General features: G+C 40.9%; 3 protein-coding genes across 3 annotated transcripts; 1 reads left to right on the forward strand and 2 right to left on the reverse strand.

The window, feature by feature from the left end:
- Positions 1 to 12,482: 12,482 nt before the first annotated feature.
- Positions 12,483 to 14,916, reverse strand: LOC134224326 (uncharacterized protein K02A2.6-like). Its single transcript, XM_062703659.1, has 2 exons — positions 13,991 to 14,916; positions 12,483 to 13,931 (listed from the first exon to the last, which is right to left on the reverse strand). The coding sequence occupies exons 1-2, from the start codon at positions 14,077 to 14,079 to the stop codon at positions 12,650 to 12,652; spliced, it is 1,371 nt and encodes a 456-aa protein (XP_062559643.1). The 5' UTR covers positions 14,080 to 14,916; the 3' UTR covers positions 12,483 to 12,649.
- A 105-nt stretch (positions 14,917 to 15,021) lies between these two features.
- LOC134224327 (uncharacterized) lies at positions 15,022 to 18,296 on the reverse strand. The gene is made up of 4 exons (XM_062703660.1): positions 18,149 to 18,296; positions 16,505 to 17,730; positions 16,011 to 16,199; positions 15,022 to 15,950 (listed from the first exon to the last, which is right to left on the reverse strand). Exons 1-4 carry the CDS (start codon positions 18,162 to 18,164, stop codon positions 15,105 to 15,107), a joined length of 2,277 nt encoding a protein of 758 aa, XP_062559644.1. The 5' UTR covers positions 18,165 to 18,296; the 3' UTR covers positions 15,022 to 15,104.
- A 13,782-nt stretch (positions 18,297 to 32,078) lies between these two features.
- LOC134223110 (uncharacterized) lies at positions 32,079 to 46,517 on the forward strand. The gene is made up of 4 exons (XM_062702247.1): positions 32,079 to 32,306; positions 32,354 to 34,151; positions 34,214 to 34,448; positions 46,184 to 46,517. The coding sequence occupies exons 1-4, from the start codon at positions 32,079 to 32,081 to the stop codon at positions 46,515 to 46,517; spliced, it is 2,595 nt and encodes an 864-aa protein (XP_062558231.1).
- The last annotated feature ends 25,572 nt before the right edge of the window (positions 46,518 to 72,089 follow it).

The raw sequence follows: 72,089 nt of genomic DNA on the forward strand, positions 1-72,089 counted from the left end.
AGTTGGATACAAGATTCAAGAAACATGCGGCTGAATCATCTCGAAAAAGGTAGAATGATGAGATATTGCATTAACACATTGCGTTAACTCAAGTGCCTGTGATAATGTAAGGGTTTGACGGATTTTTTTTTCGGACGGATTAGGGAAAAGGGATTTACCCAAAAAAAAAACACTTTCAAGCTACGGCACTAACATTATTTCAACGGGCTAAAATTCACCGGCGGCGCGGTCTAAAAATGACGGCGTCTGCAACGCTTGCATTATCGATTCCATCAGTGATGTTGGTTGCGCTACGGCATTGAGCTCTGATCTCGGTAGAGATACTTGTCTAATTGGAACCATCGAAATTTTCATTGCCACAAGATTGGTTGTAATGTTTCCAGCATCACCACAGCTGCATACGCCAGTTCAGACCCATCACGAAACCCATCTAACTCGATCCTTTCACTGTAATTGAGTGCAAATCGAGTGATGCGTATTTGCTCGACTTGATAAGAAGTTTCCTTAAACGCGATCCGCGTTGGGTCGACTGCAGGATGAAGCCGACCGTCCTATGACAATTCGCTGAACAGCAACTGCTGGAACAAAATCTTGATCCTTATGGTGTTATGTGACAGCCCAACGGACGTATCGAACCATCCTTGGGTGCAGTATTGTCCTACACTCTGTGCAAAAAGATCTACTCTTTGACTTTACTCCATCTTAACGATTTAATAATCCTTATTAAGTAAGTGCAACTAATAGAAAGATATTAACGTTTTTTCAAAGTCATGTCAAACTGTCAAAAAATGCACGCCAGAGCCACAGGTGCGTGTGGTCTGAAAATACACTCCAGTGAAAACACTCCAGAGCAGATTTTTTTACACACTGCTTGGATATTCTGTCCATTGTATTCAGAGAGCCTTCACTGTGTTTGATTGGTCTGCCAGCTTTACTTAGGACGAAAGCTGCTCATCTGTTGGCACTCAATATAAAATTTCCGAACAATTGGTGGTCCACTTTCTCAGGTTAAAATCGGCGGAGCATTTCATTGGCCTGCATTTTCAATTTAATTTTATTCCAACTTAATATCAAGTTGTAAAAAATAAAATGGGCTGCATTAGGAGTCGGATTGCAACCACGATGGGAAAATAATCATCGAACTGCCAATTTTTAGTTAAGAGTTAAAGGAATTGGTGAAATGATTCACAGCTTAGTGTCAAATTGTTTGAATGCTTTACCCGCAACTTCAGAACAATTTCGAGATTTTGGCATTCGCAAGAGCTGGACTTACATGGACATGATGGGTCACTATAGGTTTGATTTCAGGCGAAGTTTACCTGATAGACCAAATGATCTGGACTCAGGAATATTTTAGAGAACCTGGAACTTCTGCTATGGACTTAATTGAATAATGACGCATTCTCAAGGGCTCTAGAGACTTACATAGACATGCTAGATTGCTGCGAATTTCAAGTGCAGAAAATATATGCTGCAAAAGTTTCCATAGTTATTGAGGACATCAATTCCATGATGCATTGGATGGCCCTCAATATCCATTAACGGCCTCACTATCTATTCATCTAACTTTCGAACATCTATAAAAATCTTGTAAATTTATGCTGGAACATTTCATGCAAATAAATCGTTCATATATTTAGCACAGCTAAAGCATGGACTTCCAGATGTATTGGAGGCCTTAAAATAGTTCTTTGTATAATATTTACGTAAATCGCAAAACAGCTTTTGTTTCATTTGCTGATCTCAGAACTATAAAATCTTGAAATATGACCAGTTTTCTATATCACTGCCTAAAATGACGCTTCTGAGCCACCCAGTTTAGTCGAGCATTGAATGGGGTGAGTGCGGAGGGGAGGGTTTTAATGTACGTAAAAGTATAATTATCTCCCTTGATTTTAATGAAAGCTCCAAACCAAAACCACAAAAAACCTCCAAGATACATGGGTTGATGAGCACTAAATTAATTATATTTTGTGCTGGTCTATTTTTAGCTCTACTCCTCACGTTTAAAATTGAAGAAAGTGCAAATGCGCATGCATAACACGCTGACCGATGCCCGCCGTGTTGTAGTGGCCATCGAATATTGTATATAGGGAAACGAAGGAGATGTAAATATAGAGTAAGTTCATCAGTTAGAAATACACCTCGGGACGTTCAACACGTAGTTTTGTGTGTTTTCGGTCGATTGTGCGGTATATAAAATTACATATCCCGGTAAAGTACGAATTTTGAAGTCGTTTATCCAAAGGTGAAACACAGGATCATAAGGATCACAATTCTGTGCGAAGAGTAAGTCCATCTGGTGTGCCTAAAGTGAATCCGTGTGAAATGGTCGAATGTCAAAAGGTCGAAGGACAAAAGGTCGAAGGGTCAAAAGGTCGAAAGGACAAAAGGTCGAATGGACAAAAGGTCGAAGGATCAAAAGGTCGAATATGTGTCATAACGTCGAAGGTCAAAAGGTCGAAAGAACAAAAAGACAAGAAATAAGATAGGAGATGTGAGTGAGATGCAAGATGGAAGTAGTGAGCATAGATAAATGAGAAGTGAGAAGTGAAAAGTGAAAAGTGAGAAGTGAGAAGTGGAAAGGAAGAAATAAGAAGTACAAAGTGGCAAGTGAAAAATGTGATGTGAGAAGTGAGGAACGGAGAAGTAAGAAGTGAGAGGTAAATAAGAAGTGAAAAAGAAAAAAAAGGAGGAAACGTATATAGTAGGAAAGAGAAAGGAATAAAGAAAAAGAATAAAGGAGGAAAAAAAACAAAGAAAGAAAGAAGATGTAAGAAGGAAAAAAGAAGGAAGAAGGTAGAAAGAAAAAAGAGAACTAGAAGAAAGAAGAAAGGAAGAAGAAGGAGAGAAGACACAATGAAGCAAAACAAAAGAAAGAAGGAGGAAGAAGTGACAGGAAGAGAGAAGAAAGATGGAAGAAATAAAGAATAAAGAAGAGATAAAAAAGGAAGAAAGAAGAAAGAGAGAAAGAAGGAAGAAGAAAGAAGGAAGAAAGAATGAAGAAAAAAGGATGAAAGAAGGAAGAAAGACGAAGAGAAGGAACAAAGAAAAAGAAAGTAGGAAGAAAAACAGGCAACAAGAATGAAGAAGAAAGGAAGAAGGGAAAAAGAAGGAAGAAAGAGAGAAGAAAGAGCGAAGAAATAAGGAAGAAAGGAGAAAAAAGAAGGAAGAAAGTAGGAAAAAAGAAAGAAAAAATGAGAAAGAAAGAAGGTGGAAAGGAGGAATAAAGACGGAAGAAAGAGAATAAAATAGGAAGAACGGAAGAAGGAAGAACGAATAAAGAAAGAAGAAAGAAAGAAGAAAAAAAGAAGGAAGGAAGGAAGAAAAAAGAAAGAAGGAAAAAAAAGCATAGCAGAAGACAAACTTCATATTGGCATATGTGCTTAAGAATAGTTTGAATAGCGAAAACATCCAAGCAGTGAAACATCCAACATAATCATTCTAAAGGATAGTGTGTGCATCAATTCGACGAACATCTTCTGGGCCGTGTATCGCTAGACGGTGAAAAATCCTTCTAGAAAGGAACGGGAAAGGCCCATCATGGATTTTAATAGTTATATGACGAAAATTAATTGTGCAGACTACTTTAACTGTCTGTTTTGCCTGATTCTCTTTAGATGATGACAACATTACAATATTCTCCTAGGTGTGAAGGAGTCGGATAAAGTGGACAACAGCGGAGGACTGATATTAACTGTATTACATTCCGTTATAGGGTAAAAGTTCCGTTGTGGGTGCTCCTGTAGTTGCGGTAGTGTAGTTTTTAGAGGATACACTCAACCCTCTTTTTACGTCACTCATTGGGAGGACGTAAACCGAATGTGACGTAAAAAGAATTTTTGCTAAAATTTCTAGTATTTCACTTAATTTTCTGATCGTAGGATATTTTAGAATTCATTCACTTGCGTCTTACATGAGGTATTGTAAAATCTCTCCAAATCCAGGCATATGAGATGTTATAAGATCTCTAAATTGTCCTGGAGTTTGAATCAAAAAGTCTACCGAATCAACCAAAGCCTTCATGATGTGCCAAGCCGTGGTAAAAACCCACTTATGTCCTCCGAGTATTTGTCTTTCACTTGCGTCTCAAAACAAGACATATGAGGTGTTGTAAGATCTCCGAATTGTCCTGGATTTTTAATCAAATCTCGCGTGATTTTTGAAAACGTCGTAAGTCCAAATGAGAGACTCTCTTTCATTACGCTCTCTTTTGCTAATATCTATGCTAGTTTAAAATTTGTTGCAATATTTTCACCTCAGCACACTAGACAAAGCTATTTTCTTCAGATCAGTGCTGGAAAATCCAATGTAAATGTTAGCATGGCTTTGTAATAATCGAAAGAGAAAGTAAACAAAGAGAGCCTCTCTTTTGGACTTACAACGTTTTCAAAAATCACGCGAGAAATGGTCTACCGAATCAACCAAGGCTTACATGGTGTCCCCAGCCTCGGTGCTAACCCAATTTTGTCCTTGGATTATTTGTCTTTCACTTGCGTCTTCAATTGTTGCATGTATGAAGTTGCAAGATCTCCAAATTGTCCTGGAGATTGAATCAAATGGTTTAACGAATCTACTGAGGCTTCCATGATATCCCCAGCCGCGGTGTCAACCCAATGTTGTCTTCTGAGTATTGGTCTTACACTAACGTCTCAAATACAGGCATACGAGATGTTGTAGGATCTCCAAATTGTCCTGGCTCTTAAATCAAATGGTCTATCCAATCAACCAAAGCCTTAATTATGTTCTAAGCCGTGGTATTAACTCAATTATGTTCTCTAAGTATTTGTCTTTCACTTGCGTCTCAAGACAAGACATATGAGGTGTTATAAGATCTCTAAATTGTCCTGGAGTTTGATTCAAATGGTCTAATGAATTAACCAAGGCTTCCATGATGTCCTCAGCCGCACTATCATCAAAATCATGCCCTCCGGGTATTTGTCTTTCACTTGCGTCTCAAGTAGTCCAGGTATATGAGATGTTTTAAGGTCTCCAAATTATTCTGGAGTTTGAATCAAATGGTCTAGCGAATCAAATAAGGCTTTCACGATGTCTCCAGCCGCGGTATCAACTTAATTTTGTCTTCTGAATATTAGTCTTTCACTTGCGTCTAAAATTTTAGCATTTAAAATGTAGTAAGATCTTAAAATTGTCTTGGAGTTTGAATCAATTGGTCTATCACAGCGGTTCTCAACCTGGGGTACATGTACCCCTGGGGGTACCTTCGCTGGCCCTAGGGGGTACCTCGCACAAAAATGCGTAATGGCGGACATATTACAATTTTAATCAAAATTCATTGATTAAGTTTTGATAATTGTGTATTTTCTATTTCAAACATTTATATTGTACATAATATGTAATGCGATCAATAAATCCCAATTGACACAACCAGCACAATGCATGAAGGGCTGCGGAACAAAAGATCAAACGAACAAAACGTCGAATGAAAAAAATGATTTTTTTTTTCACTAAAACTCGGTTGCTTCATTGCAAGAGGATTAGAAGCATCCTTTTACGCCTTTCGGAAGCCTTCTTCCAAGCAGCTCGAAGGCTTCCTTTCAAGAGGCTCGGAAGCCTCCTTTCAAGAGGCTCGGACGCCTCATTTCTAGAGGCTCGGAAGCCGCATGTCAAGAGGTTGGAAGCCTCCTTTCAAGAGGCTCGGAAGCCTTCTTCCAAGAGGCTCGGAAGCCTCCTTCCAAGAGGCTCGGAAGCCTCCTTCCAAGAGGCTCGGAAGCCTTCTTTCAAGAGGCTCGGAAGCCTTCTTTCAAGAGGCTCAGAAGCCTCCTTTCAAGAGGCTCAGAAGCCTCCTTTCGAGAAGCTCAAAAGCTTCCTTTTCTAGAGACTCAAAAACCTCCTTTCAAGAGGCTCGGAAGCCTCATTTCTAGAGGCTCGGAAGCCTCCTTCCAAGAGACTCGGAAGGCTCCTTTCAAGAGGCTCGGAAGCCTCCTTCCAAGAGGCTCGGAAGCCTCCTTCCAAGAGGCTCAGAGCCTCCTTCCAAGAGGCTCAGGCCTCCTTCCAAGAGGCTCAGAGCCTCCTTCCAAGAGGCTCAGGAAGCCTCCTTCCAAGAGGCTCGGAAGCCTCCTTCCAAGAGGCTCAGGAAGCCTCCTTCCAAGAGGCTCAGAGCCTCCTTCCAAGAGGCTCAGGAAGCCTCCTTCCAAGAGGCTCAGAAGCCTCCTTCCAAGAGGCTCAGAAGCCTCCTTCCAAGAGGCTCAGAAGCCTCCTCCAAGAGGCTCAGGAAGCTCCTCCAAGAGGCTCGGAAGCCTCCTTCCAAGAGGCTCAAGCCTCCTTCCAAGAGGCTCGGAAGCCTCCTTCCAAGAGGCTCAGAGCCTCCTTCCAAGAGGCCTCGAAGCCTCCTTCCAAGAGGCTGGAAGCCTCCTTCCAAGAGGCTCAGGAAGCCTCCTTCCAAGAGGCTCAGAAGCCTCCTTCCAAGAGGCTCCAGCCTCCTTCCAAGAGGCTCGAAGCCTCCTTCCAAGAGGCTCGGAAGCCTCCTTCCAAGAGGCTCAGAAGCCTCCTTCCAAGAGGCTGGAAGCCTCCTTCCAAGAGGCCTGGAAGCCTCCTTCCAAGAGGCTCAGAAGCCTCCTTCCAAGAGGCTCAGAAGCCTCCTTCCAAGAGGCTCAGGAAGCCTCCTTCCAAGAGGCTCCGGAAGCCTCCTTCCAAGAGGCTCAGAAGCCTCCTTCCAAGAGGCTCAGAAGCCTCCTTCCAAGAGGCTCCTGGAAGCCTCCTCCAAGAGGCTCGGAAGCCTCCTTCCAAGAGGCTCAGGAAGCCTCCTTCCAAGAGGCTCAGAAGCCTCCTCCAAGAGGCTCGGAAGTCTCCTTCCAAGAGGCTCAGAAGCCTCCTTCCAAGAGGCTCGGAAGCCTCCTTCCAAGAGGCTCAAGCCTCCTTCCAAGAGGCTGGAAGCCTCCTTCCAAGAGGCTCAGGAAGCCTCCTTCCAAGAGGCTCGAAGCCTCCTTCCAAGAGGCCTGGAAGCCTCCTTCCAAGAGGCTCAGAGTCTCCTTCCAAGAGGCTCAGAAGCCTCCTTCCAAGAGGCTCAGAAGCCTCCTCCAAGAGGCTCAGGAAGCCTCCTTCCAAGAGGCCTGGAAGCCTCCTTCCAAGAGGCTCGGAAGCCGCCTTCCAAGAGGCTCGGAAGCCTCCTCCAAGAGGCTCGGAAGCCTCCTTCCAAGAGGCTCGGAAGCCTCCTTCCAAGAGGCTCGGAAGCCTCCTTCCAAGAGGCTCGGAAGCCTCCTTCCAAGAGGCTCGGAAGCCTTCTTTCAAGAGGCTCAGAAGCCTCCTTTTCTAGAGACTCAAAAACCTCCTTTCAAGATGCTCGGAAGTCTTTTTTCAAGAGGCTCAAAAGCCTCCTTTCAAGAGGCTCGGAAGCCTTTTTACAAGAGTATCGGAAGGTTCCTTTCGAGAGGCTCGGAAGCCTTTTTTCAAGAGGGAAGCCTCCTTTCAAGTGGTTAGGTTGCCTTCTTTCAAGAGGCTCGTAAGCCTGCTTTCAAGAGACTCGGAAGTCTACTTTCAAGTGGTTCGAAAGCCTTCTTTCAAGAGGCTCGGAAGCCTCGCTTCAAGAAGCTCAGAATTCTTCTTTCAATAGGCTTGGAAGCATACTATCAAGAGGCTCAGAAGCGTTCTTTCAAGATGCAACGGAAGCTTCCTTTTGAGTGGCTCAAAAATCGCCTTCAAGAGGCTCGGAAGCCCCTCTACAAAAGGCTCAGAAGCCTCTAATAAAGAGGAGCGGAAGCCTACTCTAAAGGGACTCAAAAGCTTAAAGGAGCTTCCCTTCAAAAAGGCTCGGAATTATGTTTTCAAGAGGATTGGAAGCCTACTTTCGAGAGGGGGTATCTCAAATCATGCAAAAGTTCGAAGGGGTACCTCTCAATAAAAAGGTTGAGAACCGCTGGTCTATCATATCAACCAAAGACTTCATGATGTCCTAAGCCGTGGTATTATTATTTGTATTTGTATTTGTCTTTCACTTGTCTCAAATCAAGGCATATGAGGTGTTCTAAGATCTCAAAGTTATTCTGGAGTTTTGATATTCATGGATGATCTGCAATGGAACAATAATTGAAGCCGTATTCACTTTGTTTGTTTAGATCAAAAAGGGCATGTCCCAATTCATATGTGACTGGATTTAGCCACAATCAAATTGCTACAACCATTTTTGTCTGACTTTGGCTGCTCGGGTTGTTACCGCGGCTTGGGACATCATGAATGCCTTGGTTGATTCGGCTATTTAATTCAAACTCCAGGACAATTTGGAGATCTTTTTCTTCTTTTTATTGGCATTACATCCCCACACTGGGACAGAGCCGCCTCGCAGCTTAGTGTTCATTAAGCACTTTCACATTTATTAACTGCGAGGTTTCTAAGCCAGTTTACCATTTTTGCAATCGTATATCATGAGGCTAACACGATGATACTTTTATGCCCAGGGAAGTCGAGACAATTTCCAATCCGAAAATTGCCTAGACCGGCACCGGGAATTGAACCCAGCCACCCTCAGCATGGTCTTGCTTTGTAGCCGCGCGTCTTACTGCACGGCTAAGAAGGGCCCCAGGGTGTCAGACTGACTGACACTAAAACTAAATTAGAACGTTAGCCTACTTTCGTTAAACACTGGCAAAGATAACACGTTGATTCCACAGGACCTGCTGCTTGTCAAGGATGTTATCGGTCATTTAGTAATTTGCGTTCGATCATTTAGTAGTTTGTCAATAACTCATTTAAGAAGCGGAATTTAAAAATGTGTTGTACGGTGGACTTCTAGTGCGAAGGTTTTTCTACAACTCTGTCTAATATATTGTTTTTGAAATTCAACTAATAATGGAGTTATAGCGCTAGTTGCAGTAACTTAAACTAAATGATTGGAATTTTGTTATCATTTAGTCTAAGCTACTGATACTATAGCTATAACTCCGTTACCAGTGGAATTCAAACAGCGAACCATTAGGCAGAGTTGTAGAAAAACCTTCGCACTAGAAGTCCCCCATACAACACATTTGAAATCTAGCTTTTAGAATGAGTTATTGACAAACTACTAAATGATCGAACGCGAATTACTAAATGATTGATAACATCCTTGCTGCTTGTAGTGTAGATTCATTGTTCAAGTGGCCCGAAGTGGTTCCATTCCAACTGAACTGATTGGATGAAACATTTGTAGACACCTTCAAAAGGACCATAAAAAAAATTCAGGAGGGGGTGGTGGTCAAGACCTATGACAAGCCATAGATACTTTCTTACTCTGCTATCAGTCAACACCCAGCCGAAATGTGCCAGGAGGTAAATCACCAGCTGAGATTCTCTCCAGTACAACGAAAAGCATGGAGTAAACGAAAAAGTATATCTTCAAGTCAAGTACAGTAAGGCAACGAGTGGAGCTGGTACCAGGAGAAATAGTGGACAAGTCATGTACAATTTTCGGTAGCCTGATCGTCAACGACTCATTCGCTCCCAAAGCAACCAATTACGAAAGCGCTACGACAGCAAGAACAAGAAACTACCAAATAGAGAAATTCCGCTTGGAATTCTACTCGACACGATCCGATACGTTTCATCCAGTTCTGGAGATACGGCGAGGCTATAGAGCCTTCAGTGGAATCGGAGGGCTTGAACGACTTACAATTAGAATTCTTGAGGAACCTTATGGAGCCTAACCATCGACTACGTTGACGACGAACTCCTGCTGGGCAACATGAATTGGAGGAAATTATCATCCAGCGACCTTCGCCGTCCAGGCAGCGTCGCGCACCCATACTATACAAGTATCAGATTTATTAAACAGGAGAGGTGTTGCGCGTCCCCAGCTAAATCTATTGAGCCTTCAATGCTGTCAAACTGCAGCAGTGTCATCTTCGTATCGAACGCCATCATCATATTCAACACGATCCGGTCGAGCCTGTTCTGTTTTGGATAATAAAAATGAGAATTGATCTTTTGTGTGCAGAAAGCATATCCGGAATTCACGTTCGATCGTGGTTTCGATAAGCACGCAGGCTTGTACGATTTATAAGGAAATTAATTGTGATTTCAAATAATACGACGGTATTATAACCTTCCTAGTGCATTGGAATCCATTTCGTCCCAATCATACCTTAAACAACGATTCCCTAAGAAAATCAGCTTTCAGTGACATCTAGGAGAAGCGCAACAAGAAAATTACATTGTGCATTGGGGTCCATTTGGGCCCAAGAATTCATCACGATAACAAAAACTCAAATTTTAACTGATTTTCAATCTTTTGACACCAAATCAAATCTGCAGGTTCCTCGAATAAGATCAGGGCCTTTTTATAGGAACCTTCAACTTTCCTTTGGTGCCTAAAGATCTAAAATCAGTTGAAACTTGAGTTTTCGTGGCCGTGATGAAATTGTGGGTCCCCAATGGACAATATGTAACTTTTTTAATGCATAAGGAAGGTTAACAATCCTTCACCTTCCTATATGAGCATAAGGATGACGCCGTCATTGACTGAGAATATGAGCTTTCGGAACATGTACATCTTATATATAAAAATGAAATGGTCTGTGTTCGTATCCGCATAACTCGGAAACAGCTGGATGGATTTTCTTCATTCCTTCAGCAGATATGTTCGTTATCGTTTCCGACGGGTTTATATGATACTAGCAGACCCGACGAACTTCGTTTCGCCTAAAATTGATTTATTCTTTGATTAGATCTGAGTTATGAAGAAATTGGTATTTCATTTGTATGGGATCCCCCCCTTTTCAGGGGGGGGGGTCTTGAATCGTCTTAAGAACCTTCCCCGGCCCCAAAAACCTCTGCATACAAATTTTCACGCCGATCGATTCAGTAGTTTCCCAGTCTATAAGGCTCAGACAGACAGAAATTCATTTTTATGTATATAGATTTCTTTTTACGAAAATCAAGACTTAAGTTGAGTAAATCGTGAAAAACTGAAATTAAGATTTGTATAGCAATTTCGCTTGGGCAGTTCAGAACGCATTTTTTCGCCTACTATGCAGGACAACGTCTGCCGGGTCGACTAGTTGAGAATAAAGTCAAATATGTCAATCAAGGAGTAGAAACTGCGGATGGTACTGTCATAATGCTCAGATCATAACGAATCTTGATAGAGTTTTTCTTCTCATCAAATCGATAGCAACATCCATCAATCTTAATAATTCTACGTTAATTTGTTGAACTGGGAACGATTCGCAAACTTGTAACTGGATTGCGAAATGTTTCAATTTGTTGATTTTTTTTAATTGGGTTCCCCAGCATACCAAATTCGAATATGGGACTGACATGCAACTACCGGCAGTGTTCAGACGATTTAAACTTGATGCAATACAGTTACTAACGGCTAGCAACAAAGTAAGTCGTGAATTTGGAAAGGGTAGCTAGATAATAGTTATGTCATTAAATTACTCTATAAAGTCAAAAATGTTTACCCGTAACCAAATGTGCCATGTATCGAACGCCAGTGAGGTACTAAGGGCATGATTTCTGTACTTGAATCGTGCTTGGGGAGGATCAGCAAACACTGGAAGAATTCGGACGTCGTGTGCTACGAATCATTTTCGGATGGAAAATGTCGTATAGAGACAGAGGATGACTAACTAACGAATTCTTAATACATTAGGTGCGATTCCACAATTCGAACGGTGTCAAATAAAGAAAGATCTTCTTCTTTATTGGCATTACATCCCCCACTAGGAAATTGCCGCCTCGCAGCTTAGTGTTCATAAAGCACTTCCACAGTGTCGTATTCGTACTTCGCTTCAAAACAAAACTATATTTTTTGTACGTAGCGAAAGTGCTCGCGGAACGGCTATGCAAAATTTGTACACGCGGAAAGACTATCCAAAATAAATTCACACGGGAACGACGTCACTCCTCAAAATTCGTTTACAGAATGAGGTTCTGCACTCTTGTTTCAACGCTTTCAACCAGCTCCTGATCAATATCCGGTCAGAGTTAGCGTTATGATGCGTTTTCCATACATGCGTTTTGTTAGAATGCGTTCCCTCTGTTACGCTAAATACACATTCAACAAATTTTGATTACTATAATTGTTAGTCACAAAAGTTGCTTTTAGATTTCTTTCTATGGATTTATATAGCATCCTAACAGTAGTGAAATTTATTCTCATTTTAGCTATTCTCATTTATACATTTTTCTTAAACCAACTATTTGAGAAATATTTCATTTCAGTTTCATTATAGAGAACCCACAACCCAACTCGTGATATTATTATTTTTGCATTAACGTGTTATGCATTATTTCAGCAAAACATCTCACATCTCTTAATTATTCAAATGATCAATGATGACGTTTTCGCTGAACGCTGATGATGTCAATGTCAAGAATTTATGTTTTCTCTCATTTCTGTTATCTCAGGTTTTCATTATTTTCGTTACCAGCTTTTATCATAACATCGCTTCTTCTATTTCGTGTCCGAATGTGTCGTGATTCGCGTCGTGATTATTTTCCACTAGGCTGTGTTTCTACATTCGTCTCCTCCTCCACTCTTTGGATTATGTAAGATGTTACCAATAAAATATTTACTAATGTATTTTCTGTTTATTTTTAGGAATTTATTATCAACATTCAAAATATTCAAAATAAAATAACAAGAACATAGTAGGCATCTTTCTTTTACCAAGTCTAATACTATTAAAACCAAATCAGTCATTGCTGTTATTTAGTGGAAAACGTGATAAACAAAATCATCGTATTTCGATGGGCGTTTAATGAGATGTCTCTTACGAAGGACTTTTGGAATTAGAGGTTCTGTTTCGGCAGTATTCGCTGGCTGAACCTTATCTAACGGGTCGTCTAGATTCTTACCAATGTCTAACTCGGCATTTTCCGGATACTGCAGTATTTCATCGTCGATCTGATCTTCAGTTATATGCTGTTCTGGAGCTGCTTTTACATCTCGTATATTTCTTGCGTATTGAACGCCGGTTCTGCTCATGACAACGACTTTTGGTCCATTCCTGGCAATAATTCTGAAGCGTTCAGATGAAAAGGTAGGGTCGGTTTTGTTTCTTCGTTGCTGGGCCAACAATACAACGTCACCTACAGCTAGATTAGAATCTTTCGCACCTCGAGCAGCATCTGCATACAGTTTACTGGAGAGCTTAATCTCTGCATCCCGTTCTTCAATGTCCGTGAAGTCCAGCTTCTCTCGTATAGTTTTCTTCCATAGGCATGGGAAAAACCCACGGTATTTCCAGCCAGTCATTAACTCGAAGGGAGTTACTCCAAGCCTCGAATGTGGAATCAAGTTGTTATGACGGTGTACATAGTCCTGAAGAGCTGCGCGCCAATTCTTACCCTCCAATTTGGATGCCGATAATGTCTTAATTAGCCCTTGGTTTTGTCTTTCGACTGCACCGTTAGACTGGGGGCTAAGCGGAATGGACTTGCGTATTTGTATGCCCTTTTTTTCCCAGAATGTTTTGAATGCAGAGCTTTGAAACGGTGGCCCGTTATCACTCTGCATTATCAGTGGTAGGCCCCACGTCTGGAAAGCTTCAAAAAGTGCCGCATTTGTGCTGGTTGCATCCATTGCCTTCATCTCAACCACGACTAAATAGCGAGAGTATGTGTCTACAATTACTAGAAATTCTCCGGTACCAAAATGTGGGACTGATAGAAAATCTATCTGTAGACTTTGCCAAGGCCCATCAGGCATCTCTCTCGATATCAGGGGTACCGGTGGATCACGTTTAGACATCATTGCGCATATTTTACATTCCTTAACAAACCGAGTTACTTCTGTAGACATTTTTGGCCACCAAAAGAATTGCCTCATAATTCGTTTCATAGCTGTTTCTCCAATGTGGCCACCATGAGCGTATTGAAGTGCGGTCAAACGTAACGATTTAGGAAGAACAACGCGCTCATCCTTGAATAGAAGGGGTCCCATAAGATATAAGTGTTTTCTTTGTGCTTCGTAACATCGTAATTCGCCTGACCTAATAAAGAATAAAATAATACAGATTAGGTGCTTCTAATATCAAAGTTATATATTCACCATCTATTCGTTTCGAGGGCTTTCCTAATCATCATCAATTCCTCATCTTTTTCAGATGTCGACTCAATTTCATTCCATGTCAAATCCATTGATCCGGAGTCTAATGCATACAGAAAATGCTTATCCTCATCATTATCGAATGCTGTGGTCGTTTGAGTTTCCGGAATTAGACGAGAGAGAACATCAGCGATATTCTCATCCCCTGGTACACATTGAATTTTGAAATCATAAGGTTGCAGCCTTAACGCCCAGCTTTCTGCGCGGGAGACAGCTCTTTTCCCTAGTCGATGGCTCGGATTAAAGATGTACTGGTTCGCTTCAGCATCTGTACGTATTACGAAAGTCCTTCCTAACAAGTAGAAGCTAAACCTTTCCACTCCCCAGACAACGGCCAAAGCCTCTCTCTGGGTTTGTGGATATCGTTGCTCGGATTGTGTGAGGACTTTGGAAGCACATGCTATGATTCTGGGGATGTTTTCTGGGTCATACTGGATGAGGACTGCACCGAGCCCTGTTGGTGAAGCATCTACGAACAACTCGGTAGTATCTTTTGGATTGTAGTACCCCAAACGCCGAATGTACTTCAAAGCATCCTCTTTCAAATGTATGAATTCGTTTTCCTCCTTATCAGTCCACTGGAATATATCTGACGTAGCAAGAGCGCGCAAATGCTCAGTTTTTGTGGCCCGGTGGATTATGAATTTGTCCACGAAAGTAATTAGTCCCAAAAAACTTTTTACTTCGGAACTGTTTACTGGTCTTCTAAAATCCCTGATTGCTGCCACCTTTTCTTTGTCCACTAGCCAACCATCTGGAGTCAATGTGAATCCTATGAATTTCACCGTTTGGCTACCAAACACGCATTTATCCTTATTCAACTTCACATTATGATTGGCTAATCTATCGAGAACTTTTGCCAGATTTGCGTCATGCTCTTCCTTGGTATTTCCAAACACTAATACGTCGTCTAGAAAATTCCTGCATCCTTCGCAATCTCCCAATATTTTCCTCTGCATTCCTATGAACGTTGCTTAATCCAAAAGGAAGCCTGACGCACCTGAACATTCCATACTCCGTAAAGCAGTTCGTAAGGTGTCGCGATGCCTCGTCGAGTTCAATATGGAAGAAAGCGTTTGAGAGATAAATCGGAAAACCATGCTGCTCCATCAAGTTCGGCTAATATTTTTTCCAATGTTGGCATTGCGAATGGATTTCGTTGAATATATCGGTTCGGTCCTCTCAAGTCAATCACCAGCCGTATATCGTCCTTCCCCTTTGGTACCACCAACATAGATGAGCAGAAGGAAGTATCCATTCCGTCAATCACTCTCTCGATAATATCTGCTGATACTAATTCACGTAGTCGCTTCTCCACCAATGGTTTAACGGCCAGTGGAACATTAACGAAAACGTTTCTGCATGGCGCCTTCGTTGTATCGTAATAGATTTTTACGGGTGGGACGTTGAATTTCGGAAAAATACCATTGGAGCTAATTGCTGCAATCTCTCCGGCAAATAGTTCATCTCTTGTTCCAGTTGTGTGTGGTCTGATTGGGACATTCAATCCAAGCATGAGTACGCTATATCTGCATGCCGTCTGTCGACTCAAAAGTGCTCGATTTTCCTTCACCACATAAAATTTCTCCAATAGCGTCGGCCTGTCTTCGGAAATGTGCAAATACGCATGGAATGTCGCTAATACATCAATTCTTCCAGATGTTGCGTAAGCTTTGAGAGATCGATCTGATGTATAGCTTACGTCGAATAGTTCGTTGTTGTATTTTGGATCCGAGACCATTTGGTTAAACAATTTTAGCATGAAGGTATTCACTTCTGCTCCAGAATCAATCAAAAATGAGCACCGTAAACCAGCCACAGTAGCCAAAATTGTGCCTTCGGTCATCAGTGTCGTTGACTCAGGTGATATTGCACTTACTATACTCACTCGTGGATGTACACTCTATAATCGTTGAATATTTGTTATCAATATGACTCTAGTTTTTATATTTGATTGACTTACGTTATCATTTTTTTTAGCGCCAACTAGTACACACACGTTTGTAATAGTCGAAGGAGCAGATAGCGCTATCGCTTCAGTTGGGCATCTCAAGGATTCGGATATCATTTTTGCTGGTTTAGAATCTTGCTCTGTTCGGTTAGAAGAAACCAGTGCAGTACAAGCATGTGGAGACGAAGCAATCTTTGTTTCCTGTTACAATACAATAAGCATCACATGTTACTTAGTTTACCAATTTTATTTCTAATATTTCAACTACATTAAAACTGGCTTTCTTTTGGTATAACAAGTTTATTTCAAAGCCACTAACTCGAACGTTTTTTTTTTTTTTTTTGAAAATTAACAAAATATATATAAATTCAAAATTTCAACATATTCCAATATTCAACGAACTCATTTCAATTCAGTATAATTAGCAACATTAATCGTCAGTAAACCTTATAACACACGTTATAATCAATTCTAATTTAACCATTTATTTCTGCGCTTCCACTTACCGGTTCGTCTTTGAGTTCTTCATCTGGAACCTCAATTGCAGCTATTTTGTTGGGAACCGTATCCAATACTTCTGTTGCCGGACGCTTGTTGGCCTCCGAATATGAACACACTCTTTGGATGTGTCCAAGACGTCCACACCGGTTGCAACTTTTAACTCTCGCAGTACACTCACTTGCTGAATGGTACACACCACCACATCTCCAGCATCGTTCACTTCGAAGGGAGCCGTTTTTTAATTGATGAGTTTGAAATCCGCCTCGTTGTCTGCCTCTATTAGCTTGCCATGTACCTCGACGACTTGTACTTCCACGTTGAAAACTGCCGCCGCGTGATCCACGGGGAATGAAGTTTCCTGGATATCTCTGCTCTCGTAGATTGTCCCACATAGCAAGGGATTGAACCGGAGCAACTGATGCTGGTTCGGTATTGTGATGTCTGCGCATTACATATTCTTCGTTTAATCTTATCGTCTCAATCTCACGCACTTTGTCTACCAGGTCAATAAAAGTGCATTTGCGACTTAACATTTTTAAAGCCGTGGTACGTACCTCTCTGCTTCTAGCGTGCTCCGCAACTGTAGACACAATTTCTTCAAACTCCTTTTCTGTATCGAATTCACACAAGCGTGCTGTCGAGCCGACTCTTGTTATGAAGCTGAGGTCCGTTTCCTCTGGCTTCTGCATCATAAGTGACAGCTTACGTCTCATCAACATTACGTCCGATCCCGACCCGAAGTACGTCCGAAGGCGATGCAGCGCATTCGAGAACGGTGCTGTAACTTGGTCCGGTGCGTCATCTCGAGATTTGGTATTCCGGTATATCTCAAGGAGTCGTGTTCCAGCCTTAACTTTGAAAACCGTAAATTTCGTGGATTCATCGTCAACACCCGCCAGCTTGAGAGAATCTACTAGCAGATCTTTCCACATCTCATATGTTTGACGATGAATCTCTTCACCGTCCGGGGCTTTGCATTCGGGCACGTTGATTGATGCGACTGAGAGTTGATTCATGGAAGAAAAAAATTTCGATTCCTCGAAGCTCTGTGGGCCCATGTGGCGAGTACTGCTCATCCTGTTTTCCGCATTGAAATCCAACTCAGGATTTTCTTGAAGGCTACGATCTAAAGCTTCCCTCAATGTCGCATTCTTCGCCTTCTCCTCGGCTAACTCGCGGGCCAAATCTTTGACCTTCTTCTTTTTCTGATCTCGCGTGCGTGGCGTTTTATCTGTAACAAAACATGCAAGAATTTTTTTTCTTAAAACGATTCAGCATTTGCTTATTACGTATTATTTATTATTTCTTTGGAATTCAGATATTCACGCGTTCTGAATTCGACAGACCCATCATACATGAATCTACACGTCATTCATTGAATTTTATCATATTTATATATATTTTTATTTTTATTTTCCATACAAGTACCCTCGCGTCATGTATTCCGATAGATTCATCATACAGGTATTCACACGTCCTGCATTGAATTCTCTTTTTTTTTGTGATGCAGGTACCCACGCGTCCTGCATCCGATAGATTCATCATACAGGTAGCTTTACCTGCATTGAACTCTATCCCACCATATATATATTTTTTTTTTTAAGTTTTCCATAAAATGGCTTCGTTTAATCTTTTCAAATAATACTCACCTGCCGACTGCGCCATGTCGTATTCGTACTTCGCTTCAATACAAAACTATATTTTTTGTACGTAGCGAAAGTGCTCGCGGAACGGCTATGCAAAATTTGTACACGCGGAAAGACTATCCAAAATAAATTCACACGGGAACGACGTCACTCCTCACTCCTCACTCCTCCACTAGGCTGTGTTTCTACACACAGTTATTAACTGCGAAGTTTCTAAGCCAAGTTACCATTTCTGTATTTGTAAATTATTCGTTAATAAAGTAGGGTAGATAGGGCATGTTGCATAATTTCTGGGTATGAACATTAAAAATATGATGGTAGAATTGAAAGCACTGAAAGAGGAGGAATCTGTACATCAAAAAATTTGGTAATCATGCGTAATTAGTTACAGTTTTGAACTAGAATAATTTAATCTACCCGGCAAACAGCGCTGACCGCAATAAGCATTTTTGCAGAAATGATGAAAATTAGAAAACGTTCCTGGTTCCTCGAATGGGGTTCTCAATCTCTTGGGGCAACAAAAAGTACATACTAAACATCTATTATTCACAACTGTTTGTAAGAATTGGGTAGCTAAACAGGTACAAAATAAACTAAAACTTTAATAAAAATCAGTAAAGGGAACAACAAGTAGCTCGTTCCGCCAAATTAAAGCCTCGTCAAGGAAATCAACATAACTGCGTATGATGTTTCCGGACACACCCTTGAACCAGAGAACTACTAAACAGGAAATCGAATTTTGACGTTTTGATTAATTTTGCCCTTTACCGATGCCAGCAGTTTTCTACGCCAACCACCGACATATCGCACACCAAACGTTGTTGGAAAATGAAAAAAGGAAATCAATTTTTCCACCTTGCTCTACCGCTGGAAAGAATGAACCGGGAGTCATGCGGGAGCGACCCAATAAAATTTCAATTAGCTTATCTGTTTTGAAAGGTTCTTCCTCTTTCGAGGGCTTCCGGTGCCAAACTAGAGAAAGAAAGAGAGAACAGGTGAAGGTTAAAAATTAAGGTGTCTGTCAAACTGCGTGCAAATTGTGTAGACGCCAGCTGACAGTCCTAATTTTTCGAACTCGTTCTCTAGGAGACCGAAAACAAAGCTGCACGATTCGAGGGAATCGCATTTTGACAAGTCACAAATTACCAATCGAATTTGGCGAAACGCGGCACCTTCCGTGACAAATTACTGTGCGATTTGTTATACCGATGTGTGAGTTTGATGAGGTTTGACAATTTGAGCCTTAACTGCGCGCTGCCAAGTGACGTATGCCATAGCCCCCGTAATTTCATTTCAGTTTCACACCCACGTTATTGCGCCGAACGGAGATTCAAGGCTGCATTGATCGATGGTGTTTCGATTATTTTTTTTCCCTCGGTGCCAATCGCAACAACAAACTTTTTTTGGGTTTTATGGCGTTATATCGGTCCACGGGTTACTAATAAAACAACCGTTTTAGTCAAAGCCGACGTTTCGAATGTTTATTCATTCATCCTCAGGGCAAAACTGAACTAAAAATAACTGTTCAGTTTTGCCCTGAGGATGAATGAATAAACATTCGAAACGTCGGCTTTGACTAAAACGGTTGTTTTATTAGTAACCCGTGGACCGATATAACGCCATAAAACCCAAAAAATCACAAACAACGGTCGTAAATTCATCAATAGCAACAACAAACTGCCATATCGTGCGGGGAAGCGTTAAATTGCGGAACGCTTCGTTACGAGGATTTCCCGAATCCCTTCTTGCCCACTCGCGCGGTAGAACGATTTACGGCGGTTCAATTCAACGCACGTAACAAGCAAAGTGAAGTACGAAACGTGAGTAAAGGAGTTAATGTGTGTTGTAGGTGTCACTGCTATTTTTTTCTGTTCGGTGTAGAACTTCGATTCTGCACCAGGCACGTTTTTATCGAACTACCAGCATATTACTTGTCAAGGTCTGTATAATCAGCATTTGTAGACCTATTACAATAGCCATTGTTGAATTCGTTTTCTGTGAGCTAAGTCGAAGGATCCTGTAGGAAAGTGTCTTTCGATACTGAATTCCTTCCACGATTTGATTTGAGATAAATTTATGGAAATAGTATGAAGAGCAAAATCAGCTCGCTTCACCAGAAATAAAATATTTGAGAAAAAATAGTCCCATTATAATATCTACGAAATATAAAAGCAGAAGTAACATTGTTCCAAAAAACAATCCTCTGCCGTCCATTTTTATTTCCGCGCCGGATATGCTTCCATGGGAAAACGCCCCGAAGAGGAAATCACGGCCAACTATGTTTGCGTACCACACAGGTCAGTCAGCGTAAGAAAAAAAGGGCATAAAACTGGAGCAACTGTCAATAGCGTCACTTTGCACTGATGGTATTACAGTCCATAAAACTTCACCCCGGAAGACGGTGACACATAAAAAAAAGCGGTAAGAAAAACGTTCCAATGCACCGCTATCCGGCAAAACTTCTCCGATAAATTTGCTAAAATGTTCAACTCATAAATAAAGATTTATGTCGTTTGGTTAGGTAATCGAATAAATTCCTTTTGCCAGCGATCATTGGTGTTTTTTCCTCATATTGCCCCACCGAAACTGCACTTTCTTGGACTTGGGGCGAGCCCAGCCCAGACGACGGACGTCGTTGGTTGGCGACCGAGTTTGATTGGCGAGTAAACGTGCCCGGAAGTGCAGATTCAATTTTATATCGAAAACTAAGCCAAAGTAGATTCTCTTCTTGTGGGGAGCGGGAAAAGGGTGGCTGGGGGGTCCCGTCAAGCAAAGGAAAATGTTGTTTTTTCTTCTAAGCGAATTGCTTCGACGAAAATGAACTGCATGCAGCAGTTTTTTTTCCTTACCTTGAACAGAAGATTTTTCGATACACAGGACGTGGGGAGTAAATGGGCAACGATTCTTGGAATACCATCAAGTAGTATTGGAAATTGGGGCACTTATCGCCACAGTTCCCCCACAGTAGACGACCGATAGAGACGATGGCGACACGACTGGTACGAGGAGCTTCGGATGGGTTGGAAAATCATTGACAGACTATTCTGTTACTTTATCGGTTACACAATAGCTTCCAAACTGAGCAGAAAAGTAAATGCTATAAAAATCTGACGTCCGCTTGATACCTATCCACTAAAATGTCTTGATATAAACTTTTGGCTTTGATCATTTATTATTGCCTTCAAAACACAACATCCTTAAATGACGTAACGCTCAAAGGGTGGAGGGAGGGTTGACTGAAGTGTGACGAACTACACGAAATTTTCAAATGTTTCATACAAAAAGTGTGATAACCCCTTGAGACCAGTGAAAGTACTCTGATTTCGCGGCCATAGTTTTTGTTCCATAGTTCGATGTTCAGGGCATAATTTGGCTTGATTGTACTAATGGAAGATGTTCATGGAGCTATTCCGACTCATAATTGAGGCCGATGCCCCGTAGATCGCTTTGTTGACCATACATACCTTCATGGCACGTACCACTGATTTTTCTATATTTGACATGTTCGGAATGGTGTTTTAGGCTTCAAAGTTTGGATTCAATAATAATATGAAGTACCGTTGATATCCTGAGAATACTGTGTTATGTTTATACTAGTTCTATGGAGCAGTTCCATTTCAGTTTTATTTAGCCATTTATGGCTAAGATCCCGAAGAACTATACAGGCCTTCAATATCTGTAAATCTATAAATATCTGCAAATAATAAATAAAAAAAAATGCGACGTAGCGAATATAAACCTCTTTACCATCGCACATCGTCATAATATCTTGACCCCTCTCCTCGCCCTTTCTAAATTTTAGACATAATCTGCGTTATCTTTGCCTAAACACAACACGCTTCACGATAGAGTGGTACATTTGAATTTCGGTGCTTGGATCAAACCGGTTGGGTCTCCAAATATTTCGAAATCTCGCGAAGGTAGCCCCAGCTTTTCTGACTCTGACTTTCTTCCATCACAGACAAACAGACGTAACACTTGAATTAAATCCATCGAATACAACTTATTTTGCGCAATTCTGCATTTGACGGTGGGAAAATCAAGAAGGTGACGCCTTACTTGACATTATAGCATGCTTCTGTAGGCGAGGTGAAAATAATAAACAAATGTCAACTTCTGGTCATCGGCAGGGATGCGAACTGGTTTTTCGACAAATCTGTAGCATTTTTGTGGGAAAATCTGGATTTGTCTGGAAGGGTTGAATATATTTTTTTTTACAAAAATGGGGAAACACACTTTAATCAATATATATTACATTAAAGATGTGAAGATTTATGCCCAGGGAGATGATTATGTTTTACACTCGAAAACATCCTAGGCCTAACCGAAAACCAAGCTCACTATCTCCGATTTGGCGATTCTACTCATTTGTCATCTACTGGGAGTTCTTCAAGGCTGTATCTGCAGTTCTTTTTGGGCTTATTATGAAAATCAAAAACAAATTGTTTAAATATATTCGTCACCAGCCTTAACTAGAAGTTTTGAAAAAATCTGAATAGTTTTCAAAATTATTCAGAAACATATGTTGCACTTTTCTTGCTTCTGAAAATATGATAGTAAGAGACAATATAAATTTGGAGATCTTGTCCAATGATGATGTTGGCTCAAGAAATGGAAAAAAATAATCTCAGGAATAGTTTATTATAGATCACATTCAACTCTAGACCTTGGAATGAAATCCGATGATGGTCAGTTTTGGCTCTACTATCATTAAAACGTGCCTTTTTGTTAAATTTTCTGTAAATTGTTCATAAATGATTTTCACACTACGTAAATAAAAACTTACATTTAGTTCTAATCTATGATGTTAGATTAGGTTAAAAAAAAGTGAAAGCCTGGTCTAAGCCTCCCATTTGACATTTCGGAGCACCAAAAGAAGATCTTGTTAGATAACAACGCATTTTCATACATAACGTTCATTACTCAGCCGTATTCACACCGAATTACTTTAATTGAGGCTAAATAATGACAACTGAAATGGCGGATAGTAGTTGTAACTGTAAGACTTGTTTTAAGCTAATAAAAGCTGGAGGGAAGCCTTCGAAAATTTTTGAACACAGACTAAATTGAAAACTAATGTCATACACCTATCTAACTTCCAGGCATCATGATCATGGAAGGTGTTTATGGGTGCTTGTGAAATTTAACTGTAATTAACATTGAGCGTTAGTGCTGAAATGTATTTTTAATGATATCTCCATTATTTCAATTTATCTGGATAAAATTGGACAAATCTGGACCAGACAGCAGTCCATCTGTATTGTAAGGATTGGTATGTCTGGACCATGTGAAAAAATCTGGAAGAATCCAGATAAATCTGGAAGGTTGGCATCCCAGGTCATGGGGAGAAAAAAGAAATTTGGAGATGCCAAGAATCTGAGTTAGTGTCAACACGTAGGTCACGGTATACAGAAAACAAGGTAGGCTCGTTAGAAAAATGACACTTCGAATGTGACGCATATTTTATCGCCACATGTTAGAGTACAAAAGTAGGCATGCTGCGACCGTATAGCATCGTCTCGGTCCAGCTTGTGCGAAGATAGCAGTGACGTCACATGTTTACATTCAAACTGAATGTTTACATACGTGATGAGCCTGCCATGTTTTTTGTATGCCGTGCACGTAGGTGTTTGGAGTACACCCGATTCTTTTTTTACACGGGGGATGCGTTCCGTGTAAAAAAAGTTTTCAGTTCAAAATTCGAAAATCCGTGTAAAAAAAGTTTTATGATTTCTCGACGAATCATGCAAAATGGAGCAACTTTGCAAAAATTTTGTATGGGATTATTTTTACACGGCCGTGTAAAAAAAATCCGTGTAAAAACAGAATCGGGTGTAGTATGAGTTACTGTGGACGATGTTTAAATGCCAATCCTCTACACGGAAGAAATAAACTACCCAATAGTGAGTTTAATTCACCCAACCTCGAACATCCGTACGGGAAGCCAAAATTGAGTAAGTAGGGTCGAAGTAGTTTGCCTTTACTCCCATGTTAAAAAAGTACCCAACGGAAAATTTATTGACCCAAATTTAAGTTTAATTCACTCAATTTCGACCTCAGGTAATAAAACTCAAAATTGGCTTCCCGTATTGAACTGGCGTCGTTGGATTGTGTGGCTCTTTTGTTTTTGACAACAAAAGAAAGAGTGGATTAAAACGAAGAGAAAACATAACTCAAAAGTAAGTTTAAAAGTACTCAATTTTGGGTACTTTTTTCTTCCGTGTAGGCTTTCTCATGTCTATCAAATGTATATAGGTCTACACAAAAAGAGTCACCTGATTGCATCTATCAAGCCTTGTTGTCATCAAACTCAAATATGGAGTATATCAATATTAGAGCAGTTGATAGGTTAAACCAGGAAGGGTGGGTGCGTGACTAAATCTCACTTTGAAGCTAATGAGCTGTTTCCAGCTCAGTTTGGTTTAATGTACAGTTTGCGAGAAGGATTATTTCCAAATCAAACGGAACAATACTATCCGTACACTAGCAGTAACAACGTGGCTAAATGAATTTGGAATGTTGTATCTTCAACACCTACAGGAATAATTGAAAACATTAAATTACCGACACTTTTTTTTTCTCTCCATTGGTCTCAAGTCTTCCATGGTTGTTATGAATCTAACAAACATCAACAAGTGTAGGAATGAGCAAATTAGCGTTACAGCGGGGGTTGATAATCAACGCGTTGTTATCAGTGAAGCGTGATTCATTCGAGTGGATTGTTCAACAGGTGCCGCTAGTATCTTCATTGACGAAGATTTTGTAAGTGATTTTCACTAAGAGTTACGTCTGTTTGTCTGTGGCTCCATGTCAATCTCATTTTCGTCATCTGATGATATCAGACGGTAAAAATATTGAAGTCCTCCGATCGTCCTGTTCTAAGGACCTGCCCCAGTTTTCCGGAAACCCCGAGGGTTGGTCTTCATTGCGATGTTCAACAATATGTGTGGGCTCACGAACGACGAGAATATCTTTCGGCTGCAGAAATGCCTTCGAGGTCGAGCCATTGAGACCATAAAGAGTCTGTTAGTTGAGTTGAGAGATTTGCAGTTTCACGAATTTCCAATCGCTAGTCCCTTTTCGTTGCAGTGATCTTCGCCGATGGGTCCGGTCCATACTATCTTGTTGATTATTCGTTGCATGAGTTTTTAAGAGGCTGGCTTGCAGGGCCTGACACCAAACCCCCTAAATTTCCTCCTTATTTCCGGTGGACCATGGTGCACATTTTCACTTAGAGTCCCTCGCTGGCAATCGGATCGGATGATCAGCCGCCTCTAACATGGAGAACACACGCTGTTGTGAGCCGCTCTTAACACGGAGAACAGACGCTCAGTAAGATTTACACCTCCGAAGAGGAGCAAACCTTCCTTCCCTGTCAGCATACGACCATAGTTCCCACCGGGGTTGGTTACCCGATCTTCCCTAAGGTTGCTCGTATCCCGGCCAGCACCGCGGGGAGGTAGGGATAGGAGTTGCTGGGTAAGAGGCTAAGGACCGCGAGATGGGGTCTATTTTATTCCTTCAGGTACGCGAAGTACCAATGGTACGCTTTACCCAGCATTTGCCGTGCCTGTTAGTACATCCCTCCAATGTCCCCGGTGTATTGAAGACTCTGAAAATGATGTTTGGTCAACCAGAAGCCATCGTCCACACACTCATCGAGAAAATTCACGCATTGCCGGCTATCAGAGAAGATAAACTGGAAACACTGGTCGAATTCGCAGTGAATGTGGAGAATTTCTGTGCGACTGTGGACGCCTGCGGCTTGAACGAGTATCTCTACAATAATCTGTAGCTTAAAAAAACACCTTAATAAAGAATAAAAAAAAATATCTCTACAATACGACTCTCCTTCACCAGCTTGTAAGCAAGTTACCTCCAACAATTAAACTAAACTGGGCGCAGTACAGAGTGTCTTTGCCAGGAGTAAACTTAGCAGCTTTCAGCAACTGGATCTATTCCCTTGCCGAAGCTGCTAGCACAGTGACTATTCCGAATATCTCCAATACACGACCAGTGCGGAATGAGAGTCGAGGAACAAAGAAAGGAAATGCCTTCGTGAACGCGCATTCAGAAAGTACTCCATCTGAAACTCGCGTATTACAGCTCCCTTGTCGAAAAAGCTACATCGTCAGCGGCCAGTGCCCTGTGTGCAAAGAAGCCTGCAAAACCGTCGAACATTGCAAGCGCTTTAAAGATCTTTCCCGAGATTCACGCTGGGCCATCGTTAGAGAGTTCGCTCTTTGCCGTCGTTGTCTATGCCGTCACGATGGCGTGTGCCAAGCCAAACTCTGCGGGAAGAATGGGTGCCAGTTCAAGCACCACGCGTTGCTGCACAACGATCATAAACAAACATCAGCTACACCAGTAACGCCCTCAACCACAATAACAATACCTACTGCAGTCGGAAGTACGGAACCTCCCAAAACAGAATCTGGTACATCCTCTCATGGTTGTCATGCGCATCAGGCTAAGTCAAGCGACACATTATTCCGCTACCTCCCGGTGGTTCTACACGGTAAAAGTAATTCGATCCGTACGTATGCCTTTCTCGACGATGGTTCAGATCTAACGTTGCTCGACGAAGAGCTAGCTGACAAACTGGATCTGAAGGGAGACATTAGTTCGCTTTGTTTGCACTGGACTGGCGGAACCCAACGCCAAGAAGTAAAGTCAAGGGTCGTCGAACTACATATAGCCGATGTACAAAATGGGTCCAAGAGCTTCATTATCACCGGAGCGCGTACGGTAAACGAGCTTCTGCTTCCATTCCAAACGATGGACATCGAGGAACTGTCATCGCTACATCCCCATTTGAAAGGGTTGCCGGTTGATTCGTATTACGGCGTTCGACCACGGATTCTCATCGGACTCAAGAACCAGCATCTAAGCCTTGGCCTCAAGTACCGGGAAGACAAACTAAATGCTCCTGTCGCCATAAAGACACGTCTAGGGTGGACTATTTGTGGAGGTGGAACTGCGGAATCTACAACAAGTCCTGTCCACTCGGTTTGCCACATCGATTCTTGCGAAGATCATGGCGAAGATGAAGATCTGCACCAGGCAATTAAAGCATACTTTGCCCTGGATAGCTTGGGGATTATGAAGCCACAGGAAGAACTTCTCTCCGTCGATGACCAAAAAGCACAATCCCTTCTACGATCGCTTACAAGGTTCACAGGAGATCGTTACGAGACAGGTCTACTCTGGCGTTTTGATTCGATTCGCCTGCCGGACAATCAATTGATGGCACAACGACGCTTTCAAAATCTCGAGAAGCGAATGCAGAAAGACGAAAGGCTTGCTGAAACACTAAACTAGACGATGGCTGACTATCTGAGCAAAGGCTACATTCGAAAGCTGTCCGATGAAGAGTTACAGCAAGCATTCCAGCGCGTTTGGTATCTTCCAGTGTTCCCGGTGTACAACCCCAACAAGCCGGGGAAAGTAAGAATGGTATGGGACGCCGCAGCTAAAATATTTGGGGTATCGCTGAACTCTGCCTTACTGAAGGGTCCCGATCTGCTTTCCTCGCTATTCTCTGTGCTGATTCGCTTTCGAGAGCGCCCTGTAGCTCTGACGGGTGACATTCGTGAGATGTTTCACCAAGTTCTGATGCGACATGAAGACCAACAGTGTCAACGGTTCTATTGGAGAGATGAGAGTGGGAATATCGGTGTATACGTGATGCGCGTTATGACGTTCGGTGCCTGTTGTTCTCCCAGTAGCGCCCAGTACATTATGAATTTGAACGCAAAGCGCTTCATTAACGAATACCCAAGCGCCGTGGAAGCTATTGAAAGCATTACGTAGACGACATGCTAGTAAGCACAAATACTGCAGAAGAGGCTATCAAACTTGCTGAGGATGTAAGCAAATATATTATATTAACAATATGGTTCACTTCGAGTTTTTCCATACAACGAAATGGCGAACAATTTGCCGGTGATAACAACATCATCTAGCGAGCAAAGAGGAATCTAATCATGTTTTTTTTCTAGCTTGTGCTGGAAAACCCTCCTGCCATCTTCCGGTGAGTAGTCATACAGTTGTTCGATGACATTTTACAGTGTGGGGATGTCCATACATTTTTCAATAAATCGATTACCGGAATATCGATCTTGTTAAATGCAAACACTACTGTAAATATTTCGATGAAGCAGTGCAAAGCAGACAAACTACACCTTTGCTTCAATCGTTCAAACTGTGAAAGCCGTTCCGCAAACATTAAAATGATTGTTCCACTGTAAACATTTCTATCATTTTCTTCAGCAAGAAATTTGATTAATTCTTTCTGAATTTTATCGATATTATTCCAATGCATCATTCTTCTTTCTTTTCGGTGTCCTAAATTCCTACTAGAACTTAACACCTGCGTTGCAACTTATTATGAATTGAAAACTTTTCGCTGCCCACCATTGATTGAATGAATATGTATCTTGAGTGAAAATCCAGGAAGATGATCACTCATCCGATTGCGTTTTGTTATGTTGCGCTTATCATAATGGGTATGATTATTTTGTTACATTTAGACATGGAAAGTGAATTGAACAAGTCGCTTGGATTAAACGCGTCCAAACACCTTCGCTCAACTCACTTGAACAGACAGTAAGTTGAACATGTTTAACTCTTGGCAAGTAAATTGCATTAAACTAAGCTATTCAATTTACTTGCGCTTTCAAAACGTAGCATTATGGTGAGATATTTCGGCTAAACTTAATTACGCCTATTTTATTGTGCTTTCTCGATTTCGTATCCAATATCAAATATTTTGATAAGAAAATTATTTTGAGCTTTTTAGTGGAATGCTTTCACCTGTCATAAGACGAGTTTAAACAATCCCATTGAATTCCACCACTTAAGTGGTGGAATTCAATGGGATTGTTTAAACTCGTCTTATGACAGGTGATCTCTAAATATTTTTTGGGATTTAATAGATTATTTTTCGATACTTTCGCAAGAAAAACTAGTTGAACGTACCCGACCTTGCTCGGGATTATACTACAGTCGTTCTTCACATCTCGATATTGAAGGGACCATCGAGAAAGGGAGAGATCGAGAATGGAAGGAAAATTTAAATGGGTACTAGATCCAAAACAGCTTGTTGCTATGAAAAACGACAACAAAACAAATATCATTGCTTATTGTTGATCTGTATTGTTATCGTCCAAATATGGTCTAGTAGCCTAAAAATTTGAACATATCGACATAAGGAGAGTGAATCCAGAACAAAATACGATTACAACACATCGGGATAGAAAGATTTCAAGATAGGGAAGTTATCGAGATGTAGAAAGCCAAAATGTATGTAGATTGAAGGGACCGAGGAAACCATCGATATAGGGAGAGATATCGAGATATAGAACATCGAGATTTACAGAGTCAACTATATTTTGCATTCTTACTGTCAATTGTTGAGTTCATTCAGCGCCGCACTCTAGATCATTTTTAGCGCGATCGTATTGGGTTTCCTTACAACTCGCATCAAAATTGTATTTTCAAAATTTCTCAACTTTCTCCTCAAAATTTAGTGATATTTTATAACACAGCAGTCCTCAAGACGAATCGATTAATGAGAAACCCGTACTGACCGATTTGTTCGCAAGTGTCAAACAGTGTCAAACAGTACAGCGACCGATTGATTTTTAAACACCGACAAGCCGCCATTACCGAGCGTGGAAAGCTGGATTGATATTTTTCCCTAATATATTTATAATGCAAATCAACTACCAAAAAAGTGTTTTACGTGGTGAAAACATTGTCTAATCATGAATTATTGGAACGATTAATTGAGATGCGGTTTACACTGAGTGAAAGCTGTTGAGTATTCCTTTTAGCTATGTAGGTTTTCTTTTAACCTGCGCTTGATGGGGAAACGTCATTAAAAGTACAACGAAAAAATAATTTTCCCCATACTAATTTGCATGCAAACTTGAAACGGCTTGTGCTAAATCAGTTTTAATTCAAATGAGCTCAATTTTTCAGGGGAAACTCAGAACGTGGTAAAGAATCAGATGAGCACTGTAGATCAAAATAAATTTTTTGAACCACCCTAATGCTCATCTCACAAGTAGGGTAAAGTGCCCAATAGTGGACCCCCAACCAATAGTGGACCCTCCAGCCATTTTTGCATTATTACAGCATAATGTAAACATTTTGAAATGAAATTCCATCGGGAGAACCTACCTTACAGTCCTATGATTTGATCCATGATCCATGTAGGATTGGAAATACTATGGAAGGTAAAATTAGATGATTTTTTTACAATTCTATAAAAAATAAACACGAGAGTGTCCATTAAAGGAATATTTTGGGGGGTCCATAATAGGGAAGAAGAACGTCCCGAAACGGAACATAAAAATCAAATGAAGTGTCGACTATAGGGAAGCAATTTTCTATTATGGACCCCCAGAGGGTCTACTATAGGGCGAATTCAGTCAGACTTTAAAATGTTAATTTCAACGAATGACGTCGTGTATTTGAGTGTTTTATGTATGTATCGTGAAGAGGAGACAGAGCGTGGTATTAGATATCAAGCAGAATTAATATGTTGAAAATGTCTACACGTTATGACAAGAAGCGCAAAATTCCGCTACTAGGGGGTCCACTATTGGGCATTTTACCCTAGGTAAAATATTTTGATCATATCATCCTTGAAAATGTGATAAAAATCGTTACGTTTTCAAAAATCCTTAAGTCTTGAATGTCGGAATTCCATCGTTTTTCGAGTTCAAACAATCATTTTGTAAACTCTTATGCATCTATATATCTATAAATCATAAATCTATAAATCTCTACGAATTTTGTTAATTTACATTTAAATTCAAAAAGTGTAACAAAACATAAGTAAATTGATCAGGGTCACTTCCTTGCTGTTAAAAATACCAGTGAGTTTAACCATTGCCTAGCGGTAATGTTTGCTAGCCAAATGTTGAATTCAATAAATTCGGCTCCGTAAGTGTGTGTGTATAACGATCGTCATATGTTGGGTAGTTTAATTATAACGTGTATCGTGTATCGTGGCGCCACATGCGGGTTCGCCAGAATTTCGTGAGAGTGAATCATATTGTTAATATATTATGCATCTCGAGATAAAATAGAATACTGCGGCTTCCTGCTGGTTGCTTCTCAGGTAAACGGTCACTAAACACAACAGTGTCAATGAAAATCTCACCCACTGTATGCACTTGCCATGATAAACACTCTCCATGTACTCAGTGACTCCGGTTGCCTCTCACTAATACAATCGAACACTGTTGTCATTTCGCGAAAAGCACGTGGTTTTGTTTTGAGCGGGAAAATTCTGCCTATCTTTTAACACGGCGGCTATCTTGACGTTTACCTTCACAGTCGAGTCTGTGAGTGTAAGACCGCCGCAGCATTCTAGAAAAAGATTAGCGCGACAATAGTACATTTGATAAAAGTGTTGCAGTCAAATGAGCAAACAGCAACATGGTGTGCGAAATAGAGAGCGAGTAGGTGCACCGGCATGGTCCCGCCGGATACAGTTCAACGAGCTATATCAAATTTATTATACATTTCCACAAAAATATGCCTACCACACTTCTGCTACAACATTTGATTTTCCATTTGCATTCGATTAAACATAATCGATTAAGTTTGCAAAAAAACATCAAGCATCCCTATTTTTTTCATGATGACATTTTGAAGTGTGTGTAAAACGATCGTCATATTTTGGGTAGTTCGATTTACGTGTGTATCGATCCTTTCGGACGCATGTTGGCGCCACATGTGGTGTCGCCAAAATTTCGTGAGAGTGAATCATATTGTTAATATAGTATATTTGATGTAAGGTGAATCCACGCAAAGGGCGGGTTCGAAATCCGCAACTGGATTAGCAACTAAGCGCGTCTTGCAAGCCCTACGAGTGACTACTGCCGAAGAAAAGAATCTGGATCTTTCACCACAAATGATGGCTAGATGTACAGATGTCTTCACCTACAAAGTCGATTGGCACCGCTACGACCACGACATGTGGGAAGGTCGCCATCATCCAACAAAACGAGAGGTTTTGAGAGTCCTCATGACGATGTTTGACCCCCTCGGACTCATAGCACCGTTTCTAATGTACCTAAAAATTCTGCTGCAGGAAATCTGGCGCAGCCGTACCCAGTGGGATGAGAAAATCGACCATGCCGCTGTAGGTAAATGGCGTAAGTGGCTACAAGTCCTCCCGCACTTGAACAGGTCCAAGTACCTCGATGTTTCCAAACTGCTCCTGGGTATGATGAGGTACAACTGCACACCTTTGTAGATGCTAGCGAGAACGGTATGGCTGCTGCATGCTATCTACGATTCCAACAGAAAGAAGAAGTCCACTGCTGTTTAGTTGCTGCTAAAACAAAAGTCGCACCTTTAACCTATCATTCGATTCCGCGTCTCGAACTCATGGCAGCGGTCATCGGGACAAGGCTCTCCCGGACAATTAGCGACTCTCTCTCATTCAGCATTGACAAATGTTTCTACCACTCCGATTCTCGAGATGTAATATGCTGGCTGAACTCCGATCATCGTCGTTACACTCCTTTCGTAGCGTGTCGGGTCAGTGAAATTTTGGAAACTTCGGAACAGAACCAGTGGCGATGGGTCCCGTCCAAAATGAATGCCGCAGATGACGGAACAAAGTGGGAGAAAGAAAGGCTTCCAGACATGTCTTTCGGATCTAGATGGTTCAAAGGACCAGAGTTTTTGTGGAGAACGGAAGAAGCGTGGCCGTCCCAATTACCCAAAGGCAGCAAGTCCGATATTGAGTTACGTCCACATCTGTTAACCCACTTCGCCATACCAGATCCAGCGATTAACGTCTCCAGCTGGAAGCGGATGTTGAAGGTTGCAGTACTCGTACACCGCTTCGTTGCAAACTGCCGCCTGAAGATTCAGAAGCAGCCTTTTCGTTGTGGTCCCCCTTCCTCGGAGGAATTACAAGATGCCGAACGCTATGTGATTCGTCAAGCCCAGCGAGAAGCCTACCCGGAAGAGTTAGCTATTCTTCTGAAGCCGGAAAGCCAATCAAAGAAGTGTATTCCCAAGACCAGTTCGTTGTTTAAACTAACACCGTGGCTGGACGACTATGAGCTGATGAGAATGCGAGGAAGAATAAGTGCATGTGCCCAAGCAAGCGAAGATGCCAAGAACCCGATTATTCTACCACGTGACCACCACACCACCAAGCTCATAATTGCACACTACCACAAAAAGTACCACCACCAGAACCATGAGACCACTATAAATGAGCTCCGACAGAGATACTGTATACCAAGACTACGTGCGACCTACGCAAAGGTGCGAAACGATTGCCAACATTGCAAGAATCACCGTGCCGTTCCTCTACCTCCAATTATGTCCGACCTCCCGCCAGAGCGCCTTGACGCTTTCTGTCGCCCCTTTACTCACGTAGGCGTGGACTATTTTGGGCCAATGGAAGTCGTCGTTGGCCGTCGAGTAGAGAAACGATGGGGTATGCTAGTCACATGTCTGACGACTCGAGCAATCCACCTCGAAGTGGTGCACACTTTGAACACCGACTCGTGCATTATGGGTCTGCGCAATTTCGCAGCACGCAGAGGAACACCCAAGACAATTTTCAGCGACCGCGGCACCTGTTTCATTGGCGCGAGCCGTGAACTGAAGGATGCGGCGAAAGCAATTAACCACGACGATCTGATGAGAGAAATCGGTGGCACCGACACAACATGGAAGTTCATCCCTCCAGCGTCGCCACACATGGGCGGTAGCTGGGAAAGTCTGGTTGGGATCGTGAAGCAGAACTTGATGAAAATCCATCCTTTGTACAAGCCCAATGATGAAGTTCTACGAAACCTGTTGATGGAGGTCAAAAATACCGTAAACTTCCGACCACTGACGCATGTACCAGTAGACAATGAATCTGCTCCTGCCCTTACACCTAATCACTTTCTGCTGGGATCGTCCGACGGTTCCAAGCCCCTTTGTGGCCTCGACGATAGTGGAACTGCTCTTGGACCTGGCGAATGTCGCAAAAGCTGGCCAACCAATTCTGGCAACGCTGGTTAACCGACTACTTACCAGAGATCACTCGTCGAACCAAATGGTACACCGACACGAAGCCAATAAAAATCGGCGACGTGGTGGTCATAGTCGACCCCAAACTACCCCGGAACTGCTGGCCCAAAGGCAAGGTTATCGGGACTTCCATCAACCAGAAGGACAACCAAATCAGGGCCGCAACCGTGCAAACTGCGACCGGGGTGTATGAACGTCCGGTAGCCAAGCTAGCCGTACTGGATGTAAGGCGCGAAGAGCTGTAAGTCGACCAGAGGATCGGCGTACCGGGGGGGAGTGTTGAATACGCCCCTGGCGTATAAACGCACCTTCTCATCCAACACTATCAGCTCACACACCATCGTATACAGGTAAGGTACAGAACCTGGTATTTGCGCTCGTTGGTGAACCGTCACGACCAGACCTATTGTACCACAAAAGCAAAACAAAGTGAACAATATCATCGATCGCTACACGTTTCCATCCTATCTATATACGCTGAAATTGCCCTAATTATAAAGATTAATTGAAATTAGTAATCAGTGAACTCAATTTGCTAATATTGCCCTATATTATATATTATCCATCTCTACAGTGTTCCCTTAAAAATAGTGAACTTGTTCTAACCTACATTCTACTTACATTCTAAACCTACATGCGAAGGTAAATTTATTAGCCTAAATATTGAAGAAAAACTTAAGTCTAGATTGTTTCAGTATGGTTAGAAAAATAGAACAGTGAGATAGACCACTAGATAGCACGAAAGTTGAGACAGACCTCCTACGACCTGTGTGAAACGGATGACCCGCAATATACTTGCACAACGTGACTAAACGTAAGTCGAAATGGAAAAACACTAAATTGATTAAATAACAAACATAGGAAATAAGACACATAGCATGTAAATCAAAACACATTTATACTATTTTACAGGAATATAATAGTATCCACCTTTAAACATAAAACCTAAGTTTACGGTCGTTTTGTGTGGTATTATTATCTTGGAAAACCCCCAGTGCCGTGATAAGTTGGCAAATTCCAACATCCACTATAGCCGGGCAAACGGTACAGAAGGTCGAAAACCAAGGCCAGTCAACGTTGGGCGGCGGCTTAGGCAATGCACCAAACCCCGTGTACTCAACTCTAACGTGTAATCTGTGCTGCTATATGGCAGTGATACTTGGTGCGTATTAACACAGATCACATAGATTTGGGGCTGTACACATATTACGTAAGCACTTATGGGGGGAGCGGGGGTCGGTCAATATCTTACGCTCCATATAAATAAAAAATCATTTGTATGGAGAAAATCTTACAGGGGAAGGGATGGGGGGCGAAAAACCCAGAAAAATTGCTTACGTAATAAGTGTACGACCCCTTTGCAATTATTCATCAACAGATATCAACGTTTTACAGCTCGGACCTGGTGGCCTCACAACTGGATTCTGAATGATGAGTCTCATCGACGATGCCATCGAAATCCGATATCAACAGCAACTCCACAGTGTGACGTAGGCTTGCCATACACCACGTAAAAGCGGAGACGAAATCTGCAAGCAAGCGATGGAATCCGGCAGGAGAAACAGAAACAGAGAAATAAATGAAGACGATAGGAACCAGGGCCCAATTCAAGGATGGAGATTTTTTACGTTGTGCCTATGTCCCCCAAAAAATGTTCAGAATACAAGAGTGATGAATCAATTGGAACTTTACCTCTCAAAAAGCAAGGTTATTTCCATATCGTACCTCTGCTTGGAGTAAGGTAAACGAATATCTGCAACCAGACGCCTTAGAAGACACCTCAGGCCCAGGGCTCTACATTACGGGTGGGAAGATGTGTAGTTGTGTTGGTAATCCGAGCTCGGTGAATTTTGTACTCACCCAGTGAACTTTTCGGTTTTCTTATGGCAAAATGTTCACGATTCGGTTTCCTTATGGCAACTAACCAAAACAAAGAAAAAAATTCCGTCGAAATTGAAGTATTGCACAAGATTTTTCTCATGCAGTACTAAGATTCCGTCGTATTTATGCTGACAACACATCCCTTCATTGAAAGTTTTCAACATTTTGCTCAAATTTGTTACTTAAAAAAAGTGAACAACAGCTGATTCGGTTTCTTCATGGCAAATTTTCGATGATTTTTTTTCCGTTGCATCAGCAAACCACTCACCAACACTCGCAAGACTCGGCCGTTTGGGCCACTCGATATATGGGTCATTCCATATGAAGTGACCGAGAAAAAATGCAAACGTGCAATCGACTTTCTTAGAATTAAATGAAATTTTGACCAATTGTTTATGTATGGGTTATACCCCAAAATCCAAAATTTCGTAGTGATTGGACCTCCCCACGATTAATACGACCATCCCCCTTTTCGGACAAATGTATGAAACTCATCATTTTGTTTTGTTAATATCTCTGGAACTGTGAGGTCTATAATGAATCTAAGGTAACCATTCGAAAGAAGATTTTTCAAGGAATTTATAAAAAAATATTTTTTTGATGTGCAGTGTTAATATTTGAACAATTTTTAAGTTTTTGTCCGAAAATGCATTTTTTACCCAATGAGTATAATTTTATTTAAAAAATAACCTCACCAACGTGTTCTTTGGCCATTTTTACATTGGAAACGCTTGAAACCCCGAGGTACAATGTTCCGATCTTGAGATACAGGATTTTAAAAATGAAAAGTCTTTTTTCACTGTGAACATTGAATATTTTTACCAATTTCCGAACATACACACACATTCGCATTGACACATACACACACAGCTCAATTGGTTGCTTCTCCACTTTCTGCATCGCGTTTGAAATTTATATGAAGATTAGCATGGATTTTTTTTTGCATTCTTGCTCCTAGCGGCTTTATTTTATCGTTAATTCAATCATCTGGCTAAATACGTTAGCATATAGTCTGAAAGATGCCGAAAAAGTTTGCTGAAGAATAAGCATTGCTGGGAATTTTACAACGCTTTGAAGTTTGATTGTTGAAATGTTTCTGCCAGCACTATACTACAATTTGTTCCTCAGTCCTAAAAAAATAAAATTTTTGAAATAACGCTCAGTTGAATGATTGGTACATACACGTAGTTTGGCAGTGCTGGCAGAATAAACAATTTTGATTGTCGTTCCAGCAAGGATTACTCACAAAAACTCCATATTATATTCATGAGTTCACATATGGATTTTTGCAATGGGGTTAGCGAAATGGATTCCATATTTTCGACACATATATTCCATGGGCCCACATGCATTGCATAAGTGTTCACACATACTATCCATCTGGGTCATAGTATCCATGTGTGAATTTGTATGCGTCGGCACACATGATATGCATATTTCAAAATACATGGATTTTTCCCATAAAGTATGTGTCGATTTTCCTGAGTGATCCTTCTTCTGCAAAGTTTTTCGGCATCCTTAGGGTCAACCTTTAACGCAATATGTCACATGGTTTAAGAAAATCTGAATTCTCTAGGAGTTAAAAATGCAAAAAAATACAAAAAAAATGGATAGCAAATATTATCCATTTATTTTCAAAATACAGAAAATAAAATCATTATCTCAAAGAAGACCATTTTTATGATGTTTGTTTTTGGTCTACTATTTTCATATTTTGACAATATACATACACAGTTGACAATTTTCGATTCCTTGGTGAGTGACTGAGAGCTCATGGCTGTCGTCAAATCACATTTGGGTGCTGTGAAGTGTGGGTTTAATTCCCGTGGTAGTAAGATAAAACTTTTCGTGGATAATTCTCCTCTGGTCGACTAGTATTGACATTAAGCTTTTCTTCTGCCTTGTGTATAACTTCACAAAATTCGTTTGAAAATTGCATCCAACGTTTTTGCCATTTTCAACCCTCTTACCTCCCACTTGTCACAAATAGTCACAAATCACTTACCCTCTTCTTCTGAAAGTATAAGTATCATTTACTTAATGATTTGCCTTTTTCATACCCTTTTCCTAAAATAACATAGTGAAAGTCTACTTCCTTATTTATTCTTCTTTATTCTTCTTTATTCTACTTTATTCTTCTTTATTCTACTTTATTCTTCCCTTTCTCGTACACTAAGCGTTCTTAAAGGCTATATGTTCGCTTCGAAAACAAACTTTTATAGAAGGCCCGGGGATCCATAGTGTTGTATACCAATCGATTCAGCTTGAGGTGAGTTGATGTCTGTGTGTGTGTGTGCAGAAAAGTTTCATCCACTTTTAGGCACTTGCCCTTAACTGATTTGCTCACAACATGTTGCATTTTACGGGAAATCCTATCCCATTGTTTGCTATTTAAATTTGACTGGTTCGGACTATGGACTCGAAACATATGGTCAAAATACTATTTTCAAAATGCACGAGAAGTGCACCATTCCCGCAAGGTAAATTAATCAAGGTTTTTTAGATAATCATATCGTTTCCTCTGTCGTAATTGCCTTTCGTATGTCTTTTTTTTTTTGCTGTTTTTACGAAAATGTTTGTTTCTATGATTAAAACACGAGTCTTTTGGTGAACTTAATCCAACGTTATTTTGTAAGAATAGAATAGTAAAAAAAAGATTTCGGCTCCGTAACGCTTAACAGCATATGAGCCGAAAGCTTTTGAAATAAATTAATGACCTATAAAATTTAAAAAAATCTCTTCATAGCAGGTGAAATACTATAGTACCTATGTGAGTAATAGTTTAATAGTACGCTTTACAACAATACAGAAAAGTTATTTTTTCCAAAGTGACTACGTTGCCAAGTACATTATTTTCTATTCAATGTTACATGTTTTACAATTTCTTATAAGAAAACAATATCTTGGAATTTTATAAAAACACTCTAGCAAAAAGGGTAAAGGTTGGGTGGGTATGCATAACAAAATCTTATGTGATTGATAAGCTCCATATGAATCATATTACATTCAAAACTCTATAACTCGAGAACTGCTCATAGTACCTTGGGGTTTCAAGTGTTTCTTATGCAAAATTCTCTGGAGAACACGATGCTGGTGTTATTTTCCAAATAAAAATATACTCATTGGCAGAAAAATACAATTTTATACTTAAAACGCAAAAACAATGCAGATGGCAACACTTCTACTAAAAATCGATATTTTTCTCAAAAAGTTTGGAGAATTCTCTTCAAAATGCATAAAAAGAAGTTATTTGTAGCTTTAAAACTGTCCGAGATATGAGTCGTTCAAAAATATGGTTTTTACAAATCGTCAAAAACGGGGGGTGCTCGCATTTGCCGAGGGGTTGTCCAATCATCAAATAAATTTGGATTTTCACATATAATCGGTAGATAAACAAATCCACAAAATTTGATAAATATTGGTGTAAGTCGATTACAAGTGGTTCGGTCACTTGGTATGGAATGACCCATATACCACCCTGCCTCAGGCCCAGGCTGCAATCGCCGTCCATGAACTGAAATGACCTCCTCACGACTATACAGAAACCCCCGCAGCTCGACGGCGCATGTTTCATGTATGGGTGAGTTAAGCGTCCATTGTATCATCTCTACGGGTTTGTCCGAGATCCCATCTCTGCCGCTAACAAGTAGCATAGCATTCCAATAATTTTAGGATCGTTTGCATGCTGATATGGCGTGCTTCACTGATTCTACATAAGACGTCACCTAAGTATTCCGTAAAGTCTGGGAAGTCTGCAATTCCGAGTAACAGCCATGTTCAAACAACACATCTGTGATTTCAGAAGTACATCTGGCCATTGCTTCTATTGATTCAACCAGTTTGAGTTTCATACTTGACTTCAAACAAAAGTCGTCTAAAACGAGGTAAGTACGGTTGTTTAGACGAGTAGTTTAGACGGTTGAATACATTCCACTAAAAAGAGCTTAAAATATTTTTCGGAGTACTTTGGTGTTCTGGGTTATGGAAAATGTTGGTGTTATTGATGGAATAGTTTGTTTAGTGTTTATCAGCAAAACGATCCCTCTTCCAAAAACAAAAAAATAAATTCTACAAAAATGAGTTCCAGTATATTTTTTAATTATATAAAGTTTGTGCAAAATTCACTACTGGATAAATATGTTAGAAATATTTATATTCTTTGCTTTTTCTAAACATTCTTTGCTATCATTTTCCATTAAAATTTAAAACTTTCCATGGAATAATTGCATTTTCTACTCTTTTTTTTCGTTTCCTTGTTAATTTTTATTCCTCTTCCCCCCCTCGTACATCCCAAGAGCTTTCGGACATAAAATAAATCTAATATTTCTATCTGCTTAAATAAAAGAATAGATTCGACTAAGCTAATCAAATTGAAACAAATATAAGTTTAGTTCCATTGTTATTTATTCGTTATGTTAATCAGTTAAGTTGCATTTGAAACTTGTAACGCTTAGGCATGCTTGATTGCTAATGGTTGTCCGGAATTTACAGGACCACCAACGTATAGAAACGCACTAGGAATTCATCAGTTTCCACATCTGCTGTTGAATATGTTCAACTTTCCTAAATGCTGCATACCGTCACTGTATATAGATGCCTTTTTCATGATCAACACAGGTGGATTGATGAACCAGATAGATATTTGATTAAAATTCCAGTGCAGTCGGAATTGACTAGAACATCGTAGATATTTTTCACCTCTTCATTTTGGGGATATCTTTTCAAGGTCTAAAGCAAGCAAGCTAAGACCATCTCTCAGTTACTTCTTCAACTCATCTCCAACCAACTTTAGTCTAATATAAAAGTACCATTGTTAAAGTCATATTTGATTTAGAAGCTCACTCGTGTGCTCCCTCTGTGAGCTCTGAATGAATGTCATTATTCTAAATATACTACCCGTGGTGGCAGACAAAAGTTTGTAACACCCGGCGAAATGACAACGGTGTCTCCGAAATTGTACTTATCGTGTGAGAACATCTCCTCGGTTCGAGCTAGGAATAACCGCCGCCGGCACCGTCATCAGTCTCATCATCATCACCATCCCCCCTAGGAGAAGTACTTGCAGGCTCATTTGCCTGCTCCTTCCACTCAAGTTTTCGGGAGCGTGCGAAACTAATGAGCTTTTATGCTGAATAATCACTGCCAGTGCCACCAACTTCTGAATGGACAAAAAAAAACAGACTCCTTCTTACATGACACAGTTGTAGGAACACGAGTGACTGACTTGGCTGCTCCTCCACGCCGCACCGACATGGCCGGAGCAGTGATTCAGCATCCTCCGACTGACTGTGTGCGACTCTTGTCCTTGTCGGAGGGCGGAAGATTTTTCCCGCTCTGTTCCGAAATGGTTGCGCGACACTAACTGAGGCGAGAAGTAATTTTTATTTTAATGAATTGCTTCGTTTGTGCTGGTGGTGTGACGAAATTGCCTCTTGTTGCAGGGGAATTAACTTCTCTTTCCACGGGCTGGTGCTATCATCATCGTCGAGTTCGTCGTCGTTGGTGCCGAGTGGCGAGTGGCGGTAAGTCTGACAGAAATTACTGAAATATCTAGCTGCTGTGCTGGATGATGATGACGATGGCTCTGATGATGATTCTAAATGTAATCAATTTTAAATTTTCTGTCGAGCCGGCTGGGAATAGAAATCTGTAACCAGAGGCAGTTTGTATTTATCCTGGAAATTGTGGGGAGCTCTGAGTGCCATCAGGATGATTAATGAGCTCAAATGAAGATTACATCTTTTGTGTTGCTCTGCTTTTTTCTATTCTGCTGTTGTAGAGTTTATCATATTCAAGCAGCAAATTGCATAACAGTAACCATTTGAAGCCCTCATTTGCTCAATTGGTTTACATTATGCATACCAATTGAAAGTCATGTTCGTCCGACAATGGATGCAAATCGCTTCACTTCGAGTGAGTCAATTTCCTTTGAAGTAGCAGTCAATTAGAAGGTATTGGTATTGCGCCACTCTCCGGTATTTCCTTCGTTCGGAATCGCTCGACTATCACTAACGGAATCAGTTTCACCCCTTGGTCTGCAAGCGCACTCGATTATTTCTTAATGACTATCGGTAAGCCAGCAATGACCACTTCGGAACGAACGGAATTCCATTTATTCATACATATGGCCTAATGCATTCACAAAAGGTCAAATACAATGGCGTGTCCAAACAAAACCGGGCAGGACCGAACCATGGATAGTGTTTGATGACGGTCCTTATCGGTTGATGGGTTATTAGCACCTATTTCGGTTCTGTCATGGGGAGAAACGATAAACATCGGCTTCTCGCGGGTTCCAAATATTTACCTGTGGAAGTTGTTCATTCATTGTCCACCAAGGAAAGTATCAATCAAGTACGTTTATTTATTGAATTGCAGTGTTCAGAGCGTAGGCTTTTTACATGTGGGTGGTTAATAACAATCTTTTATTTTTTTTCCATTCTCTTTATCTATTTCTTACCTTCTCTTGTTTTCTCTCCAGTTTTTTTTCCCATACAAATGTTTGTTCAAATTTCGTCTTGTATTTTTTCCTTCGTTATGACTCTGGAATGGAGCAACAGGCTCTGAAAAAATATGATCTATCCGAATACATTTTTATTCAAAATAAACTACATTTTCAAATGTTTTACAAAATTTCTCAAAAATGCCTTCTTCTCTTTCTAGGTAATAATTGTTCGACCATATCAAGCGTAAGTATGAAAATGCAAGAACATCAATCTGAACAACAATTCAAATTCAGTTCAGTTTCAGTTCAATCTCCAGTTCAGTTTCAGTTCAGTTTCAGATCTGTTTCAGTTTCAGTTCAGTTTCAGTTCAGTTTCAGTTCAGTTTCAGTTCAGTTTCAGTTCAGTTTCAGTTCAGTTCAGTTTCAGTTCAGTTTCAGTTCAGTTTCAGTTCAGTTTCAGTTCAGTTTCAGTTCAGTTTCAGTTCAGTTTCAGTTCAGTTTCAGTTCAGTTTCAGTTCAGTTTCAGTTCAGTTTCAGTTCAGTTTCAGTTCAGTTTCAGTTCAGTTTCAGTTCAGTTTCAGTTCAGTTTCAGTTCAGTTTCAGTCCAGTTTCAGTTCAGTTTCAGTTCAGTTTCAGTTCAGTTTCAGTTCAGTTTCAGTTCAGTTTCAGTTTCAGTTCAGTTTCAGTTCAGTTTCAGTTCAGTTTCAGTTCAGTTTCAGTTCAGTTTCAGTTCAGTTTCAGTTCAGTTTCAGTTCAGTTTCAGTTCAGTTTCAGTTCAGTTTCAGTTCAGTTTCAGTTCAGTTTCAGTTCAGTTTCAGTTCAGTTTCAGTTCAGTTTCAGTTCAGTTTCAGTTCAGTTTCAGTTCAGTTTCAGTTCAGTTTCAGTTCAGTTTCAGTTTTGTTTCAGTTTTGTTTCAGTTTAGTTTCAGTTCAGTTTCAGTTCAGTTTCCGTTTAGTTTCAGTTCAGTTCCAGTTCAGTTTCAGTTCAGTTTCAGTTCAGTTTCAGTTCAGTTTCAGTTCAGTTTCAGTTCAGTTTCAGTTCAGTTTCAGTTCAGTTTCAGTTCAGTTTCAGTTCAGTTCCAGTTCAGTTTCAGTTCAGTTTCAGTTCAGTTTCAGTTCAGTTTCAGTTCAGTTTCAGTTCAGTTTCAGTTCAGTTTCAGTTCAGTTTCAGTTCAGTTTCAGTTCAGTTTCTGTTCAGCTTCAGTTCAGTTTCAGTTCAGTTTCAGTTCAGTTTCAGTTCAGTTTCAGTTCAGTTTTAGTACAGTTTTAGTTCAGTTTCAGTTCAGTTTCAGTTCAGTTTCAGTTCAGTTTCAGTTCAGTTTCAGTTCAGTTTCAGTTCAGTTTCAGTTTAGTTTCAGTTCAGTTTCAGTTCAGTTTCAGTTCAGTTTCAGTTCAGTTTCAGTTCAGTTTCAGTTCAGTTTCAGTTCAGTTTCAGTTCAGTTTCAGTTCAGTTTCAGTTCAGTTTCAGTTTCAGTTCAGTTTCAGTTTCAATTCAGTTTCAGTTCAGTTTCAGTTCAGTTTCAGTTCAGTTTCAGTTTAGTTTCAGTTCAGTTTCAGTTCAGTTTCAGTTCAGTTTCAGTTCAGTTTCAGTTCAGTTTCAGTTCAGTTCAGTTCCAGTTCAGTTTCAGTTCAGTTTCAGTTCAGTTTCAGTTTCAGTTCAGTTTCAGTTCAGTTTCAGTTCAGTTTCAGTTCAGTTTCAGTTCAGTTTCAGTTCAGTTTCAGTTCAGTTTCAGTTCAGTTTCAGTTCAGTTTCAGTTCAGTTTCAGTTCAGTTTCAGTTCAGTTTCAGTTCAGTTTCAGTTCAGTTTCAGTTCAGTTTCAGTTTCAGTTCAGTTTCAGTTCAGTTTCAGTTGCAGATTCAGTTTAGTTCTACTTCAGTTTCAGTTCGGTTTCAGTTCAGTTTCAGTTCAGTTTCAGTCCAATTTCAGTTCAGTTTCAGTTCAGTTTCAGTTCAAATTCAGTTCAGTTTCAGTACAGTTTCAGTTCAGTTTCAGTTTAGTTTCAGTTCATTTTCAGTTCAGTTTCAGTTCAGTTTCAGTTCAGTTTCAGTTCAGTTTCAGTTCAGTTTCAGTTCAGTTTCAGTTCAGTTTCAGTTCAGTTTCAGTTCAGTTTCAGTTCAGTTTCAGTTCAGTTTCAGTTCAGTTGCAGTTCAGTTTCAGTTCAGTTTCAGTTCGGTTTCTGTTCAGTTTCATTTCAGTTTCGTTTCATTTTCGTTTCAGTTTCAGTTCGGTTTCGGTTCATTTTCAGTTCGGTTTCAGTTCAGTTTTAGTACAGTTTCAGTTCAGTTTCAGTTCAGTTTCGGTTCAGTTTCAGTTCAGTTTCGGTTCAGTTTCAGTTCAGTTTCAGTTCGGTTTCAGTTCAGTTTCAGTTTGGTTTCAGTTCAGTTTCAGTTCGGTTTCAGGTTCGGTTTCAGTTCAGTTTCAGTTCAGTTTCAGTTCAGTCTCAGTTCGGTTTCAGTTCAGTTTCGGTTTCAGTTCGGTTTCAGTTTATTTTCAATTCGGTTTCAGTTCAGTTTCGGTTCAGTTTCAGTTCGGTTTCAGTTCAGTTTCAGTTCGGTTTCAGTTCAGTTTCAGTTCAGTTTCAGTTCAGTTTCAGTTCAGTTTCAGTTCAGTTTCAGTTCAGTTTCAGTTCAGTTTCAGTTCAGTTTCAGTTCAGTTTCAGTTCAGTTTCAGTTCAGTTTCAGTTCGGTTTCGGTTCTGTTTCAGTTCAGTTTCAGTTCAGTTTCAGTTCGGTTTCAGTTCAGTTTCAGTTCAGTTTCAGTTCAGTTTCAGTTCAGTTTCAGTTCAGTTTCAGTTCAGTTTCAGTTCAGTTTCAGTTCAGTTTCAGTTCAGTTTCAGTTCAGTTTCAGTTCAGTTTCAGTTCAGTTTCACTTCAGTTTCAGTTCAGTTTCACTTCAGTTTCACTTCAGTTTCACTTCAGTTTCAGTTCAGTTTCAGTTCAGTTTCAGTTCAGTTTCAGTTCAGTTTCAGTTCAATTTCAGTTCAGTTTCAGTTCAGTTTCAGTTAAATTTTATTGCAGTTACTAACTTTTAGCTTTATTGTTCTGGAAACGTTACTATTTTTGGATTCCTTCCGGCAGCCTCCAATAAAACTCATGTAAACGATTCGTAATATCAGTTTACTTTGAAAATTGCTTGTGCGAAATTCTGACGCATCATATCCATTTATTCCGCTCTGACGCCTATCTTAATTGTTGTCAGGAACATTTCAATTTCGCAAGCACCTATACGTCGACTTATCCTCCGGGCTGTACCGGGGCTTCCACGGGATCACTTCGCACTTCGTTCTCTTCTCTGTCAGCTCTGCCATCGTCGTACATCCACAAGGAAAGCCATCCAACCTACAAAACGTGTAAAGCCAGTCAGTGAGAACATACCAGAGGCGCGGTGGGGCCACCAACACCGCAAATGGTTATCCATCCACAAAGCCCGAGGTGGTGTTGGGGAGCAGAAAATGTGACATGTGAATGATTAATGACTTTAACTTTATGGAGATAAAACGCTGAAGAAGCTCCCAGTAACAACCGATCGTTTGTTGATGTTTCCGGGGCTGGGTCACATCCAACGGTGGAAAGATGATTCCGCATCTCCCGCAAGGAAATAATTGCTCCAGCCGGAGTACCCACTAATATTCTTCCTATTTTCCCATGTCAGATTCTTGAGGAAGAAAAGCCAGAAGATCCTGTCTGCGTCAGACACACAAACGACGACGCACCCCACGACAACTTGCAATCAAAGAAAATCCTCTTTCATGCAGTCAGTGTCTTCCTCATCTGTTGCCAGCATCACCATCACCGTCATCATCAAAAATCATCATTCCACGTTTGATGCAAGCAACAAGCAACCAAGAAGGGTCGAAATGTTAAATATCCTTCCGGGTAACCTCTACGTGAGTAAGCAGAACGGGAAGGCCACATTTGCTGCGCCAACAGTTTTCCCGTGCTTCCGATGCGATGTGAACGAAGCGTTGCCCCTCGCTCTTGATTGACAGGTTCCATGCGTCAGCAGGAACGAACCGTACGGCAAATTACAAAGGGAATTGCGAAATAGGATGATAGCAATTTACTTCCCGCAAATGAAAAGTCCTGCACCGAAATTCGCAACACGGAGGTGGAGCAGGGCAGTCAAGCTCAGTGATTCATGTTTACAATCAGACACCTCTCGCAGTCGGGTTGGGTCGTCGCCGTAGGATGGTTGGTTCTTCGGCCCAATGGCTGTCTGTTCTTGATTTGTCGAAAAGGGATTTAAATTCCTGTAATCTAATTGAGCACTCAAATCCTGCATCGGTGATCTTTATGGCAAACATAAACTGACCGGATGGGTGATCCGACCGAAACGTGTCGAGCCGGTGTTCAATGGGTTCGATCCAAACAGTCGTTACTGGATGAGGATGGGCTTATTTTTATGATACACATATTTATGTATGATCAATTTTTTATATTCAATTTCACCGGCACCGATACTAGACGTTTCGATCGGAATGTGTCGGTTTTATTTGAATCGATTTATTGAGTTGGGTAATGACGACCAACTTATGTTAAGAGCTGTTTGACATAAAGCATGATGTTCTATGTGCTTTTCACGCCATGTGCGTCGTTATTTTGACGTCGGACTTACGTCTTTCTTTACTATACTGGGTGTCATTTAGATTTTTGGAAATCGAGAGCGTTACGCTGGAAGGGAAGATTTTGAACGTTACTAGCGCCTTTATGTTTCGATGGATTTTGAAGATTTATATATCAATCAGGTATCTGGCAACCCCAATCCTACCCACTACGTTTGACAATAGCCAACATCTTTGAGTTTCCCATTGTTCTATTGAAATTGGGTTTCCCACTGACAATTCTATTTTGAAAACAAACCACTATTCTGAAGTGATTTTTCCCAAATAGACGTAATTATTTTTCATAATTTTTCAAGAACTTGTGCGAAAGTATGAATGCGATGTGTATTTCAACAAGAATATTGATGTCTTTAATAAATTTTTATATTTCAAACGGCACCAAGCGCTCTACTTCGCCAAAATATCGTGGTATTCAAAATACATTTTCAATGACAGGTTTCAACGATTATGATTACGTCTTCGTATCAAATTAATCGATGATTTTGATGCTAGCATCAGAAACATGGCCGCTTCGCAGACCCCTGATATCAATCGACTCGGACACTCTCCAGCATTTTGCCTATTTCACTGAAACTTAAGATTATTAACGATAAGCTATTGAAAATTTTAATTCTTGTCAAAGCCAGCAAAAATTTCATATGTAACCAATCCCGTGCATTCCTAACACGGACATCAGAATGCGGTATGTCACAGGCCTTCGGGTCCGTCGGAAGATTTTCTTTGTGTATAAAAGAAGCAGTGCCTGCCGCGTGCGAGTCATTACAATTTGTGACAGCAGCCCGTACTGACGTGCTTTTAGCTCGCGCATTTTTCGTTTCGTTCGTTCGTTCGCTGTGTTTACCTACACAGCGACAGCATGCAGTCACCAGCGGTAGAACTGCCGATGGGTCTGCGAATAGGGAACTGGGGGTAGGACGCCCACGTTAAGGAAAATGCCATTTTATCAATAAAACCACCATTTCAGCCAGTTTTCATCAGCGCATACTGAAGAACAGCATATCTGCGACTGACTACCGATAACAGATATCTAATTGTCCATTTTATTGCACAGAAATTTGATTTTTAAAAAGCACCTGAAAAAATGATTTTCAAACCATGCGGGGTGAGATGCGCCAGTGGATGGGTTAAAACGCGCATGTGCTTATCGTACTGATTTTCATTTTAATTGCCTACATTAAGGCAATTAACCGAATGTTTCAGCTGTTTCGGTCATACGAAATGAGCATGGGAGTAATGCCCCACACCGACCTCAGAAGTTTGAAGGCCCATAAAATCGTTTTAAAACCATTTTGACGTAGGACTTACGTCTCTCTTTACTATACCGGATGTCATTTTAAAATATTCAAATCGACCGCGTTACGCTGTGTTGAAAGATTTTAAACGTTAATAGCGTTCATCTCAGTGGACGAATTTCTGCGGTAAGCCCCTCAATCGACAGATTTCAAGTATGCCTTCCATGTCCATGCTTGATAAGACCCGAAAAACTTGTTTCAATAGGCATGAAACTGTTTTCAATGAAAAACATTGAGCTCAAGGGAACCTATAAATATGGGTACCGCATAATTCTTGCATCATTCCATTACCACGTTCTGATTGGTGCAGACACCAGCGAATGAGCAGCCGCTGGGTCTGCCGAGAAGCCATAAAATAGCGCAACGCGATTTTTTCCTTTCATTCTGCCCGGGACAAGCGAAGCAACTGCATCATTGATTGAATAGCACCATCAAAGCGACCATCATCATCCGAAACCTAGCCAGCACATCAGCAGTCCACCCTACAGACCCGACAAAGCAGCAATGCTGAGCAGATACCGGCAGCAGGAGCAGAGTCGAGCCGAAACCAGCCGGCATCGGTGCTGAGCCGAGACAGGCTGAAGAAAAGCCACATGATGCAGCATGTATGTCCAAAAACAAACGGTTCTTCAGAGAGCCAATAATAGAGATCAATATCAATGCTTTCAATACCCTTCGGGATAGAAATTGTACTTGGGTGCCAAATCCAATATTCTAGAGATAAAATTTTATGCGTGATTTTCATAAATAGCGTCAAAACTAACAGTAGATAATTTTTCTGATTTAACCGCGAAGTGGACGAAGGACTTCGCTTGACCATGCCTTTAAAGATTCATAAGATGTCCAAATCCCTCACATAATCTTATTTGGATAAAGAAAACACCGATAACAGCTAAAACATTAATAAACTATCAATCGATTTTTCATCAAATGTTGGATTTTTTGGCATTGATCAAGAAATATCTAGATAAACATTGTTTGCTACTGACCGCACACAAAGCGAACGTGACTGAATGATCGTCCCATGTTACCAATTCTAAATCTTATCACTCGAAATCCCATGTCCGGGTGTTTCCTTCCTTCTACTACTAACAATGTTGTCTCAGAAAAGAACACGTACTTCCCACCTGAACTGCAATTCTAAGCTCGCTTGCCCGGCTTATTGGCCTGTATCTAGCGAAAAGTCCCGTTAGGAAATAGACGCTAGCAGCGAGCAACAAGCGTAAAAAAGAAGAAGCCCTTCTCGAACGCGTTGATGATGATGACGCTTTGGCTGACAAAGAAGCGGGATACAAGACACTAGCTGATTGGCCCACCAATTGGGAAGCAGAGAAGATTCAAAATAAGGTATAAAAGAAAAGTGCATTCGCTCGCAGAGTATTCAGTCTTTTTTATACCACCACTAGAAATTCGTGGTTATTTGAAAAGATCGTTTTCTTACTTTTTGGAGCCGAAGCAAACAGCCTTTTCAAGGCTCTAAGAGTTAAAAATAATTTTCTCCTTCAGTCGCTATCGCTTTTTGGATTAGAAGGCCCTTCAGTGGAAGGGCTGAGATACAGTCTACATCCCCTGCTGAACCAACTTGTGGTTTATTTCAGGCAGTCCTTCAGTGGGAAGGTTGCCACTGTCGAAACTAATATTTCGAGACCGGACAGATACTTCCTGAATTTATTTATCCAAAATAGTTGATGTGAGAAATTTGGACATATTATGTATCTTAAAGGCATTGTCAAGTCAAGTCCTATGTCCACTTAGCGGTTATGTCATAGACATTACCCACCGTTCGTTTTTGACGACGATTTCGTGTGGAACATAAAGAACACGAGTAAGCAGCATGGCTCATGGCTCAATTATTAATTTATCAATGTATAACAGCGACAGAAAGACTAAATTCCACCGAGCTAGAATTGCATCAAAACACGCAAAATCGTTTTTCGAGTTTTTCATGTATAACTAGAGAAAAATCATGAAATATATGTATCCAATGGCAATATTTTTCATTGCTTTATCGTATAGACTATTGAAAATAATCAAAATGGGGATATTTAACCTTATTCAGGGGTGTCGCGTTTTAACCCCTATGGGCGTGCTACCCCCACTTCCCCTAATTGAATTTGTTACAATTTGATAAGGATCCAAGCAACACCACTTCTTTCTCAGTGAGTTACAGCAAATATGGTGTAACTTACTAAAGATCTGAATTATGAACAACGCCAATAGGTGGAGCCTATTTGCAACATCTTGCGGCTATAATGAAAATAAAAACACAAAAACCAACTGGGAATCGAACCATGGACCTTCATAAAATGCTGCTCAGTTGAGCTCAAGTTTTTTGCCACATATCAGAAACATTGTGGTAACAGCAATGCACCATAACACTTTGAAGTGTTATTTTTGTGCAACTTATCTGTTACGTTTCTGCTAAGAAACAAATTGATTCCATAACCACCACCTTGTCGAACCTCAGGCCAATTAGTATCCTTTGTGCGCTTTCAAAGGCATTCGAGTAACTGTTAGAACATCAAATGTCTTCTTTCTTGGTGGAAAACAATCTACAAACAGAGTGTCAAGCTGGATTTCGGAAAGGTCAAAGTGTCCAAACGGCCACTGTTCGTGTATACGATGATTTGGCAAGAACGATTGATAGGAAAGGTTCTGCTGTTTTATTGCTGCTTGATTTTTCGAAGGCTTTTGACACTATTCCTCACCGTAAGCTCTGTGTGAAGTTAAAGACACAGTTCAATTTTTCCTGTTCCGACACAAACCTTATCGAGTCCTACCTGTCAGAACGGAAGCAGACAGTATTCTGTGGGACTGAACAATCCGAGATTGGCATTTCAACATCCGGCGTCCCTCAAGGCTCGGTACTTGGTCCTTTGCTGTTTTGCTGTCACATCAATGATTTGCCAACGGTTCTCAAGTACTGTTCAATACAACTATATGCAGACGATGTACAGCTATATATTTATCGCATCGGAATCTCTCATGATCTTATCAGGATGATGGATGAGGATCTCGAGAGAGTGAACGAGTGGTGTCAACGAAACCAGCTGTTTGTCAACCATTCTAAGAGTAAAGCTATTGTTTATGAAGGGTAGTCGAAGGAATATTATTGGAGTTAGTTTGCTACCTTCGATCACTGTGGATGGTCAAACCATTGAATGGATGGAAAGTGCGGTGAATCTTGGATTTATATTTCAAACGGATCTGCAGTGGAATGGCCTTATCAATAAACAATGTGGGAAAATATACGCAAGCCTTCGAACGCTCTATTCTTGTGCTTCTACTGCGCCTTTCGACACACGAACTCTGGTACTATCTCACTTTATATCCGGCGAACTTCTCCACGTTAGTACATCTGCCATAGCTATGAACAGACTACGTGTTGCATTGAATGCTTGTGTACGTTTCGTCTATGGGTTAAGCCGCTATGCACACGTTAGTCATCTACAAAATAATTTACTCGGATGCCCCCTAGAGACTTTCTATTTATATCGGTCATGTTTGTTTATGCGCAAACTAATTAAAATGCGTTCTCCACCAGTGCTATTTGAGAAACTTATACTTTCTCAAGGACGTCGCCAACAAAACCTGATTGTTCCATCCAATAACTCGATTGGCTATTCTAGTTCACTGTTCGTTAGAGGTGTGGTTAATCACAATACGTTGCCTGCAGCAGTTAAATGCTCTGCGTCAGAAGCAGTTTTTAAAAAGGGTTGTTTAGAATTTTGGAACCGTGTTTAATGTTAGTAAATATTTTATTGTATGTAGCTGTAAAAAGATTAAAAGTGTTTTTTTATTGTGTAAGACATGATAAGCTCGCAGGTAGCAAGAAAAAAAGGAACTCCTTTACGGTACTGGTTAATAAACAAACAAACAAACAAACGGAAATGGAACATCGTGTGTATCTGAAACTGGAAGGTGACTTAAATGTGATTTGGTATGCTTCCAAAGTCTTCAATGCTGCTTGGGGAGTCACTCAACAATTGTCGTACTATAGAGTTTGATGAAATCTTCCGAGTTAGTACCCTACCGTGATCCAAAAAAAAAAAAAATAATAATAAAAAAACTGCATTCAGCATTTGTCTATCAGGGTTTTCTAACGAGAATTATAATTGTCTACCGGATAAAAAAGACAATTTGTCCAGAAGGCTCTTCAGGAGTTTTTCCAGTAATTCCTCGAGAAAATTTCTCAAAACTTCCTTAAGAGAGAAGAGAAATTTCTGAAATAATTTCCAGAGGAATTTCTGAAGTAATTTTTGGAGCAATAACTGGATAAAGTTTTGGAGGAATTCCTGAAAGAACTTGCGGAGGAATTGTAGAAGAAATTTAGGATGAATTATGCGACAACGCTTTAGAACAGATTTCCAAAAAAAAATCTTTCCAACATTTTTGAAGAAATTTTCAGAGGAATTGCTGTAGAAGTTTCCGGAGAAAATAGGTATGTAGGGGAGAATGGTCCAAAATGCACCCCTGGGGCAAAATGGCCTGAGCATGAGCATGAGCACGATTGACCGCCCACGGTTGCTACTCCGTTATTGCCAGGTCAGCTGTAATTACACAGATAACCAATAGATGACGTTTGGGACTAAAATCATCCTCAATGTATAAGAACTGGTGACCCAAAAATAAGCAATACCAGCGCCGGCCGTGTCCGAATGCAGGTCAATTGAGGTATGGGTAGGAGAATGTTGACATGATTCTCGCTTTGATAGAAGCCGACGAGTCACCTGCACGAGAAATCACTGGGATGTTGGATATATGGGGTAGGGAGTGTGGCAGGGTTCGTTTTGGTAAACGATATGCCGTGTATAGCGTGTAGTTTGATCGATGAAAACAAAACTAATAATTTTAATTTAAGGCCGCACAAAGCAGAACTAAATTTACCGGCTGATCGTTCTGCTTACCGCACAAAGCAGAAAAAAGTTTCGATGACCAGCCGATCATTCTGCTTCCCGAAGAAAACATGTCTGGACGCGATCTTAACTTTAACTTTCTAATTAATTTACACACCCGCACTACGCAGAACAAAATTTCGGTGACCGGCCGATCGTTTTGCTTACCGCACAAAGCAAAACACAATTTTGATGCCGGCTGATCGTTCTGCTTAATGAAAAAAACATGAACGTGATCGACGATCGTTCTACGTCCTACAAAACACGAACAAACCTGCACTGATTGTTTCACTTTCTTCTTAATTTACCCACCCGCACAACAGAACCGGACATTTAGATAATCGCGCGATTACTTACCTGGATTTCCAGAGCACAAATTGCTCTCCTACCAGTAACTCACCATTATATTTGCATTGAATAGAACACATCGAGCTAGAGAGATGTAGAAAACAAAAGTTTATGTTGATTGAAGGGACCGTGAAAACCATCGATATATGGAGAGATATCTAGATACAGAACTTCGATATGTGGAGAGTTGACTGAACAATAGTTTTAGCATTTTCTTATCTGATATTTTAGAATCGGTGTTTAATTGTTCATCAATCGCTTGTATAAAGAATCTACCGCTCAAAGTGAACGATAGGTAATTTTAATTTTTGGTAAAGCGCATATGTTATAAACAAAAACTAAATGAAAGAGGCCAATCCCATATGATGTTATTATGACAAATACTACTCCATATACTTAGTTAGTATACGAGAAAGGCAAAAATATATATAATATAGTTGCATTGCGGATTTGGACCGTAAACAGTTTTAATTTATATATTCGATAGGAATTATATCGTCTGCTGAGATAAAACAGTCAATTGCTCAAAAGATACAGGTGACGCAAAGCATTAGATATTTGCGACAAAAATAGCAATGGATTAATCACTTTTATAATGTCCACGATGTAGCTCTTTAAGGGATTTAGCATGAGCAATAACCATTTAAAGGCGTTGCTTAAAGTTGAGCTAAGAAAACCGTTGGCATCAGGTGTCTCTAGTCGTGGAAGGCACAAAAATGTAAGTTTGTATTTCTGATGGCAGAGGGAAAATAAGAACGACTCAAACTGTACAAGGCTTGTGTTGCCCCCGAGCACCTTAATATATACCAATCTGAAATCCAGTAAATTAGAATAAATTCATATGACAACCGGCAACTTTCAACACAATAACTCGCGGAAACTACTTAAACTATAATTATGCATTTCTGACTGTGGCAGCCAAAATCTTAAAACGGACGGATAATCATTTAATTCATTAAGAAATCTGATAAATATTGGACATTGGCTTTTGAGTAACAGAACGTCTGATTCCTGATTCTACAAAATTTTAGCAACTTTTTATGTTATCCAACATAAGCCGCTTCATTGTGTTCATAGTTTTCTCATTGCGTTTTAGGGATTAGGGATAAATGCAACTCTAAATATATTTTGTTGTTATAGAAATGCTGGATGAAGTGTGAAGTGACGGATTTTTACATAGTATCGGTTTGACTTGTATTTCCCCCAGTCACCCCAGGTTCTTCGATGAGTTATGGCCGTGAAGCATAAGTGTATAGAAGACAGAATATAATTTCGAACTGTATAAATATGAAAGAGCGGTAGGTACAATGAAAAGTCCAGTTGGCAAACAGAATCGGAACATATACCGTGTTGTAAACTTATAAAATAGTTGGATCTCACCAGGTACTGAGTGTTTCCCAGTACAATCCTGTTCCCATCCAGTTTATTGGTTTGGAGTTCCAACAAACCATCTTCTTGCGCTGCAATCATATTGCTTCTATCTTTCAATGCTTCGCCTTGATTTTTCACAGCACATCACAGCAGAAATAAGCGATTTTAAGGCAAAAAGATATTTAAAACAGTTCGAAAAACAAAACAGTTAATAAAAAGCCCAATATCCTATGAAAATGACTAGTGAAGAACAATTTTCAGTCATCCAAACGTATTCTAAATCGCGGATCGTTGCTGAGAAAAATTCGACGGTGGAGGCTCAAAAAATCAAAAGAGTCAATTTTATCGGAATAACTGAATCGTCTTCCCATTCGTTTGACAATGGATCATGCTACACCGAAACAGAATTCCAGTTTAGGTGACGAGTTCACGGCTGTTGACCCGAGTGGCACAACTCTCACTGATTTTGTTACAGCAACTCAAATGTGTTCAAATTTAGTTGCATAAATGTGCCAAGTTAACAGGAGATTATGTTAGTCCTGACTCATCACGCAAATCAATTACTCGATAATACATGGTTTGGCGGAGAAAAATTTATCACCTACCTGAAAACATTTTTTTTAATGTACCTTACGCTAGATTCATCCACTTCTTCATCTAATAAACCAAAAATTTCATTTGGTCAAAGCGACATACGCCGAGTTGGTAATTTGGCCGAAAACGCACTCTTCTCTAACACATCGGTTGGCCGAATAGGTTATAAGGCCGAAAATGTCGTTTGGCCGAAATGGTTGTTTGACAGAAAGGGTGATTGAGTCGGGCGAATGACATTTTTGGCCGTATGTCCATTTCAGTTAAATAAAATTTTCGGCTAGATGGGCTTTAGCCTAAAGGTTTGTTCGGCCAAATGACATATTTGGCAAAACACCTTTCGGCCAAATTACCCTACCTGTCATCTGGCCGAAAATCATTCGGCGAAAAGCTATTTATTCGAATACCACTTGGTAGAATATCACGTTAGGCCAAAAGTCATATAGCCAAATTCCATTAGGCCGAATTAAACGTTAGTTCGGTATTGGGTCCAAGGATGTTAACGACCATTCAGTAATTTGCGTTCGATCATTTAGTACTTTGTCAATAACACATTCCAGAAGCTGAAATTCAAATTATGTTGTATGGTGGACTTCTAGTGCGAAGGTTTTTCTACTACTCTGCCTAATGGTTCGTTGTTTGAATTCCACTAGTAACGGAGTTATGGCTATAGTTTCAGTAACTTAGACTAAATGATAACAAAACTCCAATCAATGTCAAATTAACAGGAACTCACGCCGCCATTACCGAGCGCAAAATATTTTATATGTGCAAGGGAGTAAATTTGTTAAGGAAAACCATTGTTTTCATTCAAACGAAATCTTAAAACAAGTTGCATTTAACAGGGCATTTAAAGCACGACGCATCAACTGAAACCATCGTAAAGTGTATAAATATGGTAAATCCCAATAAAACTCCACTACCTCCACTATTGGTGCTACCTCCACTAAGGGTACGGTTACCCTAACCTATTTGTTTTTTTTTGGTAGAATGAGCAATTCAGCAGAACGATACTTTCGGCCGAACGCCCAACTTGTCCAAATGACCCTTTCTGCCACATAACAATTTCAGACAATTGGAACTTTTCGACCAAATGAGATTTTTGGCAAAATAATTTTAGACTAGATGGGCTTCAGCCAAATGGAATAATCGTAAAAGTCTGCGTTCGAGTTGTTGGCATAAGATGAGTAATGGCCAAAATACTATTTCTTGTACAAAAAGCGCGTAAATAGTCCAGCCATTTTTTTTGCACGTATCCTCAAGCAACAAGTTGCATTCAAATGTAAATCATGTCTTATCATTTCATATTGACAATTAGCTAGATCGGACTACGGACTCAAAAGTTATGACAAAAATACTATTTTTCCATAATACACCAGAAAGTCACTGATGCCGCAGGTGGATTTTTCAGGTTTTTTTTTCTAAATAATTTTTGACTACACCACTGCAAGTCAAATAAAACATAGTTTTATCAATAGCAGATTTAATTTTTTATGGTGATACGATTATCCGGAGGATTTGATTATCCGGAGTGAAAATAAAATCGATACTCCGGATAATCGAGTCCGACCTGTATTTGGAAGATTCAAATTAATTAGGTTACACTGGCGATCACCTTCAGAGCAACCGACTGAATAGTAACAAGGCAGTCTCAATTGAATTGTTGTATCATGTCCTAGCTTCCATTTCATTGCTAAAATCAGCAAATAACCGTATTTTTTTAAAGGAAATTTGTTCTTTATTTTGCTGAGCTGCAGAAATAACGGCTTTACAGATTCATCATGGAATTCGGAACGTTTCCGGGGCACCAGGAAATGCGAGGCAAGTAGCTTGTTCCACATTCCAGTTCTGAAGTGTTCTTCTGTTCGGTCGATGATCGGAATTATTATCGAACCTATTCGGATCAAATAAAATCCAAATCTGGAGTGGGGTCTCCAGTAGCCTTGCGAGCAAAGACGTAGGATTGACAATCCGGAGAAAGCGAGTTCGATTCTCGGTCTGGTCTAGGATGTTTTCGGGTTGGAAACTTTCTCGACGCCCTGGGCAAACTTTTAATTAATTACTCAGGAAATGCTAATAGAATACTAAGTTGAAAAAGCAGGCCAAGTTCCAGTTGGAATGTAGTGCCATTGAAGAAGAAGAAGAGAAGGAATTGGGTGACAGTGGTTTGAAATCACTCCTGGAACTAGCTGGGTTGATGAGCTTCCACGCTGGGGTGAGATGGTCGAAGGTCAGAATTGCTATCGGATTTAGTTGAATAAGGGAAAAGCGTATTTTTGAGAGGGTTGTTTAATGGCCGCGAATTACCATTGATCCTATTTGGGTCCAGTACAATTTAACTTTGAGTGTGTCTTTCGATACTTTGGACCAGTAGACTAGTTGGGACAAATTAATCCAACTCTACCGTGGGGTGTTGATCGATGTTCACAACCGCTATGGGACAAATAAGAAAAAATCAAATCTGATATGGTCTATCTGTGATTAGAAGTAACGAATGAGTCAACAACTGCATAGAGCAGCGGTTCTCAACCTGGGGTACATGTACCCCTGGGGGTACCTTCGTTGGCCCCAGGGGGTACCTCGGACAATAATGCGTAATGGCGGCTGTATTACAATTCCAATCAAAACTTATTGATAAACTTTTGATAATTGTGTAGTTTTTTTTATTTCAAAACTATGTTTTGAACATACTATGCATGGCGATTAGTAAATCAAATCTGTGCGATAAAACATCAACAGGACAAAACGTTGAATGAGCAAATTAAAAAAAAACTTTAATGCAACCTATCTTATCGAAACAAAATATTGCATAATATGTTAACAACATGCTTTTGCACTTAAACCTAACTAAAGGAGTCTGAAGGGAAGGAAGCTCCCGTTTGAGAGGCATCCAGACTTTTTTTTTCGAAAATCTCAGTTGCTTCATTGCGGGAGAATTGAAAGCATCCTACTACACTACTCGGAAGCTTCCATCCAAGTAGCTCGAAGCTTTCTTCCAAGAGAGTCGTATCTCCTTTCAAGGGTCTCGGAAGCATCCTTTCAAGAGGCTCGAAAGCCTCTATTCAAGGTGAACGGAATCCTGCTTTTAAGTTGCTCGGCAGCCTAATATCAAGATGCTCGGTATTCTTCTTTCAAGAGACTTGAAAGCCTATTTTCAAGAGTCTCAGATACATCTATTCAAGGTGCTCGGAAGCCTTCCATCAAGAGTCTCAGAAAGCTGCTTTCAAAAGGCTCGGAAGCTTCCTTTCAAGAAGCTCGGAATTCTTCTTTCAAGCTTGGTAACTTTAAGATGCTCAGGAGCCTCATTTTAAGGGGTTCGAAAGCTGCCTTTCTAGATGCTCGGAAGCCTCCCTTCAAAATACTTCAAGAGGCTTGGAAGCCTCCTCCAAGGGTTCTTTCTAAAATTACGTAATGCTAAATTTGGTGATTTTGGACCCCCACCCTTCCCCTCGTTACACTTTTTGTATGGAAGGTTTTTTTTTGTATGGATCGTAACGCTCGGCTTGAGCCTCTCCCTCCCCTTTCAGCGTTACGTAATTTGTGAAAGGCCACAACCGAACCACCTCCAAGAGGCCCGGAAGCCTCCTTTCAAGAGGTTGTAAAGCCGCGAAAGCCGCCTTGCAAAAATATCGGAAGCCTGCCTCCTAGAGACTCGGAAGAATTGATTCAAGAGGCTCGTAAGCTCCCTTTTAAAATGCTCGTAAGCCTCCTTTCAAGAGGCCCGGAAGCTTCCCTTTAAAAGGCACGAGATTCTTACACCGAGAGGCTTCGAAGCGTACTTTCAAGACGCTCAGAAGGTTTCCTTTAAGTGGCTCGAAAGTCGCTTTCAAAGAGTTTTAAAGCCACCCTTCAAGAGGCTGTGAAGGCTTCCTTCAATATGCTCGAAAGCCTCTCTTCAATATGCTCGGAAGCCTTTATTCAAGAGACTCGAAAACCGCTTTCCAGGAGGCACGAAAGCCTCCTTTCAAGTGGCTCATAAGCTTTCTTTCAAAAGGCAAGAAATTCTTCTTCCAAGTGGCTTAGAAGCGTACTTTCGCCGCTCTTTACGGCTTTGAAGCCTTTCTTCAAGACGATTGGAAGCCTCCTATGAAGAGCCTGTGAAGTTCCCTTTCAAGGGCTCGAAAGCCGCCTTCCAAGAGGCCCGGATGCCTCCCTGCAACAGGCTAGGAAGCCTCCCTTCAAGAGGTACGGAAGCCTTTTTAAGAGACCCGGAAGCTTCCCTTGGAGACTCGGAATTCTTTGTTCAAGAAGCTTGGAAGAACACTATCAAAAAGCTCAGAAGCCTCCTTTTTAGTGGCTCGAAAACGGCCTTCAAGAGGTTCTGAAACTTCTTTTCAGGGTGCTCGGAAGTCTTCCTTCAAAAGGCTCAGAAGGTCCCTTATGATAGGCTTGAAAGCCCCCTTTCAAGATGCTCGGAAGTCTTCAATAGACAAAAAAAAAAGTCCTGTAGGAAGCTTGATATATAAATTCACTTTGAATTGGAATTTTGCACGGAATAATGAAAATTTCAGCCAACTTCCTGGAGAGTAATATTTCCCGTTAGTTTTCAGGTCCGTTTTTCATATTTTCATTTATAGCAAAAAAATAGGGGGTACCTCAATTAATGCAAAAGTTCGAAGGGGTACCTATCAAGGAAAAGGTTGAGAGCCGCTGGTATAGTGAATAGATTAGTTGGTGGTTGAAATCGGATCATAGAAAATTTAACTCTAGACTGTGTCTGTCGATGATTTGGAGGCCTTTCTTGTACATATTTGTGTCGATAAAATTCAAATCTGCAGTGAATTGGTTAATGGTCGGAATCACCATCCACATTTGATTATACGAAAAAAAAACGTGTGGTGACACACATTGTCTTGGTTAATAAATAGATTGGTTGATTAGTTTGAGTAAGATTTTATTTAGTAAAACATCACATAAATTATTAAGCTGACCTTTTGCAAAATGTGCTTGTTTTGGTACATAAGTTTTTGCAAGGGCCTGAATTCATGCTCAAAGCGCTCTCATCCTCTCAAAATCAGGCATCTCAAGGTAAGTAGCATGTTATTTTGAATTAATTTTTCGAATATGATTAACGAAACCACTTACGAGCATCAGATGATAAAGCTACTACTACAGTTTTCAACTGTACATTGGTTTTACGAAATTTTCCTTTGGAACTTCTTCCAGAAATTCAGTCCAAAAATACGAATTACTTCCAAAAATTCCTTAAGGAAGGTATAATTGTTCTAGGGATTTTAACGAAAATTCCCTTGGGAGTTTTTTGGATTATTACTGAAGGAAATTTCTAGAAGAGTATTGGTAATATAAATGATTAAATATCGATCATGTTCGCCTCAATGTTGTGAGTTTTTACGATCATCTGCGGTACAGTCAGCGTATTTTTATAAGTATCCAAACTTAGTATTGAATTAGATTTGCTTTCTCTTGCATAACCCGCATGATTTTACTTCCCCGGCAGATGGTAAACATACTTTATTGATTTTGTGTGTGAACTGCCCCTCCTGTCTTCCAGTTAAACCGCATGGCACACGGAAGGGTCACCGGTCACTCAACCGTATCAATTACCTAAACCCACTTGGGGGTGACCGGTAGAACCTTTCGATCCCAGCGTTGCTCCTTGACGTCGTTCAAATGTGTGCCTAAAAACGGTTGCAGCAATGTGTGCAGTGTGTCCGTAGGTATGTGTAGTCGGTAACAGACCCAGGACCAGTCCTACAGCAAGCGCAGAGAGGAACCTCGACCAGAAAGGTCGTTTATCACCGATCCAGAAAGGGCATCAATCGTGTATTGAACTTTATGTTTCTCCGCCTCCAGCAATAGGGCAGGGAATATGGCTCCCTCAAGCACTTTGGGACCAAGTGTAAAAGTGGAGTGTGGGTTACCCACTAAACCGAAGCACCAACAGTTCGGATTTCCCAGCATCCATCGTCTACGGCGGCCAGTAGCCAACCAGCAAGCAGTTGTAAAATCCGGCTGTTCGAGTTTTTATCGCTCATTCTGGCAGGTTTTTTTTTTCGTCGAACATCGTCCGTCTCGATTTCCAACTTTGTAGTGCAGTGGGGCGAGATTCGTTACCGGATCAACGATGCAATATTTAAAATCTCCCGAGAGATTCCTGAGACGAGCGCACTTTGGCTGTTTACTGCCCTGCATTCTGGTCGATGCACAGTAGCGGGTCTTGCAACAATGTTCTGTTCTTAAATATTGTGCTGGATTTTTTGATTAGGGTTTTTCATGTTTTGAATCATTGGTTCTCGCTCAATTAAGAGCAGTGCGGACAGAGTAATCAACCAAATCATTAGAGGAATTACTATCTTTTAGCTACATATACTATCTATGTATGCGTAATCATTCCATGTTTAATTGGAAACCTATTAAACTAACTATAGTTGTAAATCTTTGTAAAATGTATATCGTTCGGTAAATGAATAAGCGTGATGATGTTTCGTTGTCGGAAAACTCTTAGATGCAAAACGACTGGCAGCTCTCAGGGAACAACGCACTACGCGTAAGATTTTTTCGTTTTGGTATGACCAGTGCTTTAAGGCATGTGAAGGTGCGTGGTTCATCGTAGGATAAAGTTCCAAAAGCATTTGCAAAATGTAAACATAAAATCAGTTTTGCAATCCCTAAAACTAGAAACCACATTAAAATAGTTGATATTACATACGACTTCTTGTCACTGTCCACTGTGAACAGTAGAATTTCCAAATGGTCAAAATTTGCGAAACACAAATTGTCTTCTTAGTCGGAAAACCCAATGTGCAGTAGCCGCAACGTTCGGTGAGATGTTTTATTTAGACAGAAGCGTTTTTCCTCGTCTTCAGGTTGGCTCCACGCTTCGGAAACAAAAAAAAAGCACATGACTTAGGGCACTTATTTGCCAGTGGCGAAGATTTATTGCAGCTTCTCGTTACCCTCCCACGATACACAGTTGGAAGTGGGTTTTTGGTTCAGTTTGCAGCAACCCCGTCCCGTACGAATCGATTTCCACCGAATCCATCCACAATCTGCAATCGTTTCCAGCTGAGTGGCTGCATAAAACCGAAAACATACCACAAATTTTCCGGTTTTCTTGCGTTTTCTCCGATCCGTTGGCTCTCCGTTGAGATATGGAGGGACAGCCGAACAAATATTTTCCTGTCCGTTACACAACCGCAGCATCGCGGGGCGGACGAAGGGGGCGAAAATCAAATAGAACAGGTAAAGATTACACCGCAATTGGGGACCTCGCCCGGCAACGTCATAAATCAAACAGAAAGCGAAGCGAGATTTATCAAATTCACTAACAATATTATCCGCAAATATTTGCTTTTCCTGGAATGAATAAAAAATTCTCTAAATCTGGACCAGCCACCAACGACCGCGCGTGGACCCGTTGGGCATGGCATCTGCCGTCATGATACGCGCTTGGTTGGCGACAAATGAAAAAAAAAGCGACTGAACAGGGATGCCAGTTCAAACTTTTAAATTGTTATCTAATTGGTGCAAAGGTCTGTATTTATTTGAAATCGCCTGTACATGAAATATTCGCCTTTTTGTGCATTTTTTTCGATTGCATTTGGGAGTTTTAAAATAGTGAACAGTATACAACAATACAACAATGAACTGTTGAAGAGTTTCTCGTACAACAAAGTTGTACCAAAATAAGATCATTTTACTCAAAAGTGAACAGTTTGAAGCTCGAAGTCCTATCGTGTTATGAACCAATTGACTTAACTCGGCGAATAAATATCTTTAAATCCGTGTTATTTGCAAATTGTATTGGTTTTACAATTATTTTCAAGTTCTAAGTGATGTGCCGTTATGGCCCTTCAGCTTTGAATGTTTCTTTATTCCACAATAATGCTATGGGTTCATTAATTCTGATTCTATTATTTATTTATTCAGACTAAGGCCGAAGTGGCCTGTGCGGTATATAAGAGTCTTCTCCATTCGGCTCGGTCCATGGCTACACGTCGCCAACCACGCAGTCTACGGAGGGTCCGCAAGTCATCTTCCACCTGATCGATCCACCTTGCCCGCTGCGCACCTCGCCTTCTTGTGCCCGTCGGATCGTTGTCGAGAACCATTTTCACCGGGTTACTGTCCGACATTCTGGCTACGTGCCCGGCCCATCGCAGTCGTCCGATTTTCGCGATGTGAACGATGGATGGTTCTCCCAACAGCTGATGCAATTCGTGGTTCATTCGCCTCCTCCACGTACCGTCCGCCATCTGCACCCCACCATAGATGGTACGCAGCACTTTCCTTTCGAAAACTCCAAGTGCGCGTTGGTCCTCCACGAGCATCGTCCAGGTCTCGAGTCCGTAGAGGACTACCGGTCTAATTAGCGTTTTGTAGATTGTCAGTTTGGTACGGCGGCGAACTCTATTCGATCGGAGCGTCTTGCGGAGTCCAAAGTACGTACGATTTCCAGCCACTATGCGTCTCCGAATTTCTCTGCTGGTGTCATTTTCGGCAGTCAAACTCGCGGTGGGTGGCTCACATTGTCTTCTCTTGAACCTCTTCCTATCATGTACTTCGTCTTCGACGTGTTGATGACTAGTCCGATCCGCTTAGCTTCCCTCTTCAGTCTGATGTAGGCTTCCTCCATCTTCTCAAAGTTACGTGCCATAATATCTATGTCGTCGTCGAAACCAAATAGCTGGACGGACTTATTGAAAATTGTACCACTCGTGTTAATCCCTGCTCTTCGTATTACACCTTCCAAAGCGATGTTGAATAGCAAACACGAAAGACCATCACCTTGCCGTAACCCTCTGCGGGTTTCGAAGGGACTCGAGAATGCCCCTGAAACTCGAACTACGCACATCACCCGATCCATCGTCGCTTTGATCAACCGTGTCAGTTTATCCGGAAAACCGTGTTCGTGCATTAGCTGCCATAGCTGGTCCCGATCGATTGTATCATATGCGGCTTTGAAGTCGATGAATAGATGATGTGTGGGCACGTTGTATTCGCGGCATTTCTGCAGTACTTGGCGAATGGCGAACACCTGGTCCGTGGTGGAGCGTTCGCCCATAAAACCCGCCTGGTACTGCCCCACGAACTCCCTTGCAGTTGGTGCTAGTCGACGGCATAAAATTTGGGAGAGTACCTTGTAGGCGGCGTTCAGCAATGTGATTGCGCGGTAGTTGCTACAATCCAGCTTATCGCCCTTTTTGTAGATGGGACACACGACACCTTCCATCCACTCCTGCGGCAAAACTTCCTCCTCCCAAATCTTGGTAATGACCCAGTGCAGCGCTCTAGCCAGTGCCTCACCACCGTGTATAAATAGCTCTCCTGGTAGTTGGTCAACCCCAGGGGCTTTGTTGTTCTTGAGCCGGCCAATCTCCTCCTGGATTTCCTGGAGATCCGGAGCCGGTAGATTTATGTCCTGCGCGCGTTCTCCCAGGTCCATCACCATACCGCCATCTTCGTCTGCCACATCGCCATTCAGGTGTTCTTCGTAGTGCTGCCGCCACCTTTGGATCACCTCACGCTCGTTCGTAAGAAGGTTCCCTTTTATGTCCTTACACATATCGGGCTGTGGCACGTGGCCCTTACGTGAACGGTTTAACTTCTCATAGAACTTTCGTGTGTTATTAGCGCGGTACAGTTGCTCCGTTTCTTCACGGTCTCGATCTTCCTGCTGGCGCTTTTTCCTCCGAAATCGAGTTTTGTCTGTTCCGCGCCTGTTTATATCGTGCCTCGTTCGCCCTCGTGCGGTGTTGCAGCAATCTCGCCCATGCTGCATTCTTCTCTTCAACTAACTGCTCATGTTCGCCTTCATACCAGTCGTTTCTCTGATCCGGCGGCACCGTGCCATGTGCAGCGGTTGCGATGCTACCAATGGCGGATCGAATATCTCTCCAGCCATCTTCAAGAGATGCTGCGCCTAGCTGCTCTACCGTTGGGAGTGCCACTTCCAGTTGCACGGCGTATTCTTGCGCTAGTCTACCGTCTTGTAGCCGCCCAATGTTAAGCCGCGGCGTCCGACTTCGACGCGTGTTGTACACCGTCGAGAGTTTTGAGCGCAGGCAATTCTGATTCTAGAGACCCTTAATTAATTTGAACAAAACTATCTAACATAACCTAACCCCTTTTAGGACGACTTTTTACTTAGATGTTCACTGGATCAAAAACCGCGTAAAAAACGACTTCACTAAAAATCGATTTTTTTTGGTTTTCACGTGTTTCCTAACCCCTTTGAAACTTGCGTAAAAAAAACTTTTGAAAAAAATCCGCCTGAATCCAGGAAACCGCGTAAAAACGACTTTTAATCAAAAATTGGGTTTTCGCTATTTTCACGCGTAGCCAAAGGTCTGTTTCAAATATGGTGCGTGCTCCTTGTGGTACATGGAATAAGTTCCGAGGTGCGAATAAAAATACTCACGTAAATAACAACACGAGTCAGGGACGTTGTACGGGTCGGTCGGAGAGCGATATCGGTCCTCGACTCCGAGACCGACTGCAGCTGTTTGGCTACTTGCATGGCTTCTTCTTGTTCTCCTCTCCGAAGGGACACGGGGGTCCACCCATAACGTGATTACCTTGCCTTTTGCTAGCGCAAGTGGACACTTTGGTGCCTTATCGCATTCCTGCGCCTTGTGCCCTTCCTAATCACAATGACGACACAGGTTGCTACGGTCTGGGCCCTTACAGTCGTAGGACTTATGTCCCGACTCTTAGTACCTATAAGTACCAATAAGTAAGTACCAATAGTACCTGTCCACTGAAGGTGGCTGAAGTTTGCTTATTGAGTATACTAATCAGAGCCCTCCTTAGCCGTTCGGTAAAATGTGCGGCTACAAAGCAAGACCATGCTGAGGGTGACTGGGTTCGATTCCCGGTGCCGGTCTAGGTGTTAGCCTTGGCTTAGAAACCTCGTAGTTAATAAGCTGCGAGTCGTCAATGTCCCAGTTGGGTATGTAATGCCAACGAAGAAGAAGAAGAAGACCAACCGATTTAAAATTCCTTTGCTTCATGACCTATAGGGTAAGCTAACTGCGTGCCAAAGGGACGACCTTTGTACCGCACTGCTCTAGGCAGAGACGACGTCGTCCACGTTCATGGCCTCGTCAAGTTGCTTGCACTGGAAGGTCACTTCCATCCCCAACGACCTCACCTCGACGCAGGAACCTAAGATCTCTTGGGCCAGACGTCTAGCTAGCTTGCGCTCCACGTTTCAGTACCAAGATCAGTTCACCGGTCTTGGTGCGCCTAACGCTTCGCGCGTCCTGTCTCAGCGCCGAAAGCTTTTTGGTCGCCGCATCGACGTCGGCGTACTTATCCTTATCAGTTTTCACCAACTTGTTCTTAACTTGCTTTGCGGGTCGAGATGCGTTTGACTTTCGCTTTGAGCTACTGACCAGCTGCTAGGGATTTTCATTCCCTTGTGCCGATGGCACCGATTAGCTGGTATCCTTTTGCGGCCTGGCGACTTGCGTCTTGTTGGTGTCTTTCACTTTTTTGGGCCGAGAAGTCGCCTTCCCGGGTCAACGCTCCACTACACCCCGATCTGCTCTGTCAAGACGACGTTTGGCTTTTATGGTCGCCTACTGTTTGGTTTTGCTCTGAGCACCTTCGCCGGTTTGCTGCCTGAGCCGTTTTTGGTTAGGAGCAGTCTTTTCCTCGTTGGCCGTTAGGGAAAAATCATTCGCCTCTTGGGCCAAAGCCGCTTTTCCAAGGAAGGAAAAGGCCTTGGTTGTGGCACCTTTGTCGGCCTTCTCGCTTCCCCCGGGTGGCTGATAAAAGCGTTCTGTTCTTGTCTTACGACTCGAACAACATGGCGGTGCACCAACAGATTCTGTTTCAGTTCCTTACTGATATTCTGCCTTCCACTTGCGAACTCAATAATGTTATCGAGTTGATCGACAACTACCCACATCCCGGGTTGTGGCTTAAATATTGTACCCAAATCTGTCAGGTTCCAATAGACGAGCTGAAGCTAAGTCCAGTGTGGCCAAACGAACTCTCAATTAGTGTAGCCAAACGAGAATGACATCACGATTGCAATCCAAGCAATGGAATATGTGACGTCAAATTCACGTGGTATACTTCTCCCTTCTCACATCTTTAACTCATTTTTCACTTCTTTCATCTCACTATTCACTTCTTGCCTCTCACTTCTCGATTGTCATTACTCAATTTACAATGTTATGAAAACTCATATGTGAATATGTACGTTATGTGGAAGATATTGATTTGGAAAATGTATTGGAGGTAACCACTTTCCCTTCGATGGGACTCGAACCCATGACCCTACAGTACGCTAGACTGGTGCTTTAACCAACTAAGCTACGAAGGACCTCCGTCGGCCTTCGCAACCTAGCGGCTACTGAAGGAGCTCGAGATTCCCAAATTGGACGCATAGTCAAATCACTCGCAATCCATTTCTCAAGCCAATACTTCCACATGTGTATTGTACACGTCCACATTAGAGGAGCGTGAGTATTTAGAATGTCTGGCGGCTATACACATTCTTCATCAGCAACGGTACTGATCAAGTGAGGTTGTGTAAGCTATTTGCCAGTCGGTCGTCAAGCTCAGACCCGACCGCATTGCGTAGGCAAGAGCACGTAACTCAAGTTCAGTTCAATCAAAGGTAATTGCCTATTTCCGGGGATTAAACCACCCGACTTGGACGTTAATTTACAATGTTATGAAAACTCATATGTGAATATGTACGTTATGTGGAAGATATTGATTTGGAAAATGTATTGGAGGTAACCACTTTCCCTTCGATGGGACTCGAACCCATGACCCTACAGCACGCTAGACTGGTGCTTTAACCAACTAAGCTACGAAGGACCTCCGTCGGCCTTCGCAACCTAGCGGCTACTGAACGAGCTCGAGATTCCCAAATTGGACGCATAGTCAATAGGCCGACGGAGGTCCTTCGTAGCTTAGCTGGTTAAAGCACCAGTCTAGCGTACTGTAGGGTCATGGGTTCGAGCCCCATCGAAGGGAAAGTGGTTACCTCCAATACATTTTCCAAATCAATATCTTCCACATAACGTACATATTCACATATGAGTTTTCATACATTGTAAATTAACGTCCAAGTCGGGTGGTTTAATCCCCGGAAATAGGCAATTACCTTTGATTGAACTGATTGCAGGGTTGTTCCGACTACGCGGATTTCGCGATTTTCGCGGATTTCGCGGTTTTCGCGGATTTGGCGCGGATTTACATAACGATTTTAGGGTTTCGCGCGGATTTGGCGCGGATTTAGTTTTAGGTGGAAATTTAATAAATAAAATGCTAAATCTAATGAAGTTTATTTGAAAATTAGTTTGATGCATATCTAAAGATGGGCTTCATTTTCTTTTACTTCTTCTTCTTATTGGCATTACATCCCCACACTGGGACAGAGCCGCCTCGCAGCTTAGTGTTCATTGAGCACTTCCACAGTTATTAACTGCGAGGTTTCTAATCCAGTTTACCATTTTTGCATTCGTATATCATGAGGCCAGCACGATGATACTTTTATGCCCATGGAAGTCGAGACAATTTCCAATCCGAAAATTGCCTAGACCGGCACCTTGCCTTACCGCACGGCTAAGGAGGGCCCTCAGAGCCTTTTCTTTTACAATGGTGTTGAAAAAAAATTTACGTTTCAAGGTTATTTAACATTATTTTTCGGATATGTACAAGTCCTTATTTAATGGCATGTATTACACTCTCAAGCATTATTAAAACAAATGTTATGAGGAGAGATACGCCACTTGTTGTCATTTTTAATCCATTCTAAAACACGACGCACACAAACCATGTTGTCTATTGAAGAACATGAACACCCATTTTCATCTTGTCAATTTCTTTGGAATTCCAAAATGTTTGTCAATTTCTAATTGGTTGTTTCTTTTACGATGAACCACTCAGCATGATATATTATAGCATTCTTCAAAAGTAGTCAAGAATTCTATCATAATATTGAAACATTTCATATTTCCTTTATAACATTCATCTAGAACGAATAAGGTTTATACAACAATTGAAAACATAAAAATGTTCTGTAATTTAATGCAGATGCCTCATTTTAATAAATTCTTCCGCAGGAAGTCGATCAAAAATTAGAAAATGATTCTCAAAAGTTATTTCTGGCGGGTTTTTTATGATGTTTTCGGTTAACTCCGATTTTACAGGATTACGAACAGAAAACAAAGAAAATTCCTAAAGAATTTTCCACAAGGACCCTATGGTGATCTTTGTATAAATTTCTTGCAAATAATTTTTTTTTTTTTTTTTTTTGGTCTTTATTAAAGTGATTTTTTATATGACAATAAGTTCATCACTAACTTGCAAATAAATTTCCACAGCGTAAAAAGGATTTCTGCAGCATTAAAAACCCGAAAAATTTTAAATACCTTTTTGGAGGAATTTCCTGGAGCGGTGACCTCAGGAATGACTACAGAAAATCGAAAAGAATGCCGCCTTGAATTTACAAAAGAGTTATAGCGATGATCACAGAAATTTCTTTAATAATTTCTCAATAATAGAACCGGGGGTTTTTCCGCAGGAAGTCACCAATAAATTTCAGCAAGAATTTCTAAAGCGATTTCCGTAGGAATTCATGAAGGGATTTCTGCAAGTAAGCTCTGAAGATTTTCAGCAGGTTATTTGTGGAGAGTTTACTTGAAGTCATGATAAAATTCTTAAATGAATTACAAAATAATTTCCCAAGAAATTTTTGTAAGAATACTCGGAGGAATTCCCACAGATAATTTGGAGCGACTTCTGTACTTCAGCAGATTCAAGGGCAGTTGGATTTCAGCAAACATTTCTATGAAAATTTCCGGAGGATGACCCGCAGAAATTTCTGGGATGAATCTGCGCACGAAAGATAAATTCCAGTAAGAATGGTCAAACAAATTTCTGCATGAACTTTAAAAAAAGCTTGTTACAAGAATTGAAGGAGAAATGACGGACTAATTTCTGTTGGAGTTTACGCAAATTATTCTGCCGTATTTCCAAAGAAATTTCTTTTGAAATTTCTAAAAATATTCCTCTGGAATTTTTGAAGGAATTTACGCTTGATTCTGACTTAAAAATTAACGGAGCTTGAACAACTATTTTAAATTTTGTATTATTTGTTTCTTGATATGAATTCAAATATTTGTTTTACAGAAGTTTTGTTTAAAAAACTGAGCTTCATTGTCTAATTTCTTAATATCTACGCAAGTTTGTTTTGTCAATAACTACAACAAAGCTGCATAATTAATTACTTCAAAAGAAATTGCGGTTTTGACAGATTTTTTAAATATTTGCCACGTTTATCTTTAATCAATTATGATCAAATCTGGCCTTAACATTCATTTGTATATCAACGTACCTTGTGCTGAATTTTTTAAAGTTCTATTAACAAAAAAAACCCTGACAATAACGGAACAAAACATGCCAAAGCCATAATCTAATCCAAATAGTGGTGCTTATGCAAATAGTTTTGACTGTTTAGTTCTTGTTCCCTTAGATTCAGTACTTCTAGTGGTGAATAAGGCCATTTAGAATTGTTGTAATACTTACTGCGGTTTTATTAGTCCTATTAGCATTTTGATACAAACATATGTTGCAGTTTAAAATCATATTTGTAATCAGTTATATTGTAAAAAAAAGAACTTGAAGAGAAGACGGTCAATAAATTGCTATACAAAAATTGACATTTAACGTGTATTTGCTTAGAATTTAGATCTGGATCGCGCGGATTTGGCACGGAATGGATTTCATGTCGCGCGGAAATGGCGCGGATTTGATTTTAGTCGGCGCGGATTTGGCGCGGAAAATATTTCAGGATCTCCGTAACAACCCTGTGATTGCTCAACTCTTTGTTTTTCATTTCTCACATCACACACCTCACTTCTTCCTCCTAGCTTCTTTCTTTTTGCTTTGCACTTCTCACATCTCACATGTTGCTTTTTATTTATCACTCCTCACTTCCCATATCTCATATCTCATTTTTCACTTCTCACATCTTACATCTCACTTCTTGGATTGAATTTCTCACTTCTCATTGAATTTCTCACATTCTCAATCGTGGAGATGCAGAGGTATACTCGGTCTCTAGTAGCAACGAGAGTCGGACTAACAATCCTGCCTTTCCTATATACCGTACCTACCGTAAGAACGTGGCCGGCGCCGTTATTGACTTCAGATATTTGAGCTCCCGAAACGTGTACATTGTGAATGGGTAGCTAGTCGTAAGCCCCATTTATTGTGTTCTCTGTACAATCTCGCAAGTTCTAGTCAATCACGGAGTAGCAACTACGAATTGTGCGGTTATAATGCTCATCCTCATGCTCATGCTCATGAATTGCTTCGCACTACTCGGCTCTCACTTCTCGTTTCTCACTTCTCGTTTCTCACTTCTCGCTTCTCACATCTTACATCTCACTTCTCGTATCGAATTTCTCACTTCTCACTTCTAAATGGTTCAGTTCCTTTCTATCTGAACG

Source organism: Armigeres subalbatus, chromosome 3 (assembly GCF_024139115.2).
Source record: "Armigeres subalbatus isolate Guangzhou_Male chromosome 3, GZ_Asu_2, whole genome shotgun sequence".
NCBI lineage: Eukaryota > Metazoa > Arthropoda > Insecta > Diptera > Culicidae > Armigeres > Armigeres subalbatus.

Excerpts from the sequence above, each read along its gene's own strand:
- LOC134224326 (XM_062703659.1), bottom strand. The coding sequence starts at position 14,079 with ATGGATTTGACATGGAATGAAATTGAGTCGACATCTGAAAAAGATGAG. Across the intron at positions 13,932-13,990 it reads GCCCTCGAAACGAATAGATG|GTCAGGCGAATTACGATGTT; the intron begins GTGAATATATAA and ends ATTCTTTATTAG.
- LOC134224327 (XM_062703660.1), bottom strand. Across the intron at positions 16,200-16,504 it reads AAGAACTCAAAGACGAACCG|GAAACAAAGATTGCTTCGTC; the intron begins GTAAGTGGAAGC and ends GTATTGTAACAG. Across the intron at positions 15,951-16,010 it reads GCGCTAAAAAAAATGATAAC|AGTGTACATCCACGAGTGAG; the intron begins GTAAGTCAATCA and ends CAACGATTATAG.
- LOC134223110 (XM_062702247.1), top strand. The coding sequence starts at position 32,079 with ATGGCTAGATGTACAGATGTCTTCACCTACAAAGTCGATTGGCACCGC. Across the intron at positions 34,152-34,213 it reads TGGAACTGCTCTTGGACCTG|AGATCACTCGTCGAACCAAA; the intron begins GCGAATGTCGCA and ends ACTACTTACCAG. Across the intron at positions 34,449-46,183 it reads GATGTAAGGCGCGAAGAGCT|ATTCTTGAGGAAGAAAAGCC; the intron begins GTAAGTCGACCA and ends TTCCCATGTCAG.